This window comes from Anser cygnoides, chromosome 2 (assembly GCF_040182565.1).
Source record: "Anser cygnoides isolate HZ-2024a breed goose chromosome 2, Taihu_goose_T2T_genome, whole genome shotgun sequence".
Lineage (NCBI taxonomy): Eukaryota > Metazoa > Chordata > Aves > Anseriformes > Anatidae > Anser > Anser cygnoides.
The window spans coordinates 160340324-160412412 of NC_089874.1; positions in this window are offsets into that span (position 1 = coordinate 160340324).

A 72089-nucleotide genomic window follows, 5' to 3' on the forward strand; every position below is an offset into this window, starting at 1 on the left:
AAACAGGTGCTAAGAAAAACTATTTATCACCCTGTTATCTGTGACTTAGGAGTGCACATTATTATTTGCATCTGAGTTCCCTTAAAGAAAAATTTTATAAGCAATTTATTTTGTACAGGAAGAAATAGTGTCCTGACACAGCTTGAGGGGATGACAAGGATTGTAATATATAAATAATACAACCTATAAAGATGAAATATTTAGAGGGATTAAAAATGCAATAAAGGTCCAGAAATAGCTATTATTTTGGCATGAGAAGGGAATTTTATATTCACCTTTTCTAATACATATAGATCAAATGTGAAGCCTGATTCACCACTCAATTATTGCAGTTTTCTTCTCCTATTCAGTGAAATCCTTAAGCATACGATGAACTTCAAAAACCTGTGTGATGCCACTGATTAAAAGAGACCGCTCTTGTGCTTACTTACCTAATGTGACCTTGCAGTAAGGCAGATCTAAAAGGCACTTCAAGAGGTCATGCAATCCAGCATCGCTCTGCCTGTGGACTGTGGCATCTGAATTTTGTTAATCAGAAGGTGATTTGAAAAAGAAACACAAGGAGTTTGCACACACACCTGTATGTAAGGAAAGAAGAAAGCAGAATGAAGGGAGAGGATTTAAAAATAATAAATGAATTTTCATTTACGAACACATCTTTGTTTGATTGTATAAGTAAATCACCATGGAAAAATGTCAGAAGGCAAACTCTTCCCCCCCCACCCCCAAAAAAAAAATAATATTATTTGATTTATGAAAAGTTAAGAGTCACTGATCTTTTCCACCTCTTGATATGAAATCACCTGTAGGTAAACAACGTGTAGGTGCCCAGCTTATTAAGATCACCAGTGATCAACATCCAAACACTTTCTAGGCAATCTTTCATGGTACTTAGCCATCCACACCAACTGGAAGATTTTTCTTAGGTCTAACTAAATGTTTGTTATGTCTTTTCTCCCAGCTCTCCCCATTTTTAGCAAAACCAGTTCCAGGTCTTTCAATGTTCCCTTAAAGGTCATGTGTTGTAGACCTCTGGTCACTCCTACTGCTGTCTTCTGGCCGCTCTCCTGTTGAATTATATTTTTACTGAAGTTCAGGGCATAAAAATGAACACAGATGTTCAGCTGGTAGCTTTCCAGCACTAAGTGGAACGGAAGAGCTAGCTTTGATGTCCTCCCTTCCTTGTGACAGTGTGACACTGTGATTCCTATTAAAATCTTTATATACATAATTCCTAAATCCTTCTCTGAAGGATGGCTGCCCAGAGTGTCATTCTCTTACTTTTATTCCCTAAGTTACAAAACAAAGGAATAGATTCACATTAGCAGCTCTAGAGTAGCTGGAGCCCAGCATGTGTTCTAGTATAACCTGCTTGTTGGCCTCAATGATCACTGGAAAGACTTAGCTACCTCAAAGGGTAATATGATTCCTTCCTATGCTAGCTATCTTAAATGGTTTGGTTGATTTGTCTTCTTGAGGTGTCAGTATTCACTAATTGTAAGGTATCCAGGTGACCAAATTAGACAAGAGACTTAATGCTTTGGTGGTTCCGATAAGGTGAGATTAAGTGCGAACTCAGCTATTGCTTTGTTACTGTCTTTACCAAATCACTTTCTTTCTTTTTTGCACCATTTCCCAAGTTTTCCAAGATGATTTTGTTTTCTAATGTTGGTCTCCAAAGTATTTCTAGCCTGGTATTACCCATGAGGTTAGTAAATACACTCCTTTTTTAACTAGTCAACAGTTAAAATAGGCCTTAGTAACTGGCAGACCCAGTAGAGGACTACAGCATGCAACATTTCATTTTATCAAAGAACCATCACTCTTTTCACCCTGCAATAGTTTCACCAAGTAAATTTGAGTTCTAGAGGGAGGAAGACATTTCTCTGAGCTGATTACTCAAGGAACAGAGGTTGACTGCCCAGGATGTACCCTAGAAATGCCTTTGCCCCTTCTTCTCTCAGTCTTATTGCAGCGGAATATTGCTGCAGAGGGGAGGGTGGATATCATAAATGTAATGCCCTGGATTTAAGCACTCCATAAACAATGATATTCCTTTAATGGGGGAAATAATAGCCTCAGCACTCTCAAACGTATGCATTTTAAACCAGCCATAAAAGAATAAATCTGGATTTAGCAGTACTGGGGTCTGCTCCTGTAATACTTAATCATGGGCTTCCATGGCAGCTCTGCCATCCGAATGGCTGCAGAACTGGGCCCATGGATGGCAATCACTGGTTGGTGTTGTTCTATTATTCATTTTTAGATACTCAGTAAATTACACAGGAGAGATGAATGCCCCATTTTATGAGGCAGTAACAGCTTGGATTTTAGCAGAGAACAAGTCACTTTGTCTGGATCTCAATCAGTGTATCAAAACCCAGTTGTCTCACTATTATTTATAATATTTTATGGATATTATCAGATAATTCAAAACTGAGCATAATGCAGCCCACTTCAGAACCTCTCCATTGTGCCAAAGCAAATTAGGCAAAATCTGATTGAATAAGGAAAGTTGTATGAGAGCTTGTGAGTTGCATATTCACCCCGTCCCCAGTGCTTCTTCCTAAGATAGTAGAATGATCTTAGATATCTAAAAGTTTCCATGCATATTTATTTTCTAAGGCTACAAGATGCAACAGCCCTTAAAAAGATGGGAATTCTCATGAAGGGACTGGACAAGCACTTACTGGAAGCTATGGCTTAAGGACTTCATTTTGTTTGACTTTGCCTGCAAGCTATTTCTATACTGCAAGTGCAAGTCATTAGATTGCTTTCAGTGGCATATAAGGGGTCAGCACCTTTTCTTCAAACTTCCCCAGACCTCTTTGAAAGTGATATAATTCCAGCCACTCAATAGAAAGTCAAACTTTTCTGTTTGGGAGAGAAATACAAAATTTATCACAAAGTCCAAACACACATATGTACAGGGTGATAATAAGCTTGCAAAAAACGTAGATAATCAATTTTGGCTCAGATGACAGCAAAGCCTGGCAGAGAAGGCCCACGGACCATTGAAAAACAACCCTAAATTTACTGATTGAAACTTCTCACAGACCTAGGTTAAACTTTAGCAAGCTGGTAACTGGTGCTTCTTCTGTCAAAATGTTCAGAGATTTCTTCTTGGATATATTTTATATTCAGATACCCATTTGACCACTGAATTAAACATTCTTTTCAATTCCTAGTCCACTTCAAAATTTCTTAGATGGTCAGATATACATGGACTTTTTTCTCTGTGGGATATATTGCCTTAGAGACACTTTCCAAAGCCAGCATGGTAATAATAATAATTCTTTTTCTTGTGATCCCTCTATGATGCTGTAAAAGTGGAAGGAAACTCAAGTGGGAAATTAAAACAGGTTCGAGTTCATCCCTCTGCATAGGTCTTCCTCGTTATGTCCAGCATAACTGACAGTTCAAATACAACATTTGATCATTTTGACAAGTTTCTCATTCTTTTTCCTGTTTTGGTCAATAAATGAACAAAGAAGTCTCAATACACTATTCTGCAGTAGGGAGTATGATGCCTCCTGGACCATTGCAGTTGAAATTCTTGGACAGCTGGACAGAAAGTGATCATTATCCTCTTGTAGTTTGGAATATCCTGGAGGATGTTCTATTAGGACTATTAGGACACAGGATGGCTAGACTAGCTCTGAAAAATCCAGTCTGGTTTCTAAAGCACTGCAGTCCTTCAACATGTAAGTTGGCAGATGACTTTCCTGCTTCAAGTACATGAAACAGTTTGTTCAGAATTTTTGCCACAATTAATTGGAGCTAGATCAGGTACCTGTGTCATATGATACACCCCTGATACTGTTTCTGAAATATAGCAAGGGGTTAAAAATCTCTAGAAATCTTTTTTAAGTGTGATATATAAAATTTTATATATTTTATATATGATATGTGCGTGTGTGCATTGTGTGTGTAAATATACATACAAATTAATACATAATTTATGTAGTATACATTTATATAGTATATATTTATGTATCAAGTATTAAATACTATATATATGTTTGTATGTGGTATATATTCTTGTAAAAAATCATATTATAGTTTTTATTGGTTTCTTGTCTGTTAGATTCTCCACAATTTTCCATGGAGTGCTTTTGTTTATTTTGCCATATATGAAAATAAACAATATTGATATTGATTTTAAATTCAAGCATGTATTTTTCCTCTAAATAGGCTAAATACAGTCATCAGTGCAGTGAAGCCCATGGCACTGAATTCTGCAAACAGATTCTATGCCTTTAGCAAAAGTAATTACAGTTGGTTGTTTCACATTTACTAGCTAATAGCTTAATTGAGTGCTAGAAACATGTGATTCCTACAGAAAGAATTCATTTTTCTTATCATTGACTTTTCTGGCTGACTCCTTCTGTCATTCTGTGTGTTCTCTGGGGCATATTAAGTAAAAGTTATATTTTTGTTCTTACTGGAATCTATGTCACATTTGTGCAACAACCACCAGTTCTATTGCAACTGTGTATGTCAGTAGCATTGCATCATTCGGAGATTTACAGATATGAAAAAGATCCCTAATAGCATAGAAGAATAGTGGTGTAGAAAAGGCTAGTAACCTGGCATTTCCTCTTTCTAATTTCATATTTGACACGATCTCTTTTTAGTCAGTTTGAGTTGTAGTAGCAGGAATTTTTTTTCCCTCTGAACAGCTAGGCTAGGTGTGTATAACCAGATAACTGCCCCATAAGAGACAAATAGTCTACACAAATACTTTCACTGTCTCTCAGTAAAATTTCAGTGCTCAGACCATTCCTTTTATCATTTTTTCTTTTTTTTTTCTTTCATTATTTATTTAGTTAAAAAAAGAAAGTGAAGAAAAGGGGTTCAACATTTTTCTCATAGAACAATCTTCAGGTTGAAAATGTTGATAAAACAACATGTATGTGGAATTTTACCTGTTTTAGCTATTTATTATAGGATATCTGTATACCTTGTAACAGGGTTGTTGCTTTGACTATAAGTCAGACTAACTGATATTATATCAGTTAACCTATGATTCAGCTTGCTTTGGCTTGTGGATTGGAATAGATGACCTCCTGAGGTCTTCTGTAACTTAAATTATTATGTGTCTAAGACTTACGCTATTATAAAGTAGTTAAAATATTCTTCAGATAGTCCCCTTCCCTTCCCTTCCCTTCCCTTCCCTTCCCTTCCCTTCCCTTCCCTTCCCTTCCCTCCCTTCCCTTCCCTTCCCTTCCCTTCCCTTCCCTTCCCTTCCCTTCCCTTCCCTTCCCTTCCCTTCCCCCTTCCCTTCCCTTCCCTTCCCTTCCCTTCCCTTCCCTTCCCTTCCCTTCCCTTCCCTTCCCTTCCCTTCCCCCTTCCCTTCCCTTCCCTTCCCTTCCCTTCCCCCTTCCCTTCCCTTCCCTTCCCTTCCCTTCCCTTCCCTTCCCTTCCCTTCCCTTCCCTTCCCTTCCCTTCCCTTCCCTTCCCTTCCCTTCCCTTCCCTTCCCTTCCCTTCCCTTCCCTTCCCTTCCCTTCCCTTCCCTTCCCTTCCCTTCCCTTCCCTTCCCTTCCCTTCCCCTCCCTTCCCCTCCCTTCCCCTCCCTTCCCCTCCTGTTTCCTGTATTATGATTTTCTCAACAGATTAAATGCACGAAACTAAATTTGAAAATGCCCACAATCCCTGTCGTATTCAAAATCCATATCGAATAATAAGCAAACATGGTGCTCTTTTCTTCTTTCTGAGTATTATTCCTGGCATAAGTAGAGAGATGTTATTTAGCTTTAAAGAATTTAAGATATGGTTTAATCACGGTCTTTGAGTATATTCACAAAGAGAAAATACTTAATGTTAGAACATACTTTAATCTAATAGACCACAGCAAAATGCAGTGCACTGAATGTACATCAACAACAACAAAAAAAATGTAGCAATACGAGGTAAACAGAAGTAAAATGTGCATGTTGTTACTTTTCAACAATGTCGGTAAGTGCCATTTTGAAACACTGTGGAATCCAATATCATTCTGTGCCCTTAACAACAGGTTGTATGTCTTCCTGTTTAAAAATTTATCTTCCAGCTTAAATTCATATTGGTAGCTGGTATTCAAGAACCATTTTATAAAGCTCTATATTGTACGGAATCCCAGAGTGTCTCTGTTTATGATAATGGTCTCTGCCAGCCTCACCAAAGTGCTCTTTCTTTGAGACATAAATGTCTACTCACTCAAATGCAAGACATCCATTTACCTACCTGAAAGAAGTTCATGCAAAAGAAGAAAAGTTTGTTTTCAAGCCATTTCCCCCACAACTCCTTCCTTCTTTTTATAGACTTTCTTCTGCTCGAAGTTATTATTATTCACATGCCACACCATATTTCACACCATAGCACGTTTATTAGCAGCAATGTGCAATGTCCCAAGCAGCAAAGGAATCTGTAATTTACTGACTCTCTTTCCCCTCGGTGAGCCAATTGATCTCACAATGCTCCTTGGTGGCCTTCGGGCTAACCTGATTAGATGCTTGTCCTGTTAGTGCCCAAGGTTTGGGCTAAAGCGCTGCACTGAGCTTGTTTAGAACTCATAATTCTCTGTGCCCATCTGATACTTCTAATTTATGTATGCTGGGTACAGGTTGTGTCTACACTTAGGAAGACCTATGGCTTTTATCCAGATTACCATCCTTGAACCAACGGGTCGGCTGCCTGTTTATATAAATTCTCAGGCAGCCCCTGCAGTCAAACTAACCCAGGGACTCTGATGATGCTTTCAACCTTCTGATTTTGCAAATGATTTTCCCCAAGGCTGCTTGGTAGAAATGGGCTGGAACAACTTTAGAAAGGCTGGCATTTCTGATATAATTTAGGGAGTGCCTCTCAACTGGTGAGGCCTGCCTTAGCGGTAAGTAATGGAAAATGCAAAAACATCTTGGAGCATCACTCACTCCCCTCAGAAGCTATGACAGTCCAATAAGCACAGCTCACAGTCCAATAAGCACAGCTCAGAGAGCAGTCCAGGTGACCATTTGGTAGTTGTCTACTTCGAGGAGAGATGAACTGCCCTCCCTTGACTATATTCTCATTTATTACAATAGGACCTTAGACACAACATACACATGTAGTCACTTGAATTATGTACCTTAATCTCTAACTAGATTCTATCTGGAGGGATCATCTTAAGTTGTATGTATAGCTATCTAATGCCACTGGAAATGCCATACTGTAGCCAAGGCACTTATAAAAGCTAGCAGATATGACCAAGACCCTTGAGAACCCACATCTTTCTGGACAAGAAGATAGGAAGCTAGGCAGGAGAGGAATTGAGAAGAGGAGGCGCAGGGAAATCATATCATTTTTTCTTATCCAGGTGTATAAATATCTTGAGGGAGGTTGCAAAGAAGACAGAGCCAGGCTCTTTTTAGTGGTGCCTAGTGCCAAGACAAGCGGTAACGGGCACAAAGTGGAACACAAAAGCTCTGTCTAAACATCAGGCAGCACTTCTGTGCTGTGTGGGTGACAGAGCAATAGTACAGGTTGCCCTGAGAGGTTGTGGAGTCTCATCTTCGGAGACTTTCAAAAGCCACCTGCTTTTTGGTGGCCCTGCTGGAGCAGTGGGGTTAGACCAGATGGGCCCAGAGGTCCCTTCCAACATTAACCATTATGCAATTCTGTGATTCTGTGACAGGACACCAGTGTAGCCTATGGGGTGACACTGTGATTCCAAATGCAGGCTTCTCCTGTGAGATAAGATAAATTCCATCTACATTTTACTGACTTTATGACTCTCTTTCCTCAACTACAAAAAGGAACCTAGAGTAACTTGCTCTAAAGGCAATGCTCACACAGAAAACACCCACATTAAACTCCACCTTTAAGTTCTCTTTATAGTCAGTGAAGAGAGACACCTTGTCTGAGGCTGGAATGAGCTGCCATTTGGATATGTTCATCTCTTGCACTGACTGCAGATATAGCCTAGCAACTTACTCAGACTGAACATTAAATTGTAAATGGGTGGAACTTGGACTTCAACAGCAAAGATAAATTATTTTATCATCATTTCTTTTTTTCCTAGCTTATTAGAAGGGCCTATGTCCTTAGGCTGGTCCAGATCACAGTAGAAGAAGCAACAGGCAAGTGCCTTTTAACTTCCTAGACATAAAGCGAGTTTAAGAAGACAGGTAATCTTTTTATACCCTAAATAAATTCTATGATTCTATGATTCTAAATGTTGTGAAAATTTTTCTATGTTTCCCATCATCACTTCAACTGTGAACAGTAAAAAATATCATATCTGTCAAAACACAGTTCTGACTGCAGGTATATAACTTTACATAAGACGGTGTTTCCTAACAACTCAAAAAATTTTGAAAAGTTTGTGCCAAATTATGAGTGATTTAGTTAGGTTAGGATTTGCAGTGATTTTAGAAGTTTTTATATCCAGCTGAGCTGTCTCATCCAAACAGAAGGAAAATCTAAAGAAAAGTGGTAATATTAACTTAGAGACGCGTTGCATGTTTTAAATGGGTACACCTGATATATAGCACTGACAGGTATTTATCCTTAGACACAAGGCTGTGAAGCAGTGATGCAAAGCAGGAGCACAATTCCCTTTAAAATTAACTTAAGCTATATACATAAGCTATATTTAACATAGTAATCATTGTCAAAGATTACTTTAGTTTATCTATTTAAATATCTTGCTCAAATTTTGGTTCAAACCAAATGAATAATTAGAAGCTTTTCCTGCATTCTGTGTGTCTACAATGCACTAGCTACAATTCAGCTTCACTCATATCTCTGACAAGAAAAAAAATAAAATAAAAAAAATGTTTGTATTCTGTTGATATGAAATGTAATAAAATAAAATATATACATCAATGCTAAGAGTATCCCACATGCCTTTTGTGTCCTGATAAGCAAATGACATCACATTTGTATCATACAACAGAATCCCCAGGTCAATCATGCACTAGATAAAAAAACATATTTGATCAGTTCCAAATTTTCCAGCTTTCAGTTTCACGTATATATATATATATATATTGTTATATGTGCTGAAATGGGAACAATGAAATAGCATAGTCCACCTTCTGTGTAACATTCACATTCTGTCATTCTGTCCTCTCTTATTTATCATCCTACTGAGTAAAATCAGGTATACAATGAGTTTATCGGTTTTCTCTGATCTGAATTCAGAACTGTCTTTGCATTTCTCTGTTTATTGACATTTGTATGGTAAGTGTCTCCTCCAGGGTGGGGATGATGACTGCACTGCTCACTTGTACTTGAATGACTGAGAACTATGTCTATTCACTTAATAGAAATGAGGCAGGTATCCAGAGAAGTCCCATCTCCTCATTTATGGCCACTATATCAAGAATCGCTTTTTATCACTTCAGTATCCAAGCATCCTCCTCTCTTTGTCAAAGACTTTTACTTATTTTCCTAACATTCATTGCTGGTCCCAGAGAAAGGCTGTGCATTATTAGTCAAGCAGTTATTTTCTGGGTCGTAATGATCTCCATTCATTCAGTTAAAGAACACTGATGACAAAACAAGGTCAAAAAGAAGGCATAATCACAATCCATCTTAATTGCCTGATTCAGAGCAGCTAAACCTGCAATGTAAAAGCTGGATCCTCCGGCTGGAGCTGTAATGTTTTATAAGAAGACTCTTGCAGGGTTTTGACATTTACCATTCATGGACTTGAGGTATGATTAAATTGTTTGTCAAATCTAAATTTGGGAAACATTGTCCTGTGGAGAACGTGACAGAGAGCATGGGTTACTTTCCTTGCAGTTTCACAAAGATCTGAGCACAGGACCTTTGAGTAACAAGGCAGCCTTAATCCTTATCTTCTATTTTCTGCAATGTCCATTGTGGGCACTGGATGACTCCTATTGCATGCCAGATTCTACTTGTTTCAGATTTTGGTTTGGCGGGAGAGAAAATAAAATTGTGTAGTCCAACTTGGCTTTCTCAAGATGAAGGGCACTGAATTATCCCCAATCTACATGAACAGAGGAGGACAAATTACCTAATTTCCTGTAATCTTTATTTTTATTTATTGTTTTTTAAGCCTCTGAAGCCTAGCAAAAGGAGTTGTTGCTTTTGTGAGCTACTGCTTGATTTGTGGTCACAGATGTCTAAACCTTGTATTTGTGAAATAACGGACTGTGAAAACAATATTGTCTCCTCATCAGGCACAGAGACTGAACATCAGTTTATAGTTTCTTAATATCCCTGCTGTTAAATGGAAGATTTATAAGTATTCATTAATTCCTTTTGTATCTCTGTATCTCATTGTACAGGAGAAAAAAAAAAAAAAAGAAAGAAAAAAAAAGGAACAATGTGTTTGATTCAGTGCAAATCTGTAAAAAGTATGGAACCTATTTGTATTTTGTCACACAACATATTCTCAATAAGAGGAAAAGTCATATGCGACATCTATTGCACCAACTTCACTATTTCACTCCTCTCTTAAACAAACTGTCTGAGAACAGCTAAGTTATATAGAACAGCTATGTTTCAAGGAGGTCTGAAATTATTTATGTTCAGGTAATTTTCTCAGTTGCATAGAAAAAAATATAAATCTGTATTGCTTTTAAAATTATTGTGATAGATATTTTCCATTGTAATACTGCACCACCCAATATCTAAGTCAAAAATTCCCCAGAGGGAAAACTCTGAGTAGCATAGAGTAGAGCATTAATGTGTTCAACATGCATGGATACCCTGACTGCATAATGCAGATTCACCTTTCTAAATCGTTGTCCTTGTGAACACAGGTTTCAAACTCCATTTGTTCAGCAGTAACCACTCAATATCCTTCATTTAACATGCTTTCCAGTCTTGATTCAAATTTATCAGAGCCAGAGGCTTATTCTGTGCCACAGGATACTGAGTCTGTGAATCACTGTATTTCAGGGATACTGAATTTGAGATGAATAATTGCCTTACTGCGATCCTCCTGTTTCTCACCTCATCAACTGATATAAATCAGTGAAATTTACGTAGTCAAAACTTTTTTTTTTTTTGCTTTTTTTTTTCTCCCTACAAAGAAAATCATTATTCCTTCTCTTCAGTGTGAACTGGTTTAAGAGTTCTTGGTATAAAAGTTCAATGTAAGTTTTAATAAGACAATTATTAAAACAATGCAATAATGCTAATATATTAAGTTCAAGTAATACTGATCCTCAGTGTGATGCACCTTTTGAATTTTTTCTCAGTTCAGGCTAAAGCAGTTGTATGCACGTTGAAATTCAATCCACCTTCAAAGAGTTAACCTGCCATGTATACTGAAAATATAGCAACATCTGTATACCTCATTGGTTTCCAGCCGTTGTCCCAGAATAACATCTTAATTATTTTTCTAGTAATTATCTTGAAACATAATTATAAGATATAATTTGTAAAAGTTCCGGAGCTGGTATGCTATTATTTGCCAGAAAAATCATACTGCCTGGCTAACTTCTAATGACAGATGAACTTGGTAGTGATGTCTCACTTGTCCAAAAAAAATAAAACAAAACAAAACAAAATACCACTGATAGTTCTGATAACATTATTTAAACATTTCTTAAAGAGTACAGTTCTTACTCCACATTGAAAGAAAGGCACATGAAAACAAATTGCTGAGGGCTGAATATGAGAACATTTCTCAGAAGTAAAGACTGTTAGGACTATTATTCTTTTATATCCAAAAGAACTTTCATTGCTTAGAACATTTCAGACTGTGAGGGAAATCCTTTGGGAATATTATTCTCAGCTCTGCTTTGGTAACTGAGCATATTCTATCTGTAACTACTCACCACTGTGATAGATAGGTAGTTGACAAAATCAGGGAGAGTCACTCTTCACAAAGGAGAGGAGACATACACTTTGGTCTAAAGATTCAAGGACCAATTTGCCTAAAATTGCTATTCAAATGTTAAAATCTGATGGCTGCTCTCCACTGTGTAAGGACACATGCTGTGTGGCCTCATGCTATCAGCCTTGCTGTCCTTATTGCTGTTTTTCAGACTGCCTGTACTGCAGAATAGAATTATTCAGACTGTATTTGAGAATAGATGAACTTGGCACATCTCACAGAGTAGCTGTGTGAGTATGTTGATCCTTCAAACTATTTTTCTTTACCATGTGCGTGAGAGTTGGACCTAAGTTAAAAGATCAGGTTCATCTCCTGCAACCAGGTCTGGAAGCTAGGTCAAACTGATTGCTTGGTATAGACTTACAGTGGGAGGAAGAAAAAGTTAAGAGTAAAAGAGGACTACAGATTGCCTTCCCTCATCACTGACAAAATCCTAAAATACTGAAATATATAAATGTCTGAATTCCTACATCTGTAAAACTTGGTGTTTTACTGCAAGGTAGATACATCTTTGCCCTCCATGTGTGTGTATGTGTTTTTATTTATTTATTTATTTGTTTGTTTGGGTTGGGTTAGGTTGGGTTGGGTGTTTGGGTTTGGTTTTGATTTTTTTTTCTTTTTTTTTTTTTTTTAAGTTTTCTTTTTGTCAAAGCAGACAGGAACTGCTTTGACAAAGTGGAGATTTGAAATCTATTAGCAGAAGTTACTGTCTTAACATTTAAACTAGCCCACTCACTGGGACTAGAATATTACTGTGTATTTTCCAAGTTCTGGAAGGAGGTAAAAGCAGTGCATTGAGCATATAGTTAAATGTCAAAACATGTCATATAATGTATTTCTTAGTAATGTGTTTTTTTTTTTTTTAAGCATCAGTTGAAGCTGTTTTTTTTTTTTTTTTTTTTAATAAAAAGTACATAAAGAAGGGGGAAGAACACTATCAAATGACTTTCTGAACCCAAACTGAATATGGCTCTTTTAGAGAACTACAAAAGTATTTCTTTTTCTACTGCCCTCTCGTGACAACCTTTAGCGGGTAAGTAATACATCATCAGAGGTCTGTGCTTTCAGCAGCACATCTATTACCGCAGATTGCTTTGAAGGTGCAGTGTAGAAGAGGGAGCCACAGTCATCAATTACAGCTGCTAGAAATGTGTCAACAGGTTCATGTCTGAGATTCCTCTTCAGCCCCAGAAAGTACGAATTGAAAAGCTTTGTCTCCTGAAACTTCAGTGCTTCTTGTGTGCCAAGAAAAATTAGAATTTGCCCAAAATTTCTTGCTTAAGGCTTGTATTAATTATGCAATGAGATTCAAGTTTTACTTTTAATATATCTAAATACACATTTAAGAAGTTTTTAATAATATCATGAAAATTGAGAGTCCTGCTTTCACCACAGACTTTGATGCATAATTACTCGCTTCCTTAAGAGTCCATACAATTGGTATTTTTATTTACATTGTGGGGTCTCAAGTAAGACATTTTACTAGTTATGGCATAGAACTGGAAAAAGAATGGGCATCTCCAGGGTGTGAGTATGTGAGGTTTGATCTAAAGCCCAAGGCAGTGGAATGACAACCTTCCCCTTTCAGTCTTAATCATAGAATCATAGAATATCCCAAGTTGGAAGAGGGCCCACAAGGATCATCAAGTCCAACTCCTGGCTCTATACAATATTACCTAAAAATTAAACCATATATCTGAGAGCGTCGTCTAAACACTTCTTGTACTCCAGCAGGCTTTGTGCCTCCCTCTCTGCTTTTCATGAGGAAGCTACAGGCCGCCATGAGGTGTCCCCTCAGTCTCCTCTCCTCTAGGCTGAACAAAGCAAGCAATTTCAGATACTCCTCATATGTCTTCCACTCTGGATCCTTTACCATCTTTGCAGCCCTTCTTTGGACACTCTGTAATAGTTTTATGTCCTTATTATGGTGTCCAAAACTGCACAGAATGATCTAGGTGAGGCTGCACCAGCACAGAGCAGAGTGGGACAACCCCTTCCCTTGACTGACTAGCTATGCTGTGCTTGATTCACCCTAAGATGAAGTTAGCCCTCCTGGCTCCCCACAGCCGCAGCTCCCTCAGGAAATGTCCCCCTGCTGCGGCGTGGGCCCTCCCCGGGCTGCAGGGTGGAGATCTGCTCCAGCGGGGGCTCTGCAGGGCTGCCGGGGAATCCCTGCTGCCTGTGGGCCTGGAGCCCCTCCTGCCCTCCTCCTCCTGGGGCCTGGGCCCTCTGCTGCTTCTCCCTCGCCCTGGGCCTCCTCCTCGGCCTGTGCCCGCTCTGCCCTTTTGGAAATATGTTTTCCCTGAGGCGCCACCAGCTTGGTGCTGGGCTCAGCTGGGCCCTGCCATGGAACTGTATCCAGCACTGGGTAGTCCCGGCCTCTGCCCACAGAGGCCCTGCAGCCCCCAGCCAGCACCAGGGCATCAGTTTTTGGATCTGCAGACATTTGTAAAAGCTAGTGGTGTATGTTCCACATAATAGGACTGGCACTGAAAAGGTAGCAGCAAACCAGCCCTGGAGTTTGGTGGCTGCTGAGGGAGATGATTTTACAGTCTTTTTAGGTGGATCAAAATGGTCCTTTACAAGACTGGATTTTACTTCTCTCTTGGAGCTGCTATGCAGGGTATCCAATTGTAAAGCTGCTGGTGAAAGTAATTTCATTTATTTTATTGTAATCACAGGTAGGAGGAAATTTCCCAGTTAGCCTGTTGGCTGCATGCAAAAGACATTTTGGCTGAGCTGAAGAATATTTAATGAGGAGCAGACTCATTTCGATATACATATATATATATATTTTTTATTTTTTTCTCCTGTTTCATACCTGAACTGACAAACTTTATCTTTCAGATGCAAAGCACCAAAATTAAGTTCAAGACATGCTGAAATCTGATGGTAAATCATCCAAAGTATTTCAGAGATTTTGCACATTCAGTTAGGCATTCCTGTGCCTCTTAAAGTCTTACAGCTCTACCTTTCAGTTCTGAACCTCCGAATGACTGGAGGCAATGTAAAATGAAGATCCTTAGCACATACTGAAAAAGGGAACTCTGACTTATGAAAGAGACACTCTGAACATCTTTATAACATGATGTGTGACGAGTGAGGAGATTTTGTAGCTAAGTAAAGCTCAAAAAGCCTTGCATGTTCTTCCCTCATAAATATGTCTTTCTCCAAACCTGAGTACAATAGGCAGATCAATGTCTGAAATTAAAGTTATATTCTACATTCTGCAATGGTTTTGAATAGTACCATCTCAGAGGATCCAAAAGGAAGGAATTTCTACTTTTGTTTAACCAGCAGGACTTTCTGAAATGATCTTTCAAGACTAGCTGGAACGCATTTACAGACAGATACTCATTTTATTCTGAATAGCCGATACATCTGTACTTCAAGCACTATCCTCTTCCTAGTGGAAGTTTTCAAAGTCCTTGACTTATTGCAAAGGTCACTGCTTCCCGCATGCACTAGAATGCTGATTGAGATGACCTTACATATCTGCAGCCCATCAGCCTTTTCTCCTTTCTTTTGGGAAGGTGACTTGTTTATGAAATTATATTTTTTGATAGCAGTAACAGCCAGAATTTTGATTAGTCTAGCAGTTCACCATTTGGAAAAGGAACAAGAATGACACAGGAGCCAAAGTTTTAATTGCATTGGCAATTTGCCCCATTCATAAAGGATCGGGAGAAAGAAAGATTGGGGATGAGCTCATATGCAGGTACTCAGTGCATATGTGTAGCTGGTGTACTCTATTGCAATGAACATTTTTTTTACAGGTGCATTCCAAGTATTGATAAAGAAAGCATCTCTGTGAGCCAGTTACAGACTACCAACTTCCTTTTCAAGATATAGCACACGAAGGTGGCTACTGCTGTTCTTCTATGCATTTCAGAAAAGCATGGGTGATTAAGATGCAATGGAAACCCAACTTGTACATTGTACAACTTCCTCATATTTCAGGATACTGTGCCTGTCAGGGCACCTATCCTAAAATCAATATAAAAAAAGTGTGGGAGCCGGAGAAAGAAAATTATTTTTATCCTCTCTGCTATTCTGAAAAGAATTGGGAAAACTCTTTATTCTGAAAGAAGAGTAAATATCAGAGCAGATTTTGGCATCCTGAGCTCATGTGTCTTTCGATCTCACTGCTAGTTGCCAGCTTTGATGCATCTCCAGTCCAATGGATTCACTCTGGAATGAAGAGAACCAGTTTGTTCTTTGAGAGCTGGATGGCAGGTTCCCCATGTGATGACCCATTCAGATCGCATCAATGAGACGCTGAAATAGCTTGTGAGGAGATTTTGAATCTCTCTACATAAATCTGTCCTCTGTGCTTGGGCACTATCAATCCAAGAGGGTGGATATACTGATATATGAGAAGGTGTGTGTGTGAACTGACAATGTTGGTATCATCCAAGAGGTGAAGGCATAGCTCTCAGATTGGATGTAACAGGTATCTCCCTTGAAATCGTTATGAATCAGTGAATTACTGCTGCAGCTGTGGTTATTAATAAAACATCAACAACCAAATGTCATTAAATTTGGTCTGGAAACTGCAACGTGTAATATCCTTACATGAAAAAGCCAGTTATTTACAATACATTTAAGATTCCAACATGGGGCCTAATGCAATTAGTCAAAATCATTTTGAAAATAGCCAAGAATCCCTAGGACGTCTCAAAAGGCTAAAAGAAATCTAACTAGAGTTAAAAAATTGCTATTAATGACCCTGCTGTGATGGAATAAAATAGAAGCTGCTTCTCCTTGCAAAGCGAACGAAACCAAAAGGATATTATCCCTGCAATTAATTCCATGGTCATAATTCCTGAAGGAAATTTTCTGATTTCCTCGCTGGTAAATACATTTTCCTCCACTAATTTGACTTATATCTTGAACAAAGTGCCGGCTTGCTTGAAACATCGCTTTGCTGGTTACAGACTTCAGTAATTTAATCAGAGTTTTTTCTATTTTGGAAAACAAAGTTGTTTTTTTTTTTCTTTATTAATTTGGATAACTGAAATATATTTAAAATTTTATGCATTCTACACACACACACACACATATATATATATTTTTTTTTTTTTCAGTGGGGATATTAAGAAAAATCAACAACAGCATCCTAAGCACATTTAAGAGAAGTTTAATTTGTCATTATTATAAGAAACACATCTTGTGCTTAAGGTTATTCAATAAGATACAATATTTGTTGCTTTTCAATTTCTTAGAATCTTTCTAAGATTTTTTATAATGAGTGTGAAGGGATTTTTTTTTTTTATTCTTAGTTTTATTTTTTCCCAGGTCTCTGCCTCAAGCTGAGATGTTTTGTCTGGTTGACTTTGATTGTTTTTTTTTATATTTCCACCCAGGAATGCAGTAACAGTTTTCAGCAGGAAAGTTAGAGGAAAATGCATTGCTTTTTTTGAATATTAAAAAAAAAAAAAAGTTGGCTATACTGTTAATAAGTTTTTGCAGTCTGTGCTGGCTTGGAATTTGTCAAGAGACTTGCTGTTTTGAGTGTGTGACTGTGTGTGTGACTTTTTTATCTGAAAATCCATGGAAAAATAATTATATTCAGACAATTTCTTAGCTCTCTGTGAGCAGAACAGAGCTGTTAGGTACTCCATTTTCACTGAGTAGTCAGTAAACTCCCACCATCCTTAAATGAACTCCATAGAGGTTGCACATGTACTTTCTTCATATGAAGTCCTACTAGAATCCAGAAAGGAAACTTTTTGTTGTTGTTTTTCCGGTGGTTTGTCAAATGTTTTGGTCGTGCTCAGCTCTTAGAAGAAGGAGGAAGACCCTTGAATAGAAAGCAGAAAAGCAGAATCTCATGGGGGGTTGCTAAAAAAAAGATTGAGTAACAGTTTGGAGAAGGGACAAAATAGGTTTGATGTGTATAAAGTGGATAGAAATAATTAAATTATTAAGGTGATGGAGCAGGAGAGTCACTCATCAAGTGAGGTTTTGGGTGCAGTACTGAATGCAGGTGCCATCAGTCTGCATGGCGTTGCCATCAGTGGGGATGGGCATCAGCTCCTAATTGTAGACATGCAGGTGTAGGCCTCATTGCCTATGCTGGCAGCTTAATTTTACTTTATGATATTATTTGTAATCAGATGACTTCAAAATTTCTTCGATAAGGTCTGTGCCCTCTTCAGTGGGGAACTGATGGATCAAGTTTGGGGATATATCAGGGTACTTAAAGGGTACTTAAAGGGTCTCTTGTCTGTGTGATGCTCATAGCATTATTCACAGAAAATGGAATTTAAATGAAGTGACAGGATAAGGAAAGTGTACAGGAAGAGAGGGGTTGGCCTCCACGTATAGGGAACTGGAAGCTATCCTGAAGGAAGGAATGGTTTCCCTGCCTCTGCCACTGAGCACATTGCTTGGATTCAATATTTGCTGCTGACTGCATCTTCTTCATTTTCTGAATGGAGAGAGTGACATTTGGGGACAGATTTGCTTTTGGCTGAGCTTTTTCAGGTACAGCAGAAGCTCGTTGGAATTTGCCTTTAAGTATACCAGATTGCTACATACTCTGGAAAATCAATATGTCAACCTCTCAGGTAAAAGTACTACAAAACAGTGTTGTAAATTTATATGTATGGCATTTATAAAACCTTCTCAACTGATCTCCTTCCTCATGTCTATAGATGACCTGTGTTCTTCTTTTCCCTGAACTATTTCTTTCCTTTTTCAGCCTCAGCTTTGCCAAAAAAAACTGTTCAGCATGGGTAAGTTACCCTGTTTTTTCTCCCTGCACCTCTTTGGATTCCTACTCTTTTCTCTGCTAGAATTTTAAGAGAAGAGAAGTTGTTTTTTTTGTTTGGTTGGTTGGTGTCTTTTTATTTATTTATTTATTTATTTTCAAGTTCATAGTGCCTTATTTCTCTTACTCAGTTCCACTTAAAACTATTCCCCCAAATACTTTGCTGGCCTCTCAGATATATCTCACAGAGCTCACAGAATTTTTACTATGGATTTCCACGCAGTTGTCAGGTGTAATCCTTCTTCTAGTAAACCAAATGAAAAAAAAATAAATATATATATGTATATATATATATGTATATGTATATATATGTGTGTGTGTGTGTATATATATATATATATAGTTTGCTGGCTTGAGCTTCAAGCTGGTCCTCTTAATGATCTTGTCTGATGCAGCTAATATTTATTGAGTGTCTGCCACTGTTATTATGATATCAGCACTGACCAAGTCTCTCTCTCTCTCAGGGCTCCCTTACCTGTGCCAGGACCAGATCACCCTCCATACTCTCAGTCAATATATTAGGCTTCATCATTTTAGAGGACCCTGGGTGCCTTTGTGAACATTTCAGCATCTCCTCTGCCCAATTTCTCTGTTTCTTCTGAGCTCATTTATTGCAGCTAAGAATTTGTAGACTCTTGCTTATGAGCAACACTTGAGGGTATGTGACAAGAAAAATATTCAGTTACTGAAACATTTGGTCTGTCAGCACAGAGGAGGATATAAAAAGCTTCCAAATATCCCCCCAAACCACATCCCATATCCCACCATGTCCTCTTTGGCTCTGCATTGTTCTACTTGTCCTACAAGTCCCAATCAAAAACTCTACCATTCTTCTGCCTTTTTGACATGAAAATAACGTCCACATCATACAGTCAGGCTCAGGATTATGTTTAATTATCTCCCCATTTCGGCCTGCCAGGATCACCCTTGAGCCATAGATTCACACGTGTTGTAATCTTTTCTCAACAACCACCTTTCCTGTCTGCTTCTCTTATTTGTATCATGATATCTCAATGGAAAGGGCTGGTTTGTAGCTCCCTTCTTGCTCATTGTAATAGACTGAACTTGCAATTTCAGCTGTCAGCTGGAATTTGGCACTAACTCCCACCCAGCCCTGGATCCAAAGATGGCAATAGACAGCCTTACTCCCTCTGCACTCTTTTTAGCTTTTCTCAGAGGAGCTCCTCTCCTGGGTACATCCTGAACCTGTCTTCAATCCCCAGAAGACCCCAGTTTTCCTTGGTTCTCCTCATGAAACTTTCAGGGACGTTTAGATGAGCTTGCTCCCTGACTTTTTTTTTTTTTTTTACTTTTTTTTTCCATTAGCTTGCTCTTATTTTTTCTTATGTAGACAGCGTTGGAGCTGTCATCCCAGAACTTGTGCCTGGTGAAGAATCAGTGGTTGAAAAACTTGTTGTCATATACATATATATTTATGAAATATGTCCCTTTAATCCTCCCATTATTGTAGCAAAAACCCCAATTCCAAAGCCATTAACTTGGTGATTAGGAAGGGAATATCTAGGGACAAACAAGCACAAACAAGCTGTTCCTGAAATTTCTATCCAATATATCATTCCAAGTCTCTGACTAGGGGCCTGTGTATATAAGTGTGTATTCCCACAGGTAGCAATGTTACAGAAATAATGCAAGTGCAGTTACATGGACCTACGTGTTACTCTTTCCTAACCACATTTCTGTTTGTGTGTGTCCATGTTCTGCATTGCCTTTTTGCCTTCTACTTTCACTAAAATTACCTCGTGGGCTACTTACAAGCAGAAATTTCAAAAGACTCCACAAGAACAGACTAAAAGAAATATAGGGAGAACAGAATGATTTCAGAAAGAACTGTGTGTAATTTAATTTATATTAAAACCTATTAAAACCAGGAAAGAGTCAGAGAACAGTAACAACGTGAACAAAGTTAAGGAACAACTTGGATCTGCAGAATGATCTCAAGAACAGACTAGGATTCTTCAGCCTGGAAAAGATGTAACTGAAAGGAAATTTAGTGTGAATGTGAAAACATATGAATGGCACACAACAGTTGTGTGAGGGATATAAGTGTAGACTGAAGTGTAGACTCTGCATCTTGAGGTCAGAGGAAAAGAGAGTCTTCTGGGGCATTATTACCCTTAGATTGCCTGATCCAGGTTTATAACATAGGCAGAAGAAAAAACGAGATCATAATACCTGCAAGAGATGTTTCAGTAGGTTCGGACTACTCCTTATTGACTGCGTAACCAGATGGAGGAATCATTTGCTGCTATGTAGATATTTACAGTGTAGGTGTCTACATCTGAACTCTGTCCCTTCCAAACTTTCTTTACAATGAATGGAGAGTGAGTCAATTAACTCAGTGAAGTCTAAGACATGATTCATCTCCTCCTACAATAGATAGATAAAATAGATCAGACTGACTGCACCCTCAACAGTCCCGTTTATTTTCAAGTACTGTAGAAGGGAGACCAAGGCTCAGGCATAAAAATCTACACTGAAATTAAAAGCAGTGAGATCAACCTTTTCCATCATGTCCGAAAGCCCTGGAGACACTGATTTCTGTAGCATTCACTGCCTGCTTGACTTCAGCTGTCCAAGAGGAGCTGTGGAAAGACCAAGACTTTAAATGTCCCCTTCACTTTGAGATGACCAGCTCCAAGTCACGATGAGGGATAATGAGTGCTGCTTGCTGGATGCTGTGTCTTTGCTAGAAGGCAGGCTCTCATCAGGCATATTGTCCAGACTGAGCCTGTTTAAGAGGTTATATCCCTCCTTCCACACCCTTTTCTTAACATGACCCTGTTCCTCTGCTAGAAAGTATTGCAATTTCAGGTCTGGCTGTGTAACTCTCATGGTGTTGCTTTACAACCAATTCTGTCAAAATGGCCCAGATCTGAAACCCCGGAAATTAAAAGCATTAAGGTGCAGTTAGCTGTAATCAAGTTGATAATCACTTACCCAACATCAGCTGGGAGCATCACAATACCTCTGATACTAGACTGGATAACTTGACTGTTTTGTGTGAGTTTTTTTTTTTTTAATGTATGAGTGAACAGAAAACTGAGTCAAAAGCAATACCAGCGCCAGACTGAAGTGACCATCTGCTGACTTGAGAGAGAAATCTGCTTTAACAAATATCACAGAAACTGCATTTCCCCTTTTAATATGTGTGCCGGACAACCTAAGAATCACAAAACCCAAACTTTCTCGAGTACATATTTCTGGAAGTTAAGAAATTTACTGCATTACTGAGATGAGGAATTAATGTTTCAAATATCTGATATGCGTATAATTGCACATACAGACAAAGCAATGAGATGGATGTTAGTTCAGAGTGATATTCCAGACAGTCAAGCTGGAAAAGCTAAAGCAGCATGTTCTTCTGGATGTTCTCATGCAAAATAAAATCTTTAAAACTCCGATCTTTCTAATATTTGAAGGGGGCCTAGGAATTTCAGTCACTATCCATTTTTTCTCCATAAGAGACAGCAAGTTTGCTAAACAGGATATCTAAGATATAGAATAATAACTGTGCAGTATTAGCAGGGTTGGTGCCTCTAATGTCAGGACAGCTTAGCTTTACATCAGGACACAATTCTGAGAAATATTTTCTGGCTGTTTTCAGGGTTTTCAAATTAGGGTCAAATAAACTCAGTTCCTGACTATGTTCGGACCTTAATGAATAGGAGCTGGCAAAATCTCAAGCTTTCTCCTCCAGAAATGGTATATTTTTAGTGAGTTTACCTACTAAAAATTTCTTATCTTTTCTCATTTTCTGTTAAGCAGAGAGAAAGAAGATAGATGGTAAGGATATAACTTCACAGAATCACAGAATCACAGAATCGTCTAGGTTGGAAGAGACCTCCAAGATCATCTAGTCCAACCTCTGCCCTAACACTAACAAGTCCTACACTAAACCATATCACTAAGGGCTACATCTAAACGTCTTTTAAAGACCTCCAGGGATGGCGACTCAACCACCTCCCTGGGCAGTCCATTCCAGTGCCTAACAACCCTTTCGGTAAAGAAATTCTTCCTAACATCCAACCTAAACCTCCCCTGGCACAACTTTAGCCCATTCCCCCTCATCCTGTCACCAGGCACGTGGGAGAATAGACCAACCCCCACCTCTCTACAGCCTCCTTTAAGGTACCTATAGAGAGCGACGAGGTCTCCCCTGAGCCTCCTCTTCTCGAGGCTAAACAACCCCAGCTCCCTCAGCCGCTCCTCGTAAGACTTGTTCTCCAGACCCCTCACCAGCTTCGTTGCCCTTCTCTGGACTCTCTCAAGCAAAACTTAACATTAATTTAATTGACACCACTGTTTCTTAGTTTTGGTGCACAAAGTATCCAACTTGTGCTATATCTGAAAGCTCCCACTGCTGTTATCTTTATTATTCACAGACAACACCAAGTTAGGCAGGACTATTGATCTGCTTGAGGGTAGGAAGGCTCTGCAGCGGGATCTGGATAGGCTGGATCAATGGGCTGAGTCCAATCCCATGATACTCAGAGGGGCTAAGTGCTGGGTCCTGCACTTGGATCATAACAACCTGATGTAGTGATATGGGCTTGGGGAAGAGTGACTGCAAAGCTGTCCAGCAGAAAAGGACCTGGTGGTGCCATTGACAGCCAGCTGAACATGAGCCAAGAGTATGCCCAGGGGGCCAAGAAGGCCAACGGCATCCTGGTTTGTATCAGAAACAGTGTGGCCAGCAGGACTAGGGAAGTGATTGCCCACTTGTATGTGGCACTGATGAGACTTCACCTTAAATATTGTGTTCAGTTTTGTGCCCCTCGCTACAAGAAGGATCTTGAATTGCTTGAGCATGTGCACAGAAAAATAGAAATGCTGCCAAAGGGACTAGAAAACGAGACTTGTGAGGAGCCGCTGAGAGAACTGGAGTTGTTTTGTCTGGAGAAGAGGAGGCTGAGGGGAGACCTCATTGCTCTTTACCATTACCAGTTGCAGCAAGGAAGGTGTCAGTCTCTTTTCTCAGGTGACAAGTGATAGGACATGAGGAAGAAGTCTCAATTGTGCCAGGAGAGGTTTAGATGAAATATTAGGAATAACTTCTTCATGGAGAAGGTGGTCAAGCATTGGAACAGGCTGCTCAGGGAAGTGATGGAATCTCCATCCCTGGAGGTATGTGACAAGATGTGTGCACGTGGCACTAAGAGATATGGTTTAGTGATGGGACTCGATACGTCAGATTGATGGTTGGGCTTGATTATCTTGAAGGACATTTCCAACCTAGATGATCCTGTGATTCAATGATTATGGTATTCTGAGGATGCAAATATTGCAGCATTAGGAAACAATGACATATTACACTAACTGTTCCCTTTAAGAGATTCTAATAATGGATCCCCAGCAAGTTCTTCATTTAATTCATCCTGTTCTGAGGAGGAGGAATGATATACTCTGAGGCATTTTTAAAAATACACTCCCAATATGCTAAAGTCTTTGTGTCTTTCCAAAGTTTGAATTTAGTAAAACTGTGTGCAAAATAATGGCATTTGTATCTACTCTAAAAGCCTTTTCCCACCTAAAATTGGTCAATAATTGCACAGCATGAGATAAAATCACTAGCTGTTCTTACTGAAGCAGCTTCAAAACAAAGCCTTCAAACTTGCTAATTTGTTAATGAATCACAACTGGAGTCACTGGGACAGATTTGTAGCTGGTGTAGGTTTCAGTGACGCTTAGCTGATTTACTTCTGCTGAAGTTCCCTTCTCCATACCACAGATGTGTTACAAACTTTTCTGAAAGTCTGGTCTCTCTTCATTACTATTAACACCCCTAAACACACCCCAAAGTGTGTGTATGTCCCCTGAGTGGATCTCTGTGCATTATTGCACCTAATAGATGGTAGTAATGACAATGTTTTTTGCTTGTACCTGACAATCTCTAGAAAATATATAAGGACCAACATCTCTGGTCTTTTGAGATCTTCTCAGCAAGTGATAAGCTAGTGTGTCACATTGAACTAGTTTTCTTTTTTCTGTCTCTTTAGTTTTATTTCCTCTGAGCCATGTATCTCCACTGTGGGGACTTTCCCCACCCAGGGACAAGACCTTGATCTCTTATGACAAGACATGATCCAGATCATTTTTTGTTTCAGAATATATCCATTTGGACTGTGCAAAGATTCCTAGAAGACTGTGATAATAGTTGATGAAAATAGTTTAAGACTATATGTTGCTCTAAAATTGAAGGATCTTAGACATAACCCAGCATACTGGGTTATGTGCTTGGGGGAGTGTGGTCTTAAAAAAATACAAAAGAAAACAAAACAAAACAAAATAATAATAAACAACAAAAAAAAAATGGATACAAGTCCCGATCTTATTAAAATTTGCATAAGGACAAGTGAACAACACATTGAGAAGGCTTCCAGAGAGTCTGATTTATGGCTGTGATAATTTTTATAAATAACTCAAAGAGTTCTTAACCATTCTGCGATTCTGTGAAGAGTCAAGCTGTAACTACTACTGAGCATACCCCAAGAAACACAAGCATTTAATTGTTGGTTGTTAACTGTACTGGCATAATGGTCACTACTTGGAGAACTGTTCTCCTAAGGGAAAGGCTAATATTGGAAAATTCAGGCTGTGATAACCATATGTATTAAAACAACTCATCCAAAAGCTGTTGGGTTTACTCTTTTGCTCATGCTCCTGAAGTAGAGTGGTATCATTTCTTGCCTGGAACCTGTGGGGTGCCTTGCAAAAGAAAACGTTAGGCAAATTCCAGCTTCTGCTGCATGCAGGGCATGAAAGGAACTTTACAGAAGATCATGGATTTATAGAACTACAGAATCACAGAAAGGTTTGCATTGGGCTGGAAGGGACCTTAAAGATCATCTAATTCTACCCCCCCCGCCATGGGCCAGGACACCTTGCTCTAGACCAGTTTGCCCAAACACGCAGATATTAGTATTGTTGCTCCAGACTTCACCTCTGTCCTAGCTCAGGTGTAGCAGTCTATTCTGGTTGCAAAAATATTTGTAATAAAACAGGTGTCTAGCTAAAACCCCTGAGAAATATTAGGAATACCTCTGCAGATGTTAATGAATTTTGGGTCACTGAGTGAGTGAATGTGTATGCAAACTGTTGTTATTAACATTTAAAACAAATGTGGCATCTTCAATTACATATTAAAAATCACTGAAGTGTTTACAGGTAATCTTCTTTTTTTCTTTCTTCTGTTTGATTCAGAATTTGTGATTCAATCAGGCATGGATCTTTTCTCATGTGTTGTATTCTTATTCTGATCTTATAAATTGTGTTCTTCCTCTGCTGCTCTTGCTTCTGTTTGACAAGCCTGGAAATAGTTAGGTTGCCTAGAAAATTCGGCATCATTTCACACATTATCCTCTATAGAGCTGAGCTGTATCATTAACAGTAAAATATTTCATATTTCTCCCTGTGTATATACAATATAGATATACTCACCAGCCCTCGGTGGAGTTATAAAAAGCCTTCATTTGCCCTCTGTGACCTTGTCACCACAAATTGCTTTTAGATTCCGTGCCATTTGAACAAACACAGCAATTCACTTTCATGTTCCTGCAAATGCTAAGGAAAACAAACAAACAACAACAAAAATAGTGCTACTGTATGCAGTATCTGATTGGGATCATTCTCACTTTGACACACACTTTTCCTCACTTTCCTTTGAGGGTAAAGTTCAGGAAATTCACAGTACTGACATGCAACAGTTTCTGCTCAATCACACTCTCTTGGAAACATCTGCATTGCTTGGACTCAGAGAGTCTGTACTATTAGGGAATTTGTTCCATGCCAAGCTATCAAATGAGCTCATGTTCTCCTTCTCCACAGGATGACTAAGCTTGGGATAAAGCAACTTTTTAGGAATGGCCTAAGGGTTTTCAGGTTTAACAGCAGATAGGTCTTGATGGCAAGCTTGGGCTGACGTTTATCTGATTGAGGTAGACAACACAAATTTGCCGATGACACCAAACTTGGAGGAGTTGTGGACTCAGATGAGGGTGGAAAGGCCTTGCAGAGAGATCTGGACAGATTGGAGAGCTGGGCGATCACCAACCATGTGAAGTTTAACAAAAGCAAGTGCCAGGTCCTGCACCTGGGACAGGGCAACCCTGGCTATACATACAGACTGGGCGATGAGACGCTGGAGAGCAGCCCCGCAAAGAGGGATCTGGGGGTTGTGGCTGACAGCAAGTTGAATATGAGCCAGCAGTGTGCCCTGGCAGCCAGGAGAGCCAACCATATCCTGGGATGCATCAAGCACGGCATCGCTAGTCGGTCGAGGGAGGTGATTGTCCCACCCTACTCTGCGCTGGTGCGGCCTCACCTCGAGTTACTTTGTGCAGTTCTGGGCACCACAGTACAAAAAGGACATTAAACTGCTGGAGAGTGTCCAGAGGAAGGTGACGAAGGTGGTGAAGGGCCTAGAGGGGAAGACATATGAGGAGCGGCTGAGGTCACTTGGCCTGTTCAGCCTGGAGAAGAGGAGGCTGAGGGGGGACTTCATCGCAGTCTACAACTTCCTCGCGAAGGGGAGTGGAGAGGCAGGTGACCTATTCTCTGTTATCACCAGTGACAGGACCCGTGGGAACAGTGTTAAGGTGAGGCAGGGGAAGTTTAGGCTGGACATCAGGAAGAGGTTCTTCACCGAAAGGGTGGTTGCACACTGGAACAGGCTCCCCTATGAAGTAGTCACTGCACCAAGCCTGTCTGAATTTAAGAAGAGTTTGGACTGTGCACTTAGTCACATGGTCTAAACTTTTGGGCAGACCTGTGCGGTGCCAGGAGTTGGACTTGATGATCCTTATGGGTCCCTTCCAACTCGGGATATTCTATGATTCTGTGATTCTATGACTTTTATCTCTATGCTGATGTAGAGCATCTGAAGGACTTCCAAACTGCGAAGTCCTGTGAGGGACAAAGAGCTGGTTGTGACTCAAAGCTGTGCTCTTGTGGTGATGGGTGCAAATAACTTCTACTGCAATTTTAGCACAGGGGTAGCCAGTAGATGCAGGGAAGTGATGAGTCCTCTTATTCACCACTCGTGAGGCCTCATCAGGAGTACTGTGTCTAATTTTTGGCCCCTCAATTAAAAAGATCAGCAAACCTTAAAGACTGCAGAAGTGAGTCACCAAGATGGTCAGAGGACAGAATGCATGAGGGAAGCTGAGGGAGCTGGGTCTGGTTTTCTTGGGGACAAGAGAACAGTGGGCAGATCTAATGGCTGTCTTCAGTTATCAAGTAGATGGTTATAGTGAGGATGGAGCCAGAGTTGTACTGTGAAAGGACTGGAGATAATGGACTTAAGTGATCATAGGAGAAATTTGTGTTTGACACAGCGTAAAAATTCTCTACAATGTACATGATAAAATATCGAAACAGAAGCCCAGCAGGTTGTGATGCCTCTGTCCTTGCAGATGTTCAAAATAGAGCTGCATAAGGCCCCGAGATATCTGATCTATGAACCTCACCATGCTTTTAATACGAGACTGGTCCGGTGACCTCCAGAAGTCACTTGCAACTGAAATTAATTCATATTTCTATATATCAGGAAAGATTAATACCTTGATTGAAAAGCAGTGTTTATTGGGTCAAGTGAACTTCTTGATCATCCAGAGGTCTCACGAATACCTGCAGCTGAAATGACCATTCAAAGAAACACTTCTGTCCTCATTGCATTTCACAGGTAACTACAGTTGGTGGATAGAGTCACCATTGTTTCACAGGGGCTTTCATAATCATCTAGATAAAGACTGAGAAACCAGCACCACTTCATAAAACATCCTGGATTCTCCTGAGTTTCCTGGCTACTGATTGAATTTTCTTTGACATCTGACATGCTCACAGGCTGGTCTTGCAGTTATAGGTGTTGTGTAGACTCTCCTTTTATTCATCTACTGTAATCATAATTCAGAAATCATCAGTCATATTCCAAAACTCAGTTTTTCTTCCATGTTTATGGCAACAACATCATTTAAACTAATTTATTCAAAAGATTTTACTAAGAAGTCATTCCTAAATTGGACTTTCAAAGCCCATGATTTCAAGATTTGTGACAGGCATTTAATGCCTAAATAAGGGAGAGAGAAGCATTCACATTTTGGGTTTTATTCAGAAAGGTGTAAAGACATACACTGCCATATATCCACACTTGCAGATACAGATGCCAGATACTCTTTGTATTTGCTCATAATGTTGAAATATAGACTCCAACTGAAAAAGAGAAATTACTGGTTCCACAAAGTTTATTTTCATTTATGTGGAGGAAAAACCAAAACAAAACACAAAACAACATGAAAGTGAAGAAAGAAAACCTTGGGACTGCAAAAGAAAGGTGATTGCCATTCTCTTACGGTTACCAGATCTCAACAGAGTACAGACCAGGCCAGCTTTGTGGGAAGTGGAAGCGTCCTTATATTTCTAACAGTGGAGTCGTGCACTCATGTCTTTTCTTCCTTTCACAGCTCTGCTCTACATTGACTTGCATTTTGTTTGTTTGTTTTCCTTATATTTTTAGAACTTATGTTTTCATTGATCAGAAGAAACAAAAACAAAACTGCACAATGTAGAAGCCCCTATATTGGGAAGATCTGCTTAAACTGACTGATTTTAATTAATGCATTACATAATAGCAGAAGTGTTTCTCTACACTCATGCAACCACATTGGCTTCTGTGCATACTTCGCTGCTCTGCATAAACATTGAAGTCTTTTTGGAGCTAGCTCAGGGATACAACCTGTCCTCCACGGTCATACAGAAAAAGCACAATGCTGTTTCCCTTATTCCTTTTTCCTGTGTATCTGGCTAGATCAATTTCTTCTGTGTGCTCAAAGTCCCACATCAGGGACTTGATCCTTTCCTTTTTCCTGTCATGACTTTAAATATTCATGGTCTCCTCCTGTGATTATACATTCCTGACACAGGCTAAACTCTTGGTCTTTTACCTTTCTAGCTCTTTAGCAAACAGAGGTTGCATAAAAGAAGGAATTTCAACCCAGATTTTTTTGGCTACAGATTTTTTTTTTTGGTACAGCCACAGGTGCCTGAGTTATTCAATGTCAGTGTAGCTGCACATATGCATGGCTGCTGGCTCAGATCAATAGTCTGTCTAGCCTCATATTCTCTGTGACAGGGGCAATAGGATCTGGTATCTAGGAAAAGCACTGGCTACTTTTTGTTATTCGTTCCCCTTGTATTCCCTTAGCACCCAGAAATGATGTATTAGGGATGCTAGAGGGTCTGTCTCTGCCTAATCATTTTAGTATCCATTTATGGACCTGCTGTCCAACAATTTGTTTAATTTCATTTTAAACTTCTGGTCCTGTCTGCCTCTGTTCTGTGGCAATGAACTGAAGATTTTAACTACTCATTGTATAAAATAAACTATTTTTTTTTTACATTGTTTAGCTTCTGTTATTGAGTGCTCCCAACTCTAGCATTGTGGGATTTGTTACATTCAGCTTATCCTCCATCACATCTGTCCCTATAAGGCTCCATTCCCTTTATCATTTATCTACCTTTCTCTATACCAGTGACTCCACTGAGATGCTTAGGCAAGAACCACATAATGCCAAGTTTTTATACAGTGACGAAAGGACATGCTTTGCTTCTTCTGATGCTTAAATTGGTGGGGGATTTTGACTGCCATTGCAGATTAAACTTGTGATTTCAGAGATGGTTATCCATAGGTTCAAGATCTATTTCTTGAGTCATAACAACTGGTTCTTGAGTTCAGCATTTCGTAAACATGGTTTAGATTATTTTTTTACTAGACATATTTATCTTCTTTGTATTCTATTTAGGTGGAAATGTTGCGGTAGCAGGACAGGGGCTGCATGGGTGGCATCCATGAGAAAAGACAAGGGGCTGACCCCATGTTAGACAGAGCCAGTTCCAGCTGGACCTGCTGCAGGACACAGCTAAGCCCATCAGTGATGCTAGTGGTGCCTCTGTGATAACATATTTAAGAAAGGGTAAAGAACACTGAGCAGCAGCAGTGAGAGAGATCAATAAGAGAACTAAGCTTGTGGGAAGCACCCATGTTGGAAAAGTTCCTGAAGGAATGCCTCCCAACACTGGAGCAGGGGAGAGTTTGACGAAGGACTGGCAGAGACAAAGGTTTATGAACTGATCACAAACCCAATTCCCCATTCCCCAGAGGGGAAGCAGGAGGCAGAAGAGCCTGGAGGAAAGGAGTGAATTTGAGCCTGGGAAGAATGCAGGGTGGGATGAAGTTGTTTTTAGTTTTGTTCTTGTTTCTCACCATCCCACTCTATTTTAATTAACAATAAATGAAATTAATCTTCCCCAAGTCAAGTCTGTTTTGCCTGTGATGGTAGTTGGTAGGTGACTTCCCTGTTCTTATGTCAACCCACAGGTGTTTTTGTCTTATTTTCTCCCCTTGTTTTATTGACAAGTGAGATTGGGAGAGCAGCTTAGTGGGTGCCTGGCAGCCAGACAATATTAACCCATTACATTCATAGACAGTCATATACCAGATCTCATCTGAATCCACAGAAATCAGCCTTTCCTAAGGTCTATCTAATCTTAGAGGTGTTCACAGAGCAGAAATACTAGATCAGGGTTTGCACCAGGGACAGGAGCTCATAGTCATATGTAGGTCATAGGTGCTTAAAGAGTGTCACAAAGGCTCTGTATTTTTGTTGGTCTATACCAAACACAGTAAGAAGCTTCATAAATTAAGAACAAAATGTTAAGAAAATTGATTATTTGCATTTTCACCCATGAATAGAGTTTCAGTGCCAAAAAAACTCCACAGTGTTCTATGTCCTGAGCACTTAAAAGAACTAATGAATATTACTTCCAAATAATCACAGAAATAAGAGATGCCATCCAAAGGGACCTGGACAGGCTGGAGAAGTGGGCCCACATGAACCTAATGAAGTTTAACAAGTCCAAGTGCAAGGTGCTATACCTGGGTCGGGGCAATCCCAGACAGGAGTACAGACTGGGAGAAGAACTGATGAAGAGCAGCCCTGGAGAGAAGGACTTTGGGGTTCTGGTGGATGAAAGGCTCGACATGAGCCAGCAGTGTGTGCCTGCAGCCCAGAAGGCCAACTGCATCCTGGGCTGCATCACCAGAGGGGTGGGCAGCAGGGGAGAGAGGTTATTGTCCCCCTCTGCTCTGCCCTTGTGAGGCCCCACCTGTAGTACTGCGTCCAAGTCTGGGGCCCCCAGCACAAGAAGGACGTGGGTCCAGAGGAGGGTCGTGAAGATGGCTGGAGTACCTCTCTGTGCTGAAGAAATGCTGAGAGAGCTGGGCATGTTCAGCCTGAAGAAGAGAAGGCTCCAGGGTGACATTATTGCAGGTTTTCAATACTTAAAAGGGTCTTATAAAAAAGAAAGAGAACAACTTCTTGCTCAATCAGATAATGACAGGACAAGGGGGGATGGTTTTAAACTAAAAGAGGGAAGATTTAGATAAGATGTTAGGAGGAAATCCCTCACTCAGAGGGTGGTGAGGCACTGGCACAGGCTGCCCAGAGAAGCTGTGGATGCCCCATCCCTGGAGGTGCTTAAGGCCAGGTTGGTTGAGGCACAGGGCAACCTGATCTGGTGGGTGGTGTCCCTGCCATGGCAGGGGGGTTGGACCTAGGTGATCTTTAAGGTTCCTTCCAACCTGAGCCTTTCTATGATTCCATTCTATGATAATAACAGTAAGTGAAAATTAGATTTTAATGACAGGCGAGCAGGGGACAGTGGTCCCCTCTCCATGCAAGAGAGAGAAGTAGCCATGACCCACAGGGAGTATGGAGTAGACTGGGCTACTGAATAGCAAGGTAAACCCCATCTTTTTTCTTCTTTTTTTTTTTTTGTTTTGTTCTGTTTTTTTTTTGTTCCCTTTGTCCATCTCCTTCCTATTCATTGCTCTCACTTATTGCTCCCTAGGCTTGCCACTAGCTCTAAATCCATTTCTTATTGCAAGACAGAAATATTTTTTTTTTCCAACCTGAGCTCATTAAGTAGGTCGCAGAACATAATTGATGATAAAAATTCTAAACGTCACCCTGCCCCCCAAAATCACATGGTTAATTTGCCTCTTACACAAAATTGCTTAACACCTGAGAATTGTTGTAGCTTAAATTCTGATAATAAAGAGGAAGGCTAATCTGGGAGCCTTTGATAGTAACTCAGTTCATGTTATTTAACTAGAACCTGTTAACCTTTATTAGCATTAACCTTTGACTTTATTAACATAACTAATTGAAATATGAATGCATGGATAAATTTCTGGGGAATAATACTTTTAAAGAAAATAATTTGAAAGGGAGCTGTTTAACCTTCTCTAATACTCCAAGGAAATGTCTAGAGATTATGTTGCCTTTACGTGGTCTCTGATTTGTGTAGGAGCAAGGAAGTAATTAATGGATGGCCATCATGGCAATGGAGAAAATGTCCATTCATGCTGGACCAGATATCACACAGCAAACTTCTCCTTTTGTTTGGATTTCTTCATAAAACATTTCGAAGCGCAGATTGTCCAGCCTCTCCAGTTTGATCTTCACTTGTGTATGAAAGAAAAAGAAAATGAAAGGAAAAAGGAAAAGGAAACGGAAAAGAAAGGAAAAGGAAAAGGAAAAGAAAGGAAAAGGAAAAGGAATAGGAATAGGAAAAAAAGAAACAGAAATGCTTATTAAAATGATTGGATTAAAAAAAATACTCTGAAAGTTATTAAAATGATTGCAGAGAACTCACAAAAACGGGTGGAGAAAGATCTCTACATAGACGTCCTGTTCTTATACTCATTTCCTAAATATCAGCAGCTAATTGTACCTGGAGGTTAGTCTGGATATATCCTTGGTCTCCCTCAAAGTTTCTAGAGTTACTCTAATGTTAGGACACTTTGTGTCCCTTGACTATCCTAGGAACATGCCAGGGCTTTTCCAAGGGAAATTCACAGACTTCAACAAATGAACAGACCCTCCAGGCTCTCATATCCATGTGGAAAAGGAAAAGATGATAATGTCATCTCAGCTATGCATATGAAAATTATTCATAATAAGATCTGTTGATCCCAGGAGACAGTCTGAGGCAGTGTTTACAGATGGTTTCATAGCTTTTTTTTAAGACTGGGAGCCTGGTACTGCACAGCTATAGCTCTTTTTTAGCCTGCTCCTTTGATTTTTCTTCTAATAAGAAACAAATAATATTGTGCATGAGAGGAGGGGAACTGAAAAGCTCCCTGAAGTTTACCATCCATCTTTGATGTGAACACCCTCCTAACTCCTCCATGGAGGATGAAGTGGTGGTAAAAAGTCATATTACTATCTTTCCATTTGGAGTTGCTGCTTGGATGCCTACCTTATTTTTGGAAACATTTTACAGAGGGTTTATGGAGTATTATTACAAATATTTTTCTTATCCCTCTACCTGTATTATCAGTTCTCCTTACGGCTTTGAAAACTGTACACAGTTCTAGGAGAGAAAGCACAGTTCTAGGAGAGAAAAATGTTGACTAATAATTTTTAGAAAGATCTAAAAAGTGTGTACCTTAATTTTTCATTCCATGTCTCTAAACAACCTTAAAAGAAACCATGTAGCTGTAGAGATTGAGGGTCCTGAATCTGCTTTTCTGTAATTCCTTTCAAATTATTTTCATCAGTGCTCTTCTGTTGTTCTTTTTAATCTCGCACTTTTTTTTTTTTTTTAATTTAAAATTGCTTTCATTAGCTTTTGAAGCAACTTTAGGACAGTATTTGCCCAGAAACTTTTGTGCAGAATATAATGACACTTTGGTGCGCTCTTGGGGTGCATAGCATTTCACTACATACATTGCACACATACCATTTTACAAAATTTTAAATCCAAGACCAAATCAATCCTTTGTGTCAGTTGTGATCTCTTCAGAAAGTAATGTGAAGTTTAATTGTAAATGACAAGAGACACACAAAACTTTGATCAAAGTGGCTTCTTTTTTATTCTTTCAGCCATCAGAAAATAAAGGTTTAAATGGATTAAATTTCCCAACAGGAAAGTTCCGATTAATCAGTGGGCTTTTTTCCTGTATGTCATGGCTACTTTCATGTATTTTTCTTTCACTGTTTCCTTTCACCGTCCAAACCCTCAGGATAGTTCTTGACAGGAACACAAACCCCAGATGTTAAAGGTGTTCACAAATAATCAGCGATTCAAAGCCAGAGCCTGTATCAGAGGGAAAGGTTATATCCCTTATATCAGAGGGAGAGGCAAATAAGACAGGAAATAAGGTGAAAGGTGAAATAAGACAGATCTGTGCAGACCTGGTAAGCGGGAAAAATTGAGAATATTAGGAAAATTAGAGAAGTGGGAAATGTTCAACCTGAAGCTCTCAGTTAACAGAAAAGTGGGCCTAGCTATTAAGGTATCAGACAGGCCCTCAGGGGAGGGGTTGTCTCTAACCCATTCAAGGAATTTATAAATGAATTCAGCAAAGTGCCTTTGGAATTGTGTGACTCAATTTCCAGAATTTTAATGATAGTAAAATTGTTTATTGAACTTAACTATGTTTATGTGGGTGTATTTAATTTCTGAAGATTGTATACCATTCAGCACAACTGGATTGTAGTTTTTCTGGGAAGGAGCAGTGGGGTTTGTTCGTGTTGCCACCACACTGCTGCTGTTGGTAATACTCAGGTATTGTGGGGAAGTACTAAAGGCACAGTAAATTTGATTGTCATTCAGTCAAGATGGAGGACTTGTATTTCATGTTGATTTGCAGAAAATAGAACAGAGTCTGCAGAACATGGTGTCTCATTCTGCTTTGCTTGTTAGTCTAAATTTCTGGTTGACGTTGATGTAGAAGTTATTCTAGAGCACAGGAGGTTCTGTCTACACATCAGGAAGCATTTCTGTGCTGTCCAGGTGACTGAGCACTGGCACAGGTTGCCAGAGAGGTTGTGGAGTCTCCTCCTTGGAGACCTTCAAAAAGCCATGAGGACGTGGTCCTGGGAACTGCTGGAGGTGGCCCTGCTTGAGCAGGGGCTGGACCAGACGGACCCAGAGGTCCCTTCCAACCTCAACCCTTCTGTGATTCTGTAATTCTGACATATGCTAAAGTTCAATGCGTGCAAAGTTCCAGGAATGATTTATAAGTGCAATACCCATCATGAGCCAGACTTTTCCATGGAGGTAGATTTTAAGCGGATTAAAATCTTCATATCTCCAGTGAATTCTAGAGAATCAGAGACTTAAGGTTGAGAACATACCTTCAATCCTCTCTAAGGAAAATGTGACAGCCGTACAATGCCAAAATGAGCTTCACTTGTTTTCTGCAGCAATTGCAAGTGCTTGGATGTGTCATCATACAATTAGATACCCACTAAAGCAGCTTTAGTTTTCAAATGGAGTTGAGTGGGGGAGCAGAGACAGAACCCTGCGTAAGAGTTAACTAACTTGGGGAACCTCTTTTCGTGATTGCAGAGGACAAGAGAAAGGGAAAGATCAGTTTAACTCTATATTTGTCTCTTAGCATTACAATCAAGCTTTTAGAGAGGGAAAGTGTCCTCACTTCTTCCACACTTCTTCCTCTCTAGTATGCAAATTATTTGTAGCTGTGAACAGAGGATGTAGGTCCTGTGACAGCTCTTTTGCTGCATAAGAATTGCGAGGACAGAAGTCCACTTTTTAAGATGTGCCTTGAATTGTTAAAATTTCCCATTGACTTAATTTTCTTTTAATATATTCCAGCTTCCGGTGCACTTCCTAATTCCTGAGTTTCAAGGAGTATGTATTGTATTTTCAAATGTAACATTCAAATGTCTGGAACATAGGATTTTCTATACCAGATCAGGCCATGAAGTCACAGTAGTCCATAGCCTGCCTGGTGGCATGGCCATTATCTCATAGTTCAGAGCAGGCAGGCAGCCTAAATGCTGAGTTCTCTGCTTGTATGAAAATACCATGAACTTGCCTCTGGCCTCTGAAAGTTGAAAACGTCCACTGATATTTTGCACGACACTGCTTTCGAATTTTTATTATAGTCAGTTTGCTTGGATAAATGTTTTACACTTGAGAGTGCAAAATTAAAAACTTATTATAGTGCATGTCGTACATATGTATATCTCAGGTAACTCTCATACTGATATTTCTTTAACCTCGTTATTTTTTTCAATACTTTCTAAGTTGGCCTCTGGGTCCTAAATATTTTAAATTGCCATAAAGAGATAATAATACATATTGAAGTATGAATGTGAGTATATATGTGGTGTGTAGATTCTCACCTCAAAAAGTCATGTTGCATACCACCAGTATGGGCTATCCAGGGTAAAATTTCTCTCCTTGAAAAGAAGTAACAAAAGAGTCTTTGCTATTCTGGCCCTGGTCTTTGGAGGATATAAACATTTGCTTGCAAGCTGGGGGGCTTGAGCAAAAAGATAAGCACACATTTAAGCATTTTGCTGAATAAGTTGGGATACTAATTTGATGTCTCAGGGGTATGCAGGCTTCACAAGAATGGCAAACTCACATAGGATTAAGACAGAATAGTGTTTATTAGTTGCTAGCTATTTACCACCATCCTCTTCTCCATTGCAAAAGATTTGATCTGCCAATCAAGGAAAAAAAAAAAAAACAAAAAAATAACAACACCTTTGTCTGACGTATCCATTTGTACATCATGGAGAGCAAGTGGTTGGAATAGATGGTGAGCTAGGCAGATGTTCTATTGCAAAGAAGATTCAGGAAAGTTATGTATCTACATAACTGCTCACATTACAAGTAATTAATGTATAATTTTGTTTGACCCAGATACGGCACAGTTATGAAGGTTTATAAAGTCAGCAGTTGTCAGCTTAGCTGCAGTAACTGACCACATGCACATTCTTAGCATTCAGCAAATTGAAAGTGAAACACATTAATTTGGATCTTAGTGATGGAGAAACAATATACAGCGAGTCACCACGCTTTTTACAAGGAACAAGGAGCACTCTCCATCATTTATCTAGACTCAACTAACATTCAGAAACTAGTTAAGCTGTAGTATCTTATTTGAAACATTATTACAGTACAAAGTTAAGTGCTCCTAGATTTTAAAATAATAATACCAAAAATATGTAGATATAAGAATAAACTTTTTTTTTTTCCTTTTTTCTTTTTTTCCCCACAGTGAGGACAAGCAGAGGAACAGGTTGCTCAAACAGGTTGCAGTCTCCATTGCTGGAGATTTTCAAGATATGACTGTTCAAAGCCCTGAACAGCCCTGTCTGATCTCATACCTCTCATGCTTTGCACAGGACCTTGGGCCGCAGATCCTATATGGTCTCTTCCAACCTGAATTATACTATGGTCCTATGATAATCCTTTGAAATGGAAAAATGAATGTCACCTTCATAATCTCATGCTGTCTTTGGGGAATATAAAGATTATGAATTGTAATACTATTATCAATTTTTTGACACTTCATTTAATTGTGAGTGAAAGAAGTAGGAGATTGTGATCGTCTTCCAATGGGATGTTAAAATGGGATGAGATGCTCTGTAAGGACTTGAAAACGTATTTTCTGACTCTAGTTTGCTGTTAAAAAAAAAAGGGGGGGGGGTATGTTTTTCAGATATATAATATAGGGCACTCAAAGTCTAGCACTGCCACTGCCAGATTTCTAATGTCAACTCCAAAGCATATAATGAGTAGAGCTGCTTAAAGAACAGAGTGCACTGGTCTTATGCACTTTAGGAAAAGTACATTTCCATGGTCATATGCGGTGATGAATTTGAACCATTCTGTCTAAAATTCTCAGAATCATCCAGTATAAATCAGATGTCTGAAACAGAATATCTTGGTGGTAGATAGGATTAAGTTTACTTTCTTTAGCAGGTAAAAATTCAATAGATAATCTTAATTATTCCTTTAAGCTTCATGTTGCCTTGGTAGAGTGGCAAGGCCACTTTCCAGCTTAGGTGGCTATGCTCTTTGAGATGGATCACCTTCTGGGAGTGCTGTTCTCTATGCAATAAAAAAAAAAAAAAGACTTTTCTTACTTCTTGATGCCTAAAGTCATGCGGAATAATCCCCAATTCAAATAGCTGAAAGTTATAAGCACTGGAAAGCAGGGCTTATCTGGATAGCCATCAGCATCTTCTGCCTTGAGCAATTCCATCAAAGGCATCTTTGCTGTAGCAAAGATATAGCAGTGAGCACTCCTATTTAATGAAACACTGTATGCAAGATAGCTTTTACTTAAAATTTAAATGTTTCCACTTTAATTTCAAGCAGCATTTTCTTGTCTCTTCTTATTGACACAGAATAAAAAGCAATGGAGGGATTTCCCTTCACCCTTTTTTTTTTTTTTTTTAGCTCTCCTCTATTTATGGTATATCTTATGTTGAGATTGGATGTATAGAGCTGAACTTGGTGTTCCATATGAGAATAAAGCACCAATTTAAATTATAGTAGTGTCATGTTCTTGGAATATTTTCATTCTGGTTTACTTACAGAGGTATTTTTATTGTTAGTAATGGTGTTTTCCATCTCTGTGATGTACTGAGAGAGACCCTAACAGAACTGGTATGAGTTGGTACGGTAGCACTATGAATCAATTTGCATGAACTGAAGCCCTTGCCCTTTAATATTATTTTCACATATAATTGTGAGTTTTTCTGCATGCATATTTTGTTGCTATGTGTTTTATTCCCTTTTGAAAAACAAAATTAGCCTGATGTATTTACTTTAAAATATAATGTTCTTCTGTCGATGCCTGTCTTTGAAAAGCTTATTTATATTTGAAGCTACTGTCTTTCTTTTCTCTTTCATTTTAATTGACCAAATTTAGAAAACAGTAATAAAAAAAGAAGGTACTGAATTTGCATCTGAGAGAAGAAAATTGTAAAGCACAAGAAATTTATACTATCAAATATTACTCTCAGCTAACGCTGCAACTGAGAAGAGGTGGCTAGTTCTGTTTTGGAATTTTCTTCCCTGATATATCTGACCTTTGCTGTGATTTTGTCTAAATCAGATGATGTAATGCTTGACTATTTAGAACACCAATAGCCAGAGGTTGTCATTAATGATACATGATTGTGCAGCGCTGTAAAGCACCTTGCTGTATGAATTTGATAGAATTGCTGATTTTTCTCTATGTTCATCAAGTTCTGCTCCAAAAATCATTAGGAGCTTTCTCTGGTGTGTTTGCATCCAGGTCTCATCTCCACTTCAGAAAAGGCTTACACAATTTTTCTTTCCTTAAAATGTGTCCTGATTTTGAATCAAGCATTAAAAAGTTAATGTTTCCTATACTCAAAAGCCAAATGGTGGCTTCCACCGTTCTCCTTCTTCCTCTATACCCAAGTTGACTTTACAATTAAGTCCTGCTCAAATCCTTCTAATCAAATGTATATTGACATTTTAGGGTAAGTGTGTTTGACTGTCAGCTGCCATGCAAAGATCTCCAATAGCCTCCTCTCTCTTTCTCCTTTATTGCTTTCTTATCCCTTTCAGGGTAAGTCTGAGGCATCACGGGACAATTTTATGGCACTATAATCAACTGGCTTAAGTACCGTTAGTATTATGCTTTAAAATAAAGTGTCTGTATACTGGAAACACCTTAAGCGTGTCCAGAATGATCAAGTTCTATAGCTGATGATTTTCCCTGAGACAACTGAAATGATTTTACAAATATTACAATATGGTAAGCTGAAGATCTCTATGCCTTTATTCTTTCTTTGGTCCATAAATCCTCAGAGCTTTTTATTTCTACTGTTGGTTCTCCCTCCTGTCTGGAGAATTAACAGCTTTTCTCCAAACTCTGTTTCTCTGGGTAGAATCAAGCATGATGCCTGGATTTGATCCACTCCCTGAATTGTCCCCAGCTATTATTTTTTTCCATGTCCATCAAGTGTTGTTCATTGAACACAAAATTTGCATCCTTGTACAGACTCTTGCCTTCCTCCTGCTCCATCAGCAGGTGGGTAATATCCATGTTTAGTTAATAAGGTCTCACTTTCCGAGGAGAAACTCTTTCACATCATTAGGTGAAATGAAGGTTCCTGAGCACTCTGGCTTCCCACGGTCTCCAGAAGTAAGAAAGCCTTGGTCTGGTAAGTGGTTGTCTGAGCAAGTCAAACTGATGCAGCAGGTCCTTTAAAAGCATTACTAATGGATTCATTGGTGTGCATTTTCCCATCTGTGTCAAAAATGCCAGTGTCTAGGTAGGAGAGGCGATATATTATTGTGTGAAGCTCGTGGGACCCCTTCTAGCATAAAAAATACAATACAAATACATTATTATGTATCTCAAAATACACTGAAATTATCTGTCCCACACTCATCACCATGGTATCTGAACACTTCTGGGATGATATAATAACGTAATTAATCTAAAAAAGGTAATGTAATTATACCTCTGCTGCAATATTTCACACAGAGACTATTTATAATGAATACTCTTTTACTTACTTTTTGAAAGGATCTGTTTTCTTCAATGAGAGACAGTAGGAGAATTTATATGCAAGAATTCTCTTCGACTGGGGAAGGCATTAAACCTTAAATGAGGAGCTGAGTGTTTCCCTTGGAAGAATTGATTGACTCCTTACATCTCAGGGCTTCCTAATAAGAATTCAAGCCTTTCTCATACTCTGGATGTATGTTCAAGCCCAGACAAAGCGAAATGTTCATTCATGGTATTTACCCAAATTTAACAAGTAAAATGTAAATTTCTAGTACAAGATAGCCCTAGCAGGATGGTACAAGATAGTGGAAGTGTGCCCTGGCGATCAAAAAGGGACAACCGTATCCTGGACTAGCATGGCTAGCCAATGGAAAGTCCCACTCTGCTCTGCATTGGTGCGGCCTCACCTCAAGTACTGTGTGCAGATTGGGGTGCACCACAATATAAGAAGGACATAAAACTGTCAGAGAGTGCCCAAAGGAGGGCTGCCAAGATGGTGAAAGGTCTGGAGGACAAGATATATGAGGAGCAGCTGAGGTGCCTTGGTTTGTTCAGCCCAGAGCAGAACAGGCCGAGGGGAGGCCTCATGGCGGCCTGCAGCTCCCTCACGAGGGGAGCGGAGGGGCAGGCGCTGAGCTCTGCTCTCTGGGGACAGCGACAGGACCCGAGGGAACGGCATGGAGCTGGGACAGGGGAGGGTCAGGCTGGGTGTGAGGGAAAGGTTCTGCACCCAGAAGGTGGTCGGGTACTGGGACAGGCTCCCCAGGGCAGTGGTCACAGCACTGAGCCTGCCGGAGTTCAAGAAGCGTTTGGACAATGTTCTCAGACATAGGGTCTGACTTTTCAGTGCTCCTGTGTGGAGCCTGGGGTTGGACTAAATGATCCTTATGGGGCACTTCCAACTCAGGATATTCTATGATTCTATGATTCTTGTTCAGGAAAGTATTTAATGGGGGATTATTTTATGCATGTATTTAAGCCTTGATGCCTTCAGAAGGACTGAGAAACGTGCAAAAGTTAAGGAAATGTCATCACTCTAAAATAATACACATATCTAAATCAGGAAAAGTGAAACAATTAATATACAATTAATATAACTGGTCAGACTCCTCCGTAAGGTCAAATGCTGCCATGCAGTAGTATTTTTTTGTATCTTTTTATTTTTTTTAGAAGGGGTGGTGGTTCTTCAATTATCTTTCCTTTTGGTAACATGACTGTTAATAATTTATTTATTTATTTATTTGTAACATTTTAAATCAAAAAGTTAATTATAGTTCAAACACCTGCATTCAATTATTGAAATCCACCTTTAACCAAATTCTCTTATATTTTATGCTATTCACAAAAAAAAAAACTAATTAAATATTGTTTATTTTTATGCCCTATTTGCAATTTCTGATTTTGACGTTCTTCATTAATTAGATAAGGAAAAAGCCATACGGTTTTAATTACTCAAGATATGTGTGAACATATCTTCATTTTCAATTAAAGGTGAGATAGGATGTTTGAAGAGATATTAACTAACACCTTAATTTTTTTTTTGTATTATCTTTTTACCTGACAGAAAGCATATCTATCATGAGATGCTATCAGCAGGTCTGCTGCACTTCTTAGGAATCTCTTGGGTATGTCTTAACTTGAAAGAAATTCAATTATAGGAAGAAAAAATAAAGGCCTAAACCTTCAACAAGGCCTGTGAATAATTTGCGTATTTCTGACTTGCTTTACCAGGACCATTCCCAATTACATTTAGTAGTCTAACTTCACTAGTGGATCTTACTGGAGTAATCTGGCATGGTATATACTTACCCTCCAGTGAAGAAAACAGTGATTTCAATGAGTGCAAAGTCAAGTTTAACACCTACTGGTAGTCCATCTTCCTAATTTTATGAGCAAAATATGTATATGAATATACATTAATTTCTCATAAAAGATGTTTCTAAAGGGAAGCTAAAGTCAATGGGATGATAAATGCCGATCAGTAGAGAATAAGTGTGCTGGGAAAGACCACAGGCAAAGACTATAATAATTCACTGTTCATGCCCAGTATTAAAGTGAATGAGCTGGGCAGGCATCTAACACACCCTTGGTAAAGCCACATCATGGCAGTCTGACAAGTCATATGGTGACATCTCTGAATTCTTCGTCTTTCAGGAATAACAATGTTTTTGCCCTGTCCTGTTCCCCTTCTCTTATACTCTGCATCATAGAAAGCCTTTCAATCCTATCATTGTTCCTCTGCTATAACAAAGAAATTGATGTCTGTACCAAAGCTGCCAGAATCATTTAAAGATAAATAAACTACAGCATAAAAGAAAAATCTGTCAATGCTATGGATTAATTTAACCTGGTATTAGGGTATTGCAGATATAGCCATCATGACATTTAATATGTTTTCATCCTTATAAATTATGTAAAGAAGCTAATACCAACTTTAATGGAGCTATCTCTCCAAAATGAAGCAATCTCAAATCATTAACATTGAGCTTGTCCCATCAGTCCCACAGACAGATCCCCCCCCCCACTTTTTTTTTTTTGTATTTTTGTTAGGCTAGAGACCTTTTGAGGGACCTTTTGAGACTATGAAATCCACCCTGGCTTTGGATTTGCAAATTTACCAGTGTAATGGCATACTGTCATTTCAGCATATCACAGATTTGGACTGGTAATCTGCTTACAAATTAAATATGTTAAGCAGATGCACTAGACATAGTTATGAAACCTGTCACGGTTTTGAATAAACAAATGGCTTCTCTGTAAAATAACCATGTACTTAAGAGTATGGATAAAGACCCAATCCTTCTAAAGTAGAGTTTAACTTTGGAACTGATCTTGATCCTACTTTTTAGCTAAAGACATTCTAGTTATCTAGGCAGTGCTTGAAAAAAAATCTAATGTTTGGAGCAGTAAGGGCATAGGTTTATGGCTAGTATCATAGTTCTTAGTATTATATTGTTTCCATAGTCTAAAAGTGAGGGGTAGGATTTAGAAAGTCTTAGGGATAACACTTGTCTGGACACAAAAACTGTATAAATTTAGTAGCATTCAGGCAAAGTCTCAAGCAGGAGAAGTATACCACTGACACTATTAAACTGCCCTAGAAAACCTTTGGATCTCACCTACCTCAGACTATCCTAAATAACTGCGAGGCAGAGCTCAAGAACTAACGAAAAATCAGGACTGATGGGTAATTTGGAAGTGGCCACCATGTTGGAGTCTTGATTTAATAGTGTGTACGTAGTGAAACTGTGTGAGCAGACATCAAGGCTGGAGGACAGGAAAAGAAAGTCCTTAGCTGATGAAATTAAGGGGATGAAAAACATCTAATTTTACCTACATTAGGCACTTGTCTTTGACTGGGGTCATCTCCGTTGAAGGGTGCTCGGTTCTGTCAACTTATAACAGAGGAAACCTAGGTGATTTGCTCAGATTTGCTACGTATTGTTAAGGCTATGGATAGTGGGAGAAGTAGCAACTGGTGTGGAATTCCTTGAGTGATCTTGCATAAATCCCATATTCTATTAGTTCTCCTACCCCCTTTTCCTCCCCTCCCTGCAGTTAAAGAAAAGACATATCTGTCAGGTTTTGAAAAACACTCGGGTAAAAGAGCTGTAAAAGCAGACTTTGCTATGACCATCACTGGTGTCATTTTTGATGGTTTGTTTTCTTGAAGTCCAATGTCCTGGTGAGACATTGAAAGCCTTTCCGGATCTAGTTCATTAGCACTATACTACCAGTCCTAAAGACTGCTTTTTTTCAGCATCTCCAAGCTGATCATCTTGCCCGAATTTCCCTCCATACTTCCAAAATCTATTTGTAGTCATCTGAAATGTGTGGTCTGATTTTCAAAGAGCTAGGCATTTACCGTTTCTGTTTAAATGAACTGTCAATCCTTGCTGCCATGGGAAACATAAGCATTTGTTTGGAAGGATTTAAATTGGATGCTAAATATCAATAAAGCCAGGATTTCTGAAAGACAGTAATGATTTCTAGTGTCTCCATTTGTAAGGTGAGGTATTCAGATAGAGACAGGAACAAAGGGTTTTGGATTCCAAAAGGTATCATGTAGCAGTCCTAAAAAAATAAGATCTTTTTAATGTGTTCCAAGTAAGATTTGCAAAATGAAAGGTCATATTTGAAAATCACCAAAGATACCTACAGGCAATTATAGCGTACAAAATTTGCCATTTTTAATTAGCAGAGAATGAATCATTCCATAGAAGATGAGTTAAAAAAAATACAGAGATGTGGGGTGAGAAGGTGGTGGTGGTGGTGGTGGTGAGGAATTGAACTAGATTTCCATAATAGACAAAAACACTAGTTCAGGCCCAGAAAATATTTGAAGTCACATCTAAAATGAACAGCAAGAATGCAATAGAATTTGTTTTTCTATTTGGTAACCAAAAGCCTTTTTTTTTTTTTTTTTTTTTTAACAAAGTAAACACATGAACTGCATACTTAACTATCATTAATGTTGTAAGAAATATTTATGGATTTATTTGGCAGTTAACAACATGGCCTATAGCAATTAATATTTTTTATTTACAGTACTCAGTGCTGATAATGGACAGCTAATAGGCATGCTTAATTGGCTTTTAACTACTGGTATCTTGTTATAGTATTTTCCTCTTTGCCCAATGGCAGCAATATTCCTGAGGATTTCAACATGAGTTTAATGTGCTGCTGATTTTAATTACATTTTTACTGCGTACGCAAATGCATGCTCATTTGTGTGGCAAACCAGGGGTCAGAAATGAGGACAGTTCTGGCACATTTCTATACTCAGTACAGCGCCTGCACTCAGCAGCAGTGTAGCTTCTTCTTTGCTGCATGTGGAAGAAATAACATCTTACTTCGGTTCTTTCTCAAGCTCCCTGCATAAAGTACCCAAATAAGAGAGGAGTTCATGTCAGGAATGCAGACATCCTGACCGGTGCATGGTGGTGCCAGTTTGGATTGAATTATCACAGTCAAAATTATTCTCTTTGCAGGCAGCAGCCATAAAGTAAAGCTAGCATCACCTTGAATAACCAGCTTGTGTTTATGAACTGACCTTGCTGTTGTTGGCAGAAGAGAAAATGTTGGCCAGGCAGAGGCAAAAACTGCCACTGAGACTATATACTTCTGTCCTTAGATCTGAAGGAGTTGACACTATTAACTTACGGTCTGTTTCTCTCTCTAACTCTGCCCCTGTTTCTTGTGAATAAAAATCTCACTAGCAAGAACAAAACCAAAACAAACAAATTCTGTACAGAATACTGGTTTGGCTATAACTGGCCAGAGGAAAAGCAACCTGCTTTTTTAAGTCAGTAGCCAGTGGAGGTCGAAATATGTCTCCAGAGACTTTAGAAACAAATCAAAAGCCTAGACATATAGCAGGCATGGAGAAGAAATGAAATTTTAACATGAAGCTGGACAGATGTGTGGTGTCCTGAGTTATGGATCTCAATGACCAAAAGAAGGTTCAGCTGAAATTGTCAGCTTGTCCCAACAGACTCTCACTCCTTTAAGCATGTAGTCTTTTTCTGAAAGCTGGACAATCAAAAAACTCTTGAAGGTGTCCATCAGCAGTAGCACTATTGGTCCTAAATAATTGAAGGAAAATATGACTTACTCTTGTGTCAGTAGATGGCACTGTTTCTATGAACTACTGACACACACCCAGAAATGCAGAAGTATCTCCTTTAGATAGTCTACACAGGGAGGAAACAAAACAAAGCAGAGGAAAAAAAAAAAAAAAAGCCATCCAACAAAATAACAACAACAACAGCAACAAAGTTATATAACATTATTAAAGATTAAAGTTATAAAATCAGTACTCCAAATTTTGAAAATGCCTGAACTAATCCAAGATTGTTCATGACACTACCTTACCCTTGTACTTTCACTGCAGTAAGATATTGTCTTCACCTGTATGGTCATATTTTCTGTCTCTCAAGGACCTCCAGCTCAGTTATTGCAATGAATAGAGATGGTTTTAGGATAAGACAGTTGCATAGGATAAAGAAGAATGCCCTCTATGGAATTCCAGACTTCATTGGTCTTGCTTATAGAGGAACAGATGGAGGCACTATTTTTCTCTCTGAGGAAGTAATCTGTGGATGTTCATGAAGAGTACATCACGAAGGATGTAGTGCCTTTATGCAGCACCTATTCAACTGGATGTCTAGTCACAATGATGGACCACTGAAAATACTTGCTGAATAACCAAACCTGAAAATCCTACTGGACAAAAAAATAAAAATAATAATAATAATAAAAAATCTGCAAAGAAAGAAATGAAGAAATATACAAAAAAAAATACTTCTTGGTTACATGGGTATCCTTAGCAGCACCAAACAACAAGATCCATCTCAAGGTGGCAGGTCATACAGAAATCAGATTTAAGTCTGTAAAATGTCTATAACATAACTGATAGGGTTATTTATTGTCTTATAATGTCTTTTTAAAAACATGACTTAGTTTTCTTTCAAGAAAAATTACAAATCAAACAGATGAAAAACCTATCATGCACCTCCCTGGCCCATCATCTGTTGACTGCAGGGATAACAAACCAATTCTGACACAGAACCAATTCCTAGCCTTGGGAGATCAGCACACAGGTGAAGTGAGACACTTTCACAGGTCTTCTCTGGCCACAGACATAAGCATGACACTGGGCTGTCTGAAGTCCCTTCGCATCCATGAATGGCTGTGAATTCTCCCTGATACTATAGCTCCTGTCATACCTGTTATTTCAATCACATCCTTTCTGAAATTGGCTCCACTTGCATTTTTTCCTGTCTAGTTTTGGTCTTCCTCACTCCATCCTTTTTTCCCAAATCATTATCTAACCTCAGTGTTCTCCTTTACATATCTTGAAACCATCTGGCTTCAGACCTCTGGCCCTAGACTTCAAAACTAAGCTTGGAAACCCTGTACCTTTGTCCAGTCTGCCCCAGCCTCATCTCCACCAGTTAACAAGCTAACAATCCCCTTCATCATCATCACTGGTCAGATAGTCTTCAGTCCCCAGTCCCCATTTTTGTGTTTTATTAAATCCTCTGTTTTAATCTACTACAATCTACTGCTTGGCTATTCTTCCAGTCCATCTCCGTCTCCTTCTTTTATTTATTTATTTATTTATTTATTTATTTATTTATTTATTTATTTATTTATTTATTTATTTATTTATTTTACACTCACATCAGAGAGTTTTATCATTTTTGTGTCTTTTCCCTGTCACTTTGTGAGAGACAGTATATCAAGAGAACATGAGAAACATACTATTGGTGTCCTTTGATACCAACCAGCCTGCAGCAGGTAGAAAGGTGAAAGAAAACCTTGCAGTGACACATTCAGGTAAGTCCAGCCACTCTGCAGTGATCCTGGATGAACCTTCAGATAAGAAACAGAACAGCCAACGTAAAGGCTGTAGACCTAAAGTGATTGAGAAAAAGCTCTTCAGAGCATTTTCAAATAATGTTTTCCCGTGTTCCCTGGCTAAAAATCACATAACGTAATGGAGCTCTAGTGTTTCAGAAATAGTTTTTTCTTGACATGAACAACTGTCTCAGACATACATGAACAGTTATTTTAAAATTTTCTAGATATCCAAGGTATATATCTTGTAAGATAAATGTTTTCCAAATGAGAACGTTAGGCAAAGTTATCAGCAACATAAAGTGCAACTTTAAAATGCGATTATTATAGATAGAACTAGATAATTTCGTATAGGAAATGGTAATTTCCAACATAATTAATTATCTTCACAACTCTTGTGAGAATTTGATGTGTAAAGGAAGGGAGCAAAATCAGGGATGTTGTAAGGACAGACAGAATGGTGTTCTCCTCCTGCCCTTCCCATGAACACTTCTCAACCTACCTGCTGTAAGTAGCAGAGTTACTTTAACCTCAACACTTCAACATCTACGATGTCCCATAGGAAATACCTCTTTGCTTTAACCTGCACAGTGAAAAGAAACGGGAAAGAAATGAATCACCTCACCTACTGGTTTCCAAGTCTGAGACATTCAGTGCATCTCAGGGACGACAGTGTTCTAAAGAATCTATCTATACTGCTGATCATCTGAAGAAGGTGGCATCCACCTTCTATTTTCTAGTCTTGCTTTAAATGCTGATAGCCCCACAAAAGTTTTTTCTCTGTAGATCTACTAATACTAGGTTGGTGTAATCCCAACTGCTCTTTGAAAGCTGTCACACCATTCTGCTGTTGTCCTATGTCCAACTGTTTTGATGAAATCATCAAGAAAAAGAAATAAAAGACAAGAAACATAAGTGGTTGGTTTTGAATGTGTATTTCTTTGTCAGAAAAACAGGAGCAGAATCATAGTGGCAGCACACAGGTATGTCTTACCTGCAATGGAGAGAATGTCTTCCAGCTCAGTAGACACCTGGGAAAACCTGAATCCCATCTGGATGACATGTTCAGAAGCCACCACAGACAATGAGGTCAACACAAGAGTGAAATTGCTTAGAATGGTTTTGTCTGTAGCAGAGATTGAGCACCATCTGGGGAAATATGTTTGACTGCTTTCACATGAGGTTCCAGCTCTGGAATTCGCTTCCTCAACTAAACACAAGAGAAGTTGTTGCTGATACCTAGGGAATAGTATGTGCTTAATCTGTAGTCAAAGGAGTTAACAGAAGTGATCTTATATCTGAGGCCAAATACTGTTCATAAAAAATCTTGGACCTTCTTACTTAGTACATGTGAGGCACAAAGGAATAGAGAGAATGCACCTCTATAGCATATTACCTTAAATACTGCTTTAAAGTATTCTGGGGCTTAAATAAGTCCTCCATTAGTAGTGTGTTAAAAAATATATATGAAAAATACAATTAAAAACAAACAAAAAAACAATTTTAGTTGAATATTACAGTGACCTTTCTATGTTTTTAACAGCAGGCTGATAGAAGGAAATACTCTGTATTTCCCTCATTGCACAGCACTTTGGAATCTGTAGATTTACAGAGCTATTGCAGAGCTGAGTATTACTATTATCATTGTGGATTGCTAGCAGGGAAGATATTGTGGAACTGATCTTTTTTTTTAATGATGTTGGACTCGATTACTGTGTATTCTAGTCTTTCTCCTTACTGTGTTTCTATTTCTGTACGTTTTTAAAAAGAAGATGGGGGTCTGGGAAAAGGGAGAGGCATTTTCCATAGTAAATCAATTAACTTCTCCAATCCAGCAAACTGTGAAAAAATACAATAACTCTCTTTAAATGTTCCATTAGGGCCCAGTAACAGCTCATTAGATTATACAAGGTATGTGTAATTGCCCAGAAAAGATGCACTACCTTCCCGCAATGCTTAATTTAATCTCCACTCTTTACATACAACTATAACCACCCACTAAACAAGATTCATGGCCTCATGCCCAACGGTATGTGTGTATGAATGTGTGTTCTAAACATAAGAATGTTTAAAAGTCAAAACTGGCATGGCTTTATTTCTAGTTGATTGCTATAATCTTGAAAAAAAAAAAAAAAAAAGACTGCAGAGGATGGGCTTTGCCCATGCAGAATATTTTCAAGTAGATTGGAAATCCCTCACTATATTTTGTCTTTACTGTATACAGGAGTATTCCAGCCAGCTCTACAACACCAGTTCTGATCATGTGAGATACTGAAGATACTGAACAATACTGAGGATCATATATGGAGGATACATCTATGAAAACAGGGTACCCGCTGCATGCGTCATTGTAATATTAAATCTCTAAGTACTAGAGATCATTTTTACATCTTAGCTGCCATGGTAGAAGATGGAAATAGTTAATGCTTTCCCTCAATGCTCCGACTTTTGCCCTTTCTGACTGCCTCCCTTTAATGTTAAAATATTAAATACTAAATACCCTTTCCCTTCCCCTGACAGAGAAATTAGATGCCATGACCATCTTTGCCTTTGTTCAACTCTGCAGCCTTCATAGCCAAGCACTAGAACACCCTGCAGTTCATGGTACCAGGGCATACTTCTGTGCTTGATAATTGCAGCACTTCTTAAACTCCATTTGCATCTGAAAGGAATCATTGGAATAAAATCCCGGTCTTCTCAAAGCAGGAATTCTGCTTTCTTCATCTTCAGATGAACCAGAATATCAAACTTTATTATTATTATTATATATAAATATTTATTTTCCTAGAAATATTTCTGACAGTCTCAGTATGACAAAAATGATCTCAAGTTCCAAAGACCAGTCCTTCTGAAGATACCTCAAGAATGGGCAAAATATAGAACATGAGGAAAATCTCATATAAACTGTTTTTCTGAGTTCCAACTCTGCTGTGAGAATCTAAAGCATCCAAATGCTGCAGGGATGTATTTGAGGGGTTATCTGGCCTGGAGATGAACCTGTGCTACCGACACAAGCACTCATTGATATTGCCATCTTCTGTATTTTGAAAGAGAGTTGATATCTAAAATACAGAGTCCAACATAGTTCTTTTAGGGATACCTGGGAATCTTTCGTATGCTAAGCTAATATCAGAAAACCTACTCTACTGTTAGGTGAGAGTTCTCACAAGAAAACCTGTTTTCCTAAGATTGCTTAGATAAGAATACAAGAAACAGCTAGAGCTTAAGAAAATCTCCCAGCAAGAGCGAGATTTTGAACCATTTTTTTTCTTTAAAAAAGTAAACACATTTTACTAAAAAGAAACTGTTTATTTCCAAGTTTATTTTGTATTTGCTGTTAAGAGGAAAAAAAATATATATTTCAGATAATCTCATTGTGAGAATTTTGAATTGCCAGAGCTCCAAACCAGTGCAATGAGGTGTTAGGGACACAGCACTGTGTGTCCAGTCCCAGTTCTCTGAGAAGTGTCTCCTCTGCTGCTGTGCTTCATTCCTTGTTTTTCCCTTACTGATAGAAGGCCATTTTTCTTTCTGTGCCAGACTACACAGCACATCAATCCTTATTTGTAGCTCTCATGATTTCCAGACTATTGGTTTATAACAAACAAATAGAGGTTTCAAGCTTTCCCTGATGCAGAGTCTGTTGGACAGTCATTGATTTTACTGGGATTAAGAATGTTAAAATGACACTGGGGCAGAAAATACAGTATTTTCTGAAGTGACATAGTAGGCATGTATCAGCTAAACAAACGAGGAAGGGAAATTAAAATGGGCCACGGAGTATTATTTTACTTGATGCAAAAAAATAACTTACAGAAGCTTAAAACCTTTCTATTATCACATAGCGATAGAGGTATTTTGAAATGTGTCTTCAAGATAGCCAAGATTTGCTGAAACAAGGCCAAGCACTTGGACAGTAATACACACTTCACTTACTTTAAGGCAAAATTGAGTACTCTTGCAGCTAAAGTAAAAATGAACACTTTCCCAGGACCTAGCTGCGAATACGCTTAGATACCTCTGACATTTTAATTTACAGACTGTGTTTTGAGACGTAACTGATCACATAAGATGAAAGCAGACGTACAGATCTGTGTTATTCTGACTGGGCACACCAAATATTTTTCTTATAATTTGGTGAGTACAGACATTTTGAATTCTGCAATCAAGCTGAAAAAATAAGTGGAAAAAGAAAAATATACCGAAACAGACCAATGAAATGAAAAGGCTTTGCTGATAAACAATCCTACAAAATGAGCTTTCTGGTTGCACAAAACTCTTTTGTTTGACTCCAATAGAAGCATCTGGTTTTAGTTGTGTTTTACAGTTGAGATGTTTTGAATGTGTAAATTTTGGAATGAAAAATCATTTTAGAAATTAATTGCTGAAGAACTTCATTATGAAAATTTTTTCTTCCTCCCTTCTTTTTTCTTCCCCTTCCTCCTTCTTCTCCTCCTTCATTTCCTCTTCCTCTTCATTTCTCTTTCTATCTCTGTCTCTCCCTCTTTTTCTCTCTTTTAATTCCAACAAACTTCCAAGATACTTCCAGTTGGATAAACACTGAACTTTACAGATAAATTAACATGCAACAATAACAACAACAACAAAAATGCTCTGTGGTATTACAGGGAAGATAATGTAAATCTCACATGAAGAAACAAGATAAAACTGGGCCAAATTCACCTAGGAAAAAGCAGGGAGACTCAGTTCTTCCTACTTCTAGATCCACATTTTCCTGGTTTTCTTTTCACCCTTTTTGCATAGCACAATAGAAACACTGAGACCAGTGAACCATGCTGTAGTTTTGGAAATCAGTCCTTACATGTCTGTTCAGCTCAAATCCCTGAGACTGCACAAGAAGAGATAGACGTTAGACACTTCTGCATGAAAAGTGCTTCTGTAATTCAGCACTCTCTGAGAATCATTTGTGCATAATTTCTTGCAAGAATTCATCATATTGCCACTCCCCAAGGCTATCAGAGAAATCCTGCAAGAACAGTTGTAGCGGACTGCTTCTTCAGCTGTACCTCTACTGATTTGCATCCTAGCACCAAAATTAGATGACCCCTGTTCTCCTGTGATGAAGCGTTCATGAATATACGTGTTTCAATATGCAGCGTTATATGGAAATCATATATTGTAGAGACTAAGGTTTGAAAATTCAGTGAGACATGGGAAGAGCTAATTTAGCCCAGATGTGATAGTTCTACAGGGCTTATTAACATAAACGCAGCGACTATATGGTGTGTGGATCTGAACTGGCATGTTTCTGTCACATGCATTACTAGCTGTGGAGACATTGAAGTAGAACCAACTCTGATTTCTTCGATCAGTGGGGATATATATTGATGCACAAAAGCATCCCTCTTCCAGTCCACAACAATTACACTATTTAAAGTCAGTGGAATCAACCAAATGCCAAACGGATATGTTTCTTGAATAAATACCATGCCAAATAACAGGATTGTTTTGTGTTTCTTATAATTGAATTATTAATTAGTATTGTAATGTAAACCTCTTTACAAAGGTATGGATAGATATGCCTCTATTAATATAAACTAGTATGCTTCCCACATAACTGATTTGAAAGGTCAAGGCTACTCTGCCACAGCCAAGTAGCTCTTGGCTATTTGATACTGGTTACAAAAACTATTCTTAAATTAATTTATGATCCTGCAATGGATATTAGTGGTGATGCTTCACACCGACCCAGTATCATCAGAAGCAATCAAGCACAGCAATACAGAGATTGTTCTCTGTAACACAAGTGACAAACAATTTCTGAACCAAACTTATATTTCCATGCTTGGTATAAAAACACAATGATGAAAAAATAATAAATATTGGGATTGTAGTAATGGCAAATTGAATAGCATTAAGAATTAAATGGTGGTGAGAAATGGGAACTGACACAATTGAAATGAAACTTTAAATATAGGTTTAGTCACTGCAAGAGCTGCTTGAACCTAAAACAATTTTTTCATCTTATGTGGCAACCTCCCTCCCTTTGAAATTGCTTGCGATTGCTAATTTCCAGGCTCTATGGAAGCATAAAGATGCAAAGGTATGTGGGTGCAGGAGAAAGCTTAACATCTGTGTTTGACTAAACTCCTCTATAACCACCTCAGCATCTTTATTATTCACCAAACTGTGAATAAGCAACAGTTTCTTCCTTTTTTTTTTCTTTTTCTTTTTTTATTTTTTTTTTCTCAGCAGAAAGCAAAGCCCCAAACCAGCTGATGACTTGGATCATTATGTAACCTACGATGAATGGACAGAGGAACAAAGTATCTTGTGGGAGCAGTTTTAACAATTACTAAAACTTGTAACAATTTTTTCATAATAAGCCCTATCATCTACTACTAATAATACTAATACAGGCACTTATCGTAATAATAGCCCAAATTCAATAACAAGGCAGCAATAGTAGTTTTCTGTGTGTGTGCGTTCAAACCACTTTACATACATTATAAAGTCATGGATCATTTGCGAGTGCCTCAGGGAAAATAATGTGGTAAATGTTGTATAAGTATTATCTCGAAGTGTTGAACCCATTTGCTATGTGCTGATGCCACTTTCAGCTCATACTCCAGTTTGACTGGTAAAAAAAATACAGGAACAATGAATTTTAAGCCACACTTGCATTACTTTGGGCAAGCATTTCAAATTCACAGCATAATCAGGGAGCAGAAATGCCATAAGTGACCTTTGTCTCATCAGAAATTCAGACATCACAATGTTGATTGTGAAACACTTGCGTGATTACTCCCAAATGTACCATACTACTCCCCAATAAGTACCATATTTCAAAGCTTACTAAAGCACATTGTTCCAAGTGTAGAATACCTTTGGGACAATTAAATCACCATTAGTGATGAGAAGAAGGGGGAAAAAAAAAAATCTAAGGATCAAATAAGCCACGTGAACTGGGACTTTTGATGTTTGGTGTAGGTAACCTGTTGCACAGGTGGGGGAGCTCAGACACAACAGAGAGGAAAGCAGCCATTCCAGGGCTGTGCTTAGGTAAAACCCTAAAGGGACACCCTCTGAGGACTTCCTCAGAAATAATAATAATAATAATAAAAAAAATCATTTTAGCAGCAGTGGAGAGCAGGGAGTTAAATCTCTAAGCAATTTCAAGAATGCAGCCCAGATCTCCCAGCCCTGTGCTCAGTACATCAATCACGAGAACTAGATACTTAAGTCAGGCCAATTATTTCCATTGATGTCCTTGAGCTTGATTAAGATCTGAGTTATGACTTTACATATTGTATGCTCAATGGGGGATCATTTAAACAATCAAGACTGGGCTGGGAGAGTGAATAGATGTTACCATGAGTGCGGAAACTAGCTTTCAGGGCCTGGCAGAGTGCTCTTGCCACTAGGCTACAACAATGGGTCTACAACACAGAGCATTGTGCAAAATTCTCTAAAGATAAAGGGATTCAGAAAGAAGACAGCATAGCGTTTTTTACCTTGGCTGTTAATTGCCCTTCCAAAGGGGGTGATACACATTTGAAGTCCATGAAGTACCAAGACAGATCATGATAAAGCCCAGGGATGTGTTCTATCACAAAGCTGGTCTAGAAGCAGGGATTTTTTAAATGTTTTAAAAATAAATCAGCAGTCACTAAACTTGGTGAGGAACCTGGTCCCCACCGTGTCTTGGGTGACATTTCTGGGATGTTCTGGGTCCTGCCTAAAACCTGACCTTTTCCCTTCCAACTCAAATCCATGACTAAACTTTCTTTCATTCTCCTAAACTGAGAGGGGCAACACTATTCTTATTCCTATTTTCTTTCATTCTGTTTTTATATTTCCATCTTGGGGATAACCATACTGAAATAAATCTTCTTACCAAATATGCTGATCCACAGCCCCATCTAATGTAAACTGATGCGTCTTTAGACTGTCCTGATGAACTCAATGGCCATCAGACACAGAAGACCAGCTTGTCCTGTAGTGTTGATGAGACCGTGGAGAACATTGCCAGTGAGGATTGGATGTGTTGTTGACACAGAGAGAGATGAATACCTAGCAGTTGTGGTTCAATGACCATTGTTTTTCTTAGCTCCAGCTATGAACAAAAAGGATGAAATTGAGTTGACAGGTTTAAGACACACTGTGACTACTTTTTTTTTTTTTTTTTTATGATTAAAGTAGAAGGACAGAACACACAAATTTTGGAGTAAAGAACAACACTTGGCCACCACAAGTCCTCTAAATTGAATAACCAAAGGTTCACTGTGAAGGGATTCAGAAATCCTAGCATGAGTCAACCTTTAAGTGACAAAGAAATACAAATGTGTGTGGCTAGGTATAAAACTTGAAAGTTTAGTTATTTTCAAGTTAATAACAATAGTAGCAGTAAGAAGAGAAGTTTTTATGCTTATCACAATCACTTTTTAAAAGTGATATGATATATCGGGAATAAGGGGAAAAAATCCCCAATCTTATCCCCTGGTAAAAATTAAACATCTCTGTTCTTCATTCTTCATGCGAAGTTAGCACTATGATTTATATTGTATTTTAGCATCCACAATACTTTCAAATGGAAAGCTTTCCTGTGCTGACAGAGGTCATGGGCACCTAAAGAGGCATGACCATGTTCCTCTTTGGAAAGCATTATTGATGAAGAGTTAAACAAATTATATGCAAGCTTGCAGTAAGGATTCCAATCATAGTATCTACCAAGAAAGGCATCCGGGAAGTGACTGTAAATAATCAAAGCATGCATGCTAGCTTAAAAGCTCTCTCTACAATGCAAAGCGGAGGCCAGGATCAATCATGGGCTTGCACATGCTGTTTCTGCTGCACCAAACAGCTCTGGTCCATGCGGCTGGCTGCAGCTCAACATCAGCAAACCCTGTATTTAGAAAGAATCAAAATAAAGCTGTCAGCAGGGCAATCTGTTCAGCTTGTTTCCTTTCTAGCCAGACTATTTGAACAAGAACTTATCTGTAGACTAAGATGCTGAGTGTGCTTGGGCTCTATCCCTCTGCAGTTTGGACCAAGTCTATATTTTAGTTTCTGCTTGGATGTAGACAAGGGCACAGAGGATAAATCAAAATTTGTGACTAGATTTGTGACTTGCTATTTTCACACACTCATAATACTTCAATTTAACTAAAATTTTCATTTTCTTACTGGCTACAAAGATGTTCGGTTTCCAGTCTGTCCACGTCTTATTCATATCCCAGCAAAGTTAAATGTATTTTTGTTCTGTATTAATTTGAAGAAAATACGTTGGAGTTAGCTTAGGGTACCAAAAAATTTCAGTCGTATCTGCAGTGGAATTCAGGTACCTGCACAGAAATGTCTACAAGCAGTTTAGAAGCTACCAGTTTATTGAGACATCTGCTAGTAAATATAGCATGGGAACTGAAGGAGACCTGTACAGCTTTTAGTTAGTAAATGGATGCCAGGCAGGATACACTAGGACATTTCAAATGGCACCAGAAAGCAACGTTGAAGTGCTTAAGCTTCTTCCCTTGAGGAACAGAGCCACGGAATATAAATTTCTAGCCACCTCAGCAAAAATAGAAATCAAACTAGTATTTCTAGTAAAATGTGGTAAATGTGGTAAATATTTCTGTGGCAGTGAATTGCTCTTTGTAAACTGTGAGAGTCACAGAGGGCATACATTTAATGAATCTCACAACTTTACTATGTAACTATGTAAGACAGTCATCAAATGTTGGCTATAGAAAGATGCTCCCCCAAACCAAGTAACAATACCTGTTTTTTTGTTTTTGTTTGTTTGTTTGCTTGTTTTCCCTCCAGATTATTAAGGCTTCCTATATGGTGCAATAAATAGGCAATATTTAACTTCATTAAAACTGTCTTCCCACAAGTACTGTCTTCAGAGCCTAGCGTATCACCATGCTGTGATCTGTGATCTCCAACTTGTTCCAGCTTAGGGTGCAGGGTCATAACATATAACCACAATGGGTATATAGAAGACAGGACAATATAGGGTTGTTGGGAAGTAGAATGGTTGTTGGGGGGTTCCCCCTAGAATTTTTTTCTTTTTTTTCCTTTTTTTCATTTACTGTTGTAGGAACCTTTTGTGAGACAAAGTGAAAGCAGCTAGAGATGAAGAGCTGGAGTGGGGTGAGCATTCTTGGAAATGCCACAACCACTTAGGATGACAAGGTCAGTCTAGATGTGCTCCCTTTCTTCTGTTTGTGTTCCGATCTAATCAGCTGAATCTAGCAAAGGGGAGGGAAAGCATCCCTGCCACAAACACTCAATCTGTAAACTCCTCCGTTTTCTCTCAGCCGGCAGGGAATCCAATCTGAACTGATCTGGACTTTTCCAGCTGCCACGTTGCATGTTGTCATTAGAAGTCCTTAGCTTTCTTTGGCCCCATGTCAGGGGGAGAGAGAACAGTGGGGGAGAACAAATGGAAATATGTTTCAGATAAGGAACACCCCTGGGGAGCCCTTAGTGCCAGACTTCACAGTTTTGTTTTTCAAGAGATAAATATTCAAGAATAAAGGATTATTTGCCTGTTTATTCTTTTAGTTATTTTAATATCTTAGATAAATCCTCTCTTCTTGTGCTATAGATATATTAGGGAACATGATCCACACTCTGCTGATAGCTGATGGCAATCAATCCCAAAATTCAGTGGAGAAAAGTAGAAAACTGAAGACAGCTTGATACTGAATGCAGGAACTAATGTATAAATGTCAACACACTGCTTGCCAAAAGAAAAGATACCTTAATCTTCATACAGAATTCCTCTTTAGCTCTTAGATGACCAGATTATGTGATTTCCTAATACTCTTCTATGTTATTTGTCTTTTATTATTATTATTATTATTTTTCTCCTTACTTTAGAAGTATAGAATTATTACTCTTTATTACATTCAAAGGGACCTCTGGAGGTGAACTAATTTAATGTGTTCTCAAATTATGACCAACTTTGAAATTACACTAGGTTTATCCATTTTTAAAAACTTTATTTATTTATTTATTTATTTTTAATAACTCCAAGTCATACTCTGCCTCCTCAAGAAGAAATATATGCAGGTGCTAACATCCTGATTATGGCTTCTTGCCAGGAGGACTTTGTACCCAATGCAAGGAAGCCAGCGGGTTGTGGTAAGGAGGTCACCAGAATTAATCATGGAGAGCAAAACTGGGAAATAGCTATAGAGGGTTGTTTTAAAGGAGTCTCTTCACAGTTTATTTATGAATACTTTGTCCTCTCACAGGCATTTACTTTATTGAAAGACCAAACCAAGGGAGCAATAGTTATGGCAGATTGCAAATTTGGAAGCAAGTAAGAATCAACTGGGCAGCAAGTAGGTGGGCTTTACAGCCTGTTCCAATGCATGAAATAGTTTGGTGCAGGAAAAGGTGGCTCAGTTACTAAATTAGCTGAAGAATATCAGAAACAGACAAAATGACAATGACAGAGCTCTAATACAAGCTGGGATTCATCTCTTACATCAACTGTGAGATTCATCTGGTTTAATGAGGGCACTGCAGCAGACTTGAATGGGTCACCTTGGGCCCCTTTTATAGTCAATGAGAATCTAGTCAATAAAGTAAATGGAGTTTAGGGCACAATTTGTGTCATCTTACAGAGGCATCTATGCTTGGTCATTTGAATTGAAATCTGACTATGACATATCTACCACAAAGCTCAATAATGCACATCTGGTCACCTCAGAGAGAGGCATCTATATTGTGAACAAATAGAATATTTTTATTAGATTAAACTATCAATGGACAATGTGTCAAGAAATTCTTTGATCTCATAGAATCATAGAATAATAGAATATCCTGAGCTAGAAGGGACCCACAAGGAACACTGAGTCCTTATCCTGGCTTCACACAGGACCACCCCTCAACTGACTGGCAATGTGGTGCTTGAGGCACCCCAGGATATGGTTGGCCCAGGGCATGCTGTTGACTCATGCTCATCTTTCTGTCAACAAGAATCTCCAAATCTCTTTCTGTGGGACTTATCTTCATCCTCTTGTCCCCCAGTATAGACAGGGTCACTCCATCCCAGGTGCAGAATGAAGCAGTCACCCTTGTAATCTAGCTCTTGCTTGCTCTTGTATTTGTAAATAACCTGTGCTCCCTTTCTGCCCATATTTCAAGTGGCATATACTGTAAGAAAGGTTTGATACCCTTCTGCTATTGCTTCTTCCTTATATAACCTCTTTTTGAACAACTGCTGAAAACTCTCACCTTGTTCATTTGCCCAAATTTCACTGAAACTTAAGATATCTTTTGGATTCCTTTACGAGTTTCATCTTAGCTTCCCAAGCTCCTGCCTACCTCATTCTTCTCTTGGTTTGGTTCATGTCCTCTTCCTAGTGTCTGTTTTGTCAGAAGAGTTCATGTTGTGTCAACCTTTACCCTTTTTTCTTATTCCCCTCCATCATCCTGAGTGACATTTTTTCTATTTGACATCATGACAAGGTTTATAGTACTTAACTCCAGTCAAGAGTTCCATCTGCTAGATTTTCACTATAACAATTTTCCTGTAGTACAATTGACCAGGGCAATTAAATATGACATACGGATTTCTGTTAACCATTCTAAGTTACCATAAATACATTATTTTTATTCATAGTTTTAACAGCCTTATGGAATTGTTGTACAGATGATTCATGGGATAAACATGGCCATATTTTGTGCTCTGTGATAGCTTTAAAAAAACTGAAATCTAATTAAAAGACGGCAATGTATCAGCAATATGGGTTGATGCTAGCAACATAAGGCAATAAAAAGATGTTTTTGATTGACCTGATAGAGAAGGGAGGCCTTACTTTACACGCATTAGAGATACACAACTAGTAACAGACAAGATGGACTAAGACTTCCCTAAGGTCACAGTTCATAGCAATTGAGAGGAAGAGACACACTGTCAACTTGTGAGTCACATTTAGCAGAGCATAGTGGAAAGAAATGGCATTTCCCATGCCATTTTTTGTATTTTCAGCTTTCCTCCACCATACTTAAGTTTTCTGCCTGAATAAATCATTGTGGAAGTCCCAACAGCAGGAGAGTGATGAATGGGAAGGCAGAATTTGAGTGAAAATGAGCTAATCTCCCCAACACATTAGAATAATAATTCTTTGTCAGGCCTAACATTCAATGAAAAATGACTCTTGCCAACACATTAGTCTAGAAAAGGAGGTTTTGATAATACAGTAGTGTAATGCTAAGACATTCATCTTTGAAACGAAGGAAAGTGAGAGGATTAGAGGATCACTTAGAATAATTCAGATGAAATGAAATACAGTTCATGGCAAGAGCTAACACAATAGCCCCAATCAAATATGATTTAGGCACAGTTAGAAGTAGTACTTTAATTACCGGCAATTGATTTAACTAAATAGTTTCCTGCAACTCTGCTACAGAGTGAAAAAAAGATTTTTTTTTTCTTCAGTGACAACCATCCTTTTCCAATGGTTTCTTAGTGCCAAGGAAGAGAAGTAATAGTGCAAGTGGGAAGCTTTTAAGGAATAAGACATTTTGCCATCAGTAAACTATCAGACAGAAATTCATTTACTAGAAAGTGGCTTGGGATTTTATGTGAACAAGTGTGTCCTCAAATGCTAAATCACTGTTAAAAAAGAGAAGATAAATGGGGGGCCTTTCTTGTTTTAGCCAATTCAGAACTTTTTTTTTTTTTTTTTTTTTTTTTTTTTTTTTAGGTAACACAACATCATGAAACCAGTTCAGGTGCTGTGGCAACTTCTCAGAGGCTAAATGATTTGAGTGGGGAGTTTATCATTGCTGACAGTAAGTGCCCTGAGCTATAGAATTCCTCCAGGATATTTAAAATACCTGCAGGGAGACAGGCAAAAAGACTGGAGGCTTAATTGTCCCCTTGTGTACACAGTTTAAACTAACATGTCTTCCTCAATATATGGGAGGCAGACTGATGTTCTTGCATGTCCTCACTATGAAGAAAAGAGTGAGTGTTTGACAAAAAGATCAAGTAACAGAGAGATTTGAGACCTTCACCTCTATCCTCTAGCATCTAAATGCACAGCATATTTATTGTCTGCCTAGACGTAAATTATGCCCTTCACAACGTTGATTCCAGATGCATTCAAACTTCAGAACACCAAGCAACCTGCTGAAGTAACTTTTATTTTTAACCTTGAGTTGTCAGTAGCTGAAGTGAATATCTGAAAGTACTTCATCTAGGAGCAGCAATTTTGAATATTCATAGCATTAATTGAAACAACACTGTACTGAGCTTCTGAATTTAAGTGACCTGGAAGATTCATGCATGTCTATGACTGGAGGGAAGAGCCACGTATGTACTTCAAGGGATACTGACTGCTCCACTCCAGGATGCCAAATCCTGGTGGACTCTGCAATGGATACGTTAGCAGGACTTGAAAATAGTGAAAGGGTTTAATGATTATACACTGAGGGAACAATAATGCACAGTGCTCCTTATTATGAAAGAAGAACATTTGCAAAGAAGAGCAGAAAAAGTAAGAAATATGGTGTTCTCCTTGTGAAGTGAGCAATGAGAGCATGAGTACAATTTCTAGATCAGTCTAAAAAGGTGAAAGGGAGGATATGTGTTATGGATACATAAAATCCTGGTGCTAACAGGTTAGAGTTCAGGATGTGCCTCCCTGTGCCCAGTTTTCACCCTTGTAATTAAGTTTTGCTGAACTCATTGTTTGGGAAGGGCACTCAGCATCAGTCACCAACCTTTATTCCAGATTTGCCCAGTTTTTCTTGTCATTGGAAGTAGTTATAGCCAATCTAAATTCAAATAGTTGCTTTATCAAAGGTACCCTTCCAAATAATTCAACTGCCAGAAGCCAGATACAAATGGCAATCATTTCAAGGCTTATAGTTACCTTAAGTGTTTCCATTTAAATAAGCGGGATGGTAGCTAGAAGAGGTGGGCACCCCTGCTTTAAGCACAAGATGAACTAAAGATCAAGATAATTTCTAAATTGTTCTAATCTCATGCCTCAGTGCTTTAAAGGAGCCCTTTAAAGTCAATTTACTCTTTGACCATTGACTAAAATCTAATAACTTTGGCAGCAAATGAAGTGTGAAATGCTGTCAAAAGCACCTCAATAAAATTTCGTGTGGTAAGTCTGTAGAGAAAGCTGTAGCTTCTCAAATGATGGCTTTACAAACCAACATACTTTGCAGTGAAAGACATTTGCAACATCAACCACACCTTAGATTTTGAGTCCAAAACAAGGAAAACCCCTACATGATGGCAAACAGATTGATGGACTGTTATCAATCCTTCCTTTTATTTTTTGCCTTCCAGAACTATATAGGCAATGAATCGATAATTCTTTATTAAACATAGTCTTCTGTTTACTCAAGGAGTTCCATAGAGACTTCAAGAGTTGATATTAATATCTCAGTTTTCTTTGCATTATTTTTCACCTTAATTAAAGTTTTAGTGTATTTTTCTTTCAAAGGTTACATCAAGTCATAGACCATAAGTAGCAAAGTCCAACAGTCATCTTCATGGTTTTATTCTATAGCTAGAATTATCTCTTGGGGCTGCAGCAAACAATGTATGTATCAGCTTGCACGTAACATGGTAGAAGACTGATTTTTTTACTCAGGAGTCCTGCATTCTTTGTCCATTTTTTTCCTCAGATTTAATGTGTGACTTAGTATATTTTTTGACATACACAGTTTTCCCAACCTCTGAAACATGAAGAATAACACAGTCTATCAATGTTGCTTTGTGAATGAATTGAGTGATATATATAAATGCAGAGGCTGGAAGACTTTCAGCCAACTACTATCTGAAAATTGAAATTATCATCAAGGCTCTTCAATTTATTTATTTATTTATTTTCATTACAAATAAATTATATTTATATTTTTCTTTTTTCTTTTCCTCTGGACTGGAATATTCTATTTTTTCTCAAGAATCAAAATAAAATAAAATTTACTGTCTTTTTCCTCTTTATTTTATATTTCTCCTTTCATTATTAAGGTCATTAGTATTTTATACCTCTTTCTGAATTATTATTAGATCTTTGAATGCAAGGCACAATGTAAGCATGAAGTACTAGCTCATGTATATTACAATCATAGTATCAGGCAGAACTCAGTAAGCAGAGGGCATATCTGATAATGCCTCATATTCTGTCAGAATAAGGAAAAAGTACATGACAAAAAAGCTTAGAGGTGACCCATAGGGAAAGTAATAACTTCGAACAAATCTGGCATTTGTTCCCAGTAGAAAAATAACGAATTCAAGAGAAAAATGAAGAGAAATTAAAGAAAAAGTTATGTCTTGTACAATATTTAGAGAGACAAGTTCAGTTATTATTGAAGATAGGAGCTCTTTACAGAACTGGCATTTTAGTTTTTTTCTTTTATGTTTAGTCAGATAACAACAGGAATTACAGAATTAACAGAAGCCATATTTCTGCCCCTTTGTCAGCAAAGGCAACACAAATTTTACAGTTAAACTTGAAACATAGTTGTGTGTTGTTTTTTTTTTCCTTCTTTTTCTTTTTTACTTTTTAGTTTGCTTTCATATCCGAACAAATATAAATGGCAGTTTTTGAAAAACACTGAACCATTATTTCTTTTCACAATGAACATGATCAAATGTGTCTATTGAAATTGCTTTCTGAATTCCTACAGCATGTAGGAGATTAAATTTCCCTGTATAGCTCAGATGTCTTAACTGAGTCCAAAGATCACACGGTGATAGACCAGCTGTTCTGAGAAAGTTTACCAACTAGGAACTGCTTTTCTGTTGAACAAAAAGAAAAACTCCTATCAGATGTCTTCCAAGAACATGCTAAACATCATATATCCCGAGAGAGGAACTGGCACAACCCAGGAGGTGGTACAAAGCACAGATACAAAGGGGACCATAGAGTCTTGGGCAAAATGGCAAAGGCAGGTCTCCAACTCTAACAGTAAAAAAGTTCTGCTTGTTTTTCCTTACAAAGGCCTATAGAGAATATAAAAAGATTATTGCAGTGGTGAGGGAAGAACTAACTTGCTCTGCATCATTTGTGAGACTGTGGCAAGAAAGAGGTTAAATATCTGTATTTCTCTTCCTCACTGAGTTGTTCTACACTTCCCACTTATTCTGACATTGTGCCAGTGTTGATTTAGTGAGTGATTTGGTGTGTACAAACATGGCTAATGAGGACCACAGTAGCTTTCGTGGGCCCACCCAAACTCCAATAACCTTTTACATGCTGGCAACCATCCTGCTTTCCCTCATGTTTAGTGAAAGCTCTGTTTAACTTATGAAGGTATAGAGTAGGGTCAGTAGGAATCACTCTACACATTGTCAAGGTCTGCAAAAGCTTTCATAGGAGGAAAAATTAAATAGAAGTGCTTTTCAACGAGGAAAAGAGATGATTTAAGAAGAAGGTGAATGAAACCTGTATACATAACAAAAGCATGTAGAAGGTGACTGCAAAGCAAATGTTCTCTGTAGAAACTCAGTGAAATCAAGGAACTCAATTCCTTCCCTTCTGTGGTTCTCACAGTAGGAATATGATTCTACACTTACTAGAAGCCAGTACTTACCATAGAATCATGGAAGACCCCAAATTGGATCCTGGGAAGACCCACAAGGATCATCGAGTCCAACTCCTGGCTCCACTCATGACCACCCAAAAATCAAACTGGCAGGCTTGGTGCTGTGACCACTACCCTGGCAAACCTGTTCCAGTGCCCAGCCACCCTCTCAGCAAACAATTTTCTCCTAATATCCAGGGTACAATAATATGTTGATTAGTATTTACTTTACTTGAAATCTTGTTCAAGTAAAGTACTTTACCTTACTTGAAAGGTTGGGTGATCTTTCAAGTAAGGATGCTGGGCAGATATTCAAATGCTTTGAGAACTTTGGACACAGCTGCATTTACATGAAACCTTATCCCTGAATTTCTGAAGTCAAAAGTTCAAAGTTCCATTTGCTTAGGAAGCACAAAGATGTTTATGCTTAACAAGAAAAACAAACAAAATCACTCTGCCACTACATGTTGCCTAATCCCAATGACATAGCGTGCCATTCACTGCAAAGACAGCTCAAGCTGCCTTAAGGAACAGAAATGGCATAATTGGTTGAAACACACTATTAAGGCACACAGGTATCATCATCATCGTCATTATTATCATCATCATCATCATCATCATGGAGGAAGGTTTACTGAGCTATTCATATTGTCGTGCTGATATTGCTAATATTGTTAATATTGCTAATGTTGCTCCCTGTACACACAGCTGCACAAAACTGACTGCAACACTGCTTTGCAGACCAGCTGCTTGTTTTATAGTTTGTATTTCAGTTCATGAAGCTGCCTCACAGCATTCATTCCATTTTGTCGTTCCTACTCATATCACCTTGAGATGTGGTTTCAGCATTTTTCCATCTCCATTTTGAGACTGATTCAGCTCATGCTTCACTTTTGAAAAGCGGGCAAGTCTATTACATAGATCCATGGTTGCACTAGATAGAAAAGACCCTTTAGGTCAGGCTGCCACTTTTCTATCACCTCCTTGTGGCTCCCCAGAGCAGGCCCTCTCCTATTTAAGTTTCCCAAGCAGTAACATTGCCACTGCTTCCTCAGTGAAGATATTTCACAGTGTGTCAGATCTTACCAGCTCGGAACTATTCCCAAAATTTAGATAACATATTCTCTGTTATAAATTCATTCAGTTGTTCCAGATTAGTATTTCTAATGTAAGGATATATTATTATTATTTATTTTTTTTTTTCTAATGTAGACAAAATCATTTGTGTCTGTCTCTGGTATTTTCTCCTTTCAGTTGAATTATTTTAAATAATTAATCAATTACACATATTCAGGTGGTGATAGTGCTAAATGGTTAAGATATTCTTACATATGATAACATATGTAAGCTGCCAGGTGTGGAATTATGGATACAGTTTCTTACTAGCCTATGTTATTTTTTTTTCTTAGGTTAAGAACCATTTATTTTATCTTTTCTCCAAAAGTCAACCACCTCTGTTGTCTTCTGATCACTTTTTATTTTCTTCGTTTTTCTCTAAAGTCCCTTTTTCTTGTTGTATTATTCTGTAGGGAGTGATCTCTATCCCTAACCAATAAGCTGTTTCCTTTTCTTGCAGTCTGTTCAAGATTTCAATAAAGTCATCCTTTTCAGTGTTAGACCAAAAATAAGACCTAGAAAATAAAATGAAAAAATCATGTGATCTCATACTAGAGATGGAATAAAGATCTACTAATTCTATCTGAATATTAACTGCCCCAGTGTTTTGTTGATGCCCCAGGGGCTTATTGACCCTTACATGTGCTGTTTGCTTTCCCACCTCAGCCTTTTGAATTCCTCAATGGTGCATCTGTTCTGATGAAAACTCTGTATTCATCTCCACGGAACAACAAAATTGTAATGTTTCCTTTTGTATGTCTTCCTCACAAAGTGAAATACAGTAGGACCTAACAGAAATTTGTGCTCTATTCAGTAAATCTAATATACTGGATACCTGCCAGTGTCAATACATTCTGGGATATAAAGAAATAATAAGACACTTTATTAAGTAAGAAATATGACAACTTACCCTACTTCTCTCGTGTATGAACATATGCTTGGACTATTCTTTTTCTCAAAATAATTCTGGCCAATCTCAAATTAGCATTTAGTCCTCCAATCATGCATTACATGCTATCATTCATATTTGTCATGAAATGTTTGGTCCCTTTCTGAAGATCTCCTTAAGGAAACAAACATCCAGTAGAGTGTTCTATTTTTTATGATCTTATTCTTGCTTCACCTGTATGCATTAGTCTGAGTTTGTTTCACAAAAACATGCTGAAAGAAAGATATGCTATAGTCTGTTGGGTGACTGATCCTATTTTTCTATTATTACTGTTGTTTTGCAAAACTGTCCAAATCATCGCAGCACACAATGAGGAACTGTGATGAGCTTTAGTTCTTGGGAAATGCACTGTCTTATCAGTTTCTTTAGAATGGATTACTTTTTCTCTTAAGAAATTAACTCTTGAAATAGAGATGTCTGCTGTATCAGGTTGAGGGTTATCGACTCCAGTTATTGACACTGTTCCAGAGTAGCATTGGAAGGGTGAGCGTAACACCAGAAAAGGGATAGAAGCTAAGAAATGCAAGCATTAACAATTTCAATTGTATTACTGCTGTTATTGTGACCTTTTTCTGTACGTAAGCACTCTATCTACATTATTATCTTTGTTTTTCTGTAATAACTAGAACTAGATTTATGATGATTCTTGAATTAGACTGTTAAGATTTAAATTATGCTAACAATAAATTCTTGGCTGTACTTAATGTATATGTAAAGTATGCTTCCTCTGTGCACATAAACAAGCTTTTGAACATAAAAGCATTCAACCTGACTAACCACTTTCAGACTTGCAGTTCATGTCATAACTTCTAGTTGACGTATACAGATAGGAAACCAGCTCATGGAACTGGCACCAATCAGTATTTAGCTAAAATATCTTTGTACAGGGTAGAAAAGAGATTTGATGTCATCATGGCAGTCTGTGTTCTTACATCAGTGTTCTAGTTTGAATCAGGAGATAAGTTTTAGGGACGACCTCACAATAGACCCTATGTGTCATACTTTGGTTTCTACTGCAGAGCTTGGAAGACCACAAACTGAACTCCGGAAGAAACTAGACAAGAAGAAGTTAGGGCCTCAGCCAAAGCACAACAGCTGCAAATGGGCATGCAGACCGTGGCGTTAGTTTGGAGTAGGGGTAAGTGAAAAGCCCTAAGATATGAATAGCCTGAACTCAACATGCATAAAAAACAACCGTTATTAAGAGCAGATCCACTCCTGCTCTCTGAGTTATTTCTTAAAACAGTCTGTGAGAGAATGTCTGGAATGTATGGAGCTCTGCCTCAGGGTGGATGATGAGCAGGTCAGGAGTAAGGATGTGTAAGGAGTACAGGACAGAATAATCCTCCCCTTCTACTCAGTCCTTGCAAGGCCTCAGCCGGAGTATTGTGTCCAGTCCTGAGCTCCCCGGTACAAGAGAGACATGGAGCTGCTGGAGCAAGTCAAGCAAAAGGCTACTAAAAAGATTAATGGATCCTCATGTGAGGAAAGTCTGAGGGAGCTGGGCCTGTTCCGCCTGGAGAAGAGAAGTCTCGGGGGGATCTGATCAATGTGTTTTGGAAGGGAAGGTGTCAAAGCAAAAAGATGGGGCCAGACTCTTCTCAGTGTTTCCCAGTGATAGAACGAGAAGCAAAAGGCACAAACTGAAACACAGGAAGTTCTGTCTGAACACACACAGACACAAAAAAAAAACAAAACATCTTTACTGTGAGGGTAACAGAGCATTGGCTAGGGTTGCCCAGAGAGGTTGTGGAGTCTCCTTCCCTGGAGATATTTAAAAGCTGTCTGGACACAGCCCCAGGTAATGGGCTGAAGGGAACCCTGCCCAAGCAGGGAGGTTGGACTAGATGATCCCCAGAAGTCCCTTCTAACTGCAACCATTCTGTGATTCTGTTTCCAAGGAAAACTTGTGAGCTGTTCTATCTCCTACATGTCAAAAGTGCTCAAGAAACTTAGATACATGACCTTCTTCCAAAATTCCCTGCCTTCTTGCATAATGGGATGTTTGTTCCTTAGCTCTCGAAAATGTCTGGCTTGCTGACAACAATGCCATGTGGCCCTCTCAAGCATGTGGTTGGATAGGCAATATTCCCCATGGCTCTGTTTGAACAGATTGTCCCCTAATTGGGACAAACTGAGAATCAGAACTTAGTATTTTGAATAGGGCCAATGGAGATACACCAATAGGACAAGCTGCAAAGTGACATATGAAGCATCTTTCACCAACATTTTGAGGTTGTGGTGATACCGGAACAACTGGGAGAACTGGTATATCTTTCATAATTTCAGTAGCTCCAGTGGTTTGTATTTGCCTCTTTCTGTTCCCAGAGATGGATATTTTCAAAGTAACACAACATCCCAGCCATAAAACTTGTGCTTGAAAAAGTCAAAACAACCAGGTTTCTGAGAATGTTTTAAGTAATTCCAAAACAGTATCTGCATTGAGACACTTTGAAGTTGAGTAGTGTATTTCCAATGAAAACTTTTTAATGAAAATATTCTGCCAAATACTTTCTCTTTCACTTCAGTCTTATCTGAAATCATTTTTAAGCTGTAGTCATTTGGAACGGGAAAGTATCATTGTTACAACTTCAGTGATCTAAATTACTGTTTTGCCATTGGGATAAAGAAAAGAGGAAGCTTTTCTAAAGAGGCAATGGGAGTAGGATACAAATATTGTTGCACTGCCAGCAATGTTCAATCCTTTTCACCAAATGCTTGAAAAAGAAAAAGGAAATCTTTGAAATTAAAAGAATGAGAAATGAAAAGAAAATGCCACAAAGCTTAATTTAATTTTCAAAATTGTAAAGAAAAAAGGAACACTGAACAGGCAAAATTATGTTAATTCCATCAAATTCAGTGGTAATAATCAGGTCCCACAGATTTAGTCCTTAGAAAGTAGTGCATATGTATCTTCCCTGAATATGCAATTAGGCACAATGTCATCGGTTCCTGAGCTATGGGCTGGCAGTGCTTATATATGTTGAACGTCAAACAGCAACAGGACGTGGTTATTTTTTAATGATTTTGCTTACAAAATACCTTGAAATTTCCTTTATCTAAAATGTTTTATAAACATGTCATAATTCCTCTACTGAGAAAAAATAGTTAAGTAATAAATGTTTATATTTGCTGTATTCATTTTTTCAGTGTGAAATATTAATGCTAGATTTTCCTTCCATAGATAAAAACATTTTCTTATAAATATTTTCAGGCTTTATATTCCAGCAGCTTTTGAGTACTTGAACAGAAGTGGACAAGAATTCTATTTGATACAGTTGTGTTTGCATTAGAAGTCAGTCGAGTTCTATTAATCCAGCTAAATAGTTTTATGAATAGGGAATGGGAGATTAAATTGTTGATTCAGTGGAACAAGGCAGGAGAAGGCACTAAATATTTAATACATTGGCAGCAGGACTTTGGTAACATTTGACTCATTGAACAAACTAGCTGGCTTTCCCTGTATGTAATCTGGCATGCAATCATTTCTGAGAAAAAAAAAAAAAAATCTGTTGCAAAATTCAGATCAGCTGCATAATTTTTGAACAGAGCTATTGAGGAGGTCTTAGGCCAGAAGAGTCCAGCTTCATACTCATATCCAGAAGAAACCCCTGTGTTCATGAAGATGATGATCAAAGAGGCTTCTAAAAACTTGGCCTCAGTTTAATTTAAATTAAATGACATTTGGCTCTTAGGTTTATTCTGGACCCACTAGAAGTCCTGATGGACATGCTAGGAGATGAGGACCACTCCCTTCCCACTTAAATAAGTGAGCTCGCTTCAGAGCTCAGTATGACATCATCCTTTCTGAGACTTCATACATCCCGAGGAATGCTGAGCATGTTCAAGGCTCAAATATTTTACAGAATACGATACTGTTCAAGCCAGCAGCAACTATCCACTCGAAGCAAAACAAAGAATTACTAGCCTGATCTACTGTGTAGACCCATATGGGAAACATTTTGGTCTCTCTATGGGAAATGCACAAAAATCCCTTTTGGGATATTATAATATTTTAATATTATATTTTTAGGATATTTTAATATCTTGGCTTCCTATCTTGGCACACTGAGCAAGAGTTCCATTGCAAGGTGTGCTTTCAGTGGCTTCTAGCAGGATGAC